This window comes from Camelus dromedarius, chromosome 7 (genome assembly GCF_036321535.1).
Source record: "Camelus dromedarius isolate mCamDro1 chromosome 7, mCamDro1.pat, whole genome shotgun sequence".
In the NCBI taxonomy this organism is placed as follows: domain Eukaryota; kingdom Metazoa; phylum Chordata; class Mammalia; order Artiodactyla; family Camelidae; genus Camelus; species Camelus dromedarius.
Genome location: NC_087442.1, coordinates 79,083,663 through 79,144,610, shown reverse-complemented (window position 1 = coordinate 79,144,610; position 60,948 = coordinate 79,083,663). Strand labels below are relative to the sequence as shown.

At 40.5% G+C, this 60,948-nt stretch overlaps 1 protein-coding gene across 1 annotated transcript; it reads right to left on the bottom strand.

Annotated features, from left to right (window-relative positions):
* Positions 1 to 632: 632 nt before the first annotated feature.
* Positions 633 to 41,938, bottom strand: STARD3NL (STARD3 N-terminal like). Its single transcript, XM_010989879.3, has 9 exons — positions 41,736 to 41,938; positions 19,903 to 20,185; positions 15,304 to 15,381; positions 12,579 to 12,656; positions 10,627 to 10,680; positions 10,411 to 10,528; positions 8,368 to 8,463; positions 2,743 to 2,818; positions 633 to 1,353 (listed from the first exon to the last, which is right to left on the bottom strand). Exons 2-8 carry the CDS (start codon positions 20,125 to 20,127, stop codon positions 2,760 to 2,762), a joined length of 708 nt encoding a protein of 235 aa, XP_010988181.1. The 5' UTR covers positions 20,128 to 20,185; positions 41,736 to 41,938; the 3' UTR covers positions 633 to 1,353; positions 2,743 to 2,759.
* Positions 41,939 to 60,948: the final 19,010 nt, after the last annotated feature.

Here is a 60,948-nt window from a genome sequence, read left to right as displayed (position 1 = left end):
CCTGTCCTAGAGGAACAAAGCTCTCTTGCTGAGATCAACAATTCAGGTTCTCACTGTCTGACTTCAGGGCACATTCAATCATGCACTTCATTCCTCTGCTCTGAGAGCCAACATCTGGGGGGGCCTGGGCTTCCCACGAGGACTGGCCGGTCCCACGGGTTCAGCCCAGCACGGCAGCTGGGAGCTCGTCCTCAGGTTAAAGTCACACACACTGACGTCGGGCTGAGGCGCCGTCTCTGGGCTTGGTGTAGATGCGAGCCCACTCCTGAGACAGGACGTTCCCACTGTGATGACACCACTGCATTCTTGTGCTTTTAGTCCCAAGGTCAGACCCTGGGGCTTTTCCTCCCCTCTTCCTCCCTGTCAGAAGCTCTTCCTGGTTAGAGCCCAGCCTCCAGGGAGCCTCCCAGCTGCACTTCTGTCATCTGGGCCAGTCTCAGAACAAGCACGGCTGGAGGTGATTTGATCGGCACAAGTGGCCAGTTTCCACCCAGACCAGCACCAGTACCAATACACACAACTGCATTTTCCTCGAATGACACATGAACAACGAAAGAACACTAATAAGCACGCTGCCTTCCCATGGCGCATTAAGGGGACTAACCACGTTTTTGAAAAAACAACTCACAATATAATTTAGTTCATTTTAATTCAAACTAGTTAAACACAAGGGAAAACGATGGCAATGATTTCATAGAGTAGGTTCAACATACGAGTATTCAGGCTATTTTAGAGCAAACTTCTAAGAGGAAGATACAATTTTTGGTGACTTTTCATATGTATTCACAATCCCTCTGCCCCCCTTTTGTAATTCTAACTCTTTAGGCCAAACACATAAAGTAAAACAGGAAAAATAAAACTCATCATTCTGACATGTTGGATTTTGTTACCTTTTAAAATTGTACAAAGAGCACATGTGCATGAGTTAAAACACACACGGGAAATGTAGGGTGTTGAAAAGGAAATACAAAAGAAGTCTGAGACATGACATAAAATTCCATTTGGCAAATCAAAATAAAAAGACATTTGCTTACTAAAAAAGTGTTATTCCAATATACTAAGAAGTCTTTTGATTAGGAACACAGCACGAGAGTTTCCTGCAACTGTTCATGAACACATCAGACTCAGTCTCACTGAACACAGGGTGGAGCATGACATTGCCTTTCCAGCCTCAGGCAGGCCGCTACATGTGTGTGGATATGGTACAATGTCTGTGAGGTATTACAATAAATAAATTCTCTATTAGCCGTCCGACAACGTCAGCAGTGGATGTCACCACTGCAACGTTCAAAAGGGAGAATCCATCTCCAGTCCTTTTTCCCCTCTGGTGACTTTCAAAGACGGTTTTTCACACTTAGAAAAAGAGAGAACACAGAAATATTTGAGATGCAGTGTAAAAGGCAAAATGCTGCACTTTGCCTTATGTGTTAACAACAAAGTCTAGGTACTAAAGGTGGGCTGTGTTACATCTGAAAGACCATGGTTAAGGCCACACAAGAATTTATTTCAAGGTAATTTAGAAAAGGATCTACTGTTCACATGCCCAGATTTTTGTCTTATGTCGAACACTGCCATGGGAGGATGGGGCTGATGCGTGCTGGGTACCATGGATGCAGCATGGGACCTCCAGCCCCTGGGCCCCGGATGCCTCTGCCGACCAGTCTGCCCCTGTGCCGGCCGCCCACCTACTCTGAATCAGTGCACTGCTTTCCCTGCTTTTACATTTTGTTTCATTATTATTTTCTATTGAGATGTAATTGGGGGGCAGGTGTAGCTCAAGTGGTAAAGCACATGCTTATTAGCATGCACGAGGTCCTGGGTTCAATTCCCGGCACCTCCTCTAAAAATAAATAAATAAAACCTAATTACCTACCTACCCCTGCTACCAAAAAAAAAAAAAAAAAAGAGAGAGAGAGATGACATTATTTTAGTTACAGTTATACAATATAATGATTTAATATTTGTATGTATTATGAAATGGCCAATAAGTCTAGTTAATATTCATCACTGTACATAGTTACAAATGATTTTTTTCTTATAATATGAACTTTTAAAGTCTACTCTCCTTTCCCTTCTGGGGTTAGTTAGGCAGAATTCCTGCTATAACAATTTCCTTGCTGTTTATTTGCTTGTGCTTCTGAGGGTGAAATGCTTTCTCTGGAGATTTGCAGGGATTTAACAATGGGTCCCCCCTGGAGGCACATCCAGCCGTCCTGCTGTGACTGGACCACATCCTTCATCTCAGAAGCTCCGAGACACTCCAGAGCCCTCCCAGTGCTGGGCCAGCACAGATCCTGGTAGCAGGTGGGGCTGGGCTGCATCCCGGCTCTGACCCCCGCCAGCCCCGCAGCCTTGGCCCAGCTACTCCCCCTCCAGTGTCACAGCCCTCGAGTGTGGGCCACACAGTAACAGTGGCAGCCTCCCAGGACTGCCGCCTCCCAGCACTCACGAGTCAGGGTCGTCACTACACAAAGTCTGACCCCGAGACAGTCTGGCAACAGAAATGAACTGGGTCATCCTTATTAGGAATTTGGGACTGTGCATTATTTTCATCCTTTGCAAACTTATAGCTAGAAAATGTTCAGAAATTTTACATTATAAAATGTGTCTGACAAATTTATGTAAATAGGAGAAATATAACTATATAATCCCACTCACATTTTTTGTATTTTACTTTCAATCTCAGAGAAAGGTTCCATATCTAGCTCCTGCATTGTTACTGTTTCATTTTCAAAGACTTACTTTAACATAAGTGTCACTCATAGTTCTAAGAGTGGTTTTTCACTGTCCTGCTTTTCTTCAGCTTCATTTTCAGATCCTAGATGGTGGGGAAGGGGAAGGGAGAAAAGTACTGCGTTCAATTACAGCAACACTTTCTTTAAAATTATACCTGCATAACATTTTAAATGAGAGATACATATGCTTAATCCAAGAGAGATTTAGGTTAAAACTGTAAAATAGTTTATTGTGCATCTTACAGGAGGAAAATCTTCAGAATTGGACCTATCAATTGCACTAATCTGTCAAGATGGATTTCTCTTATGTACTTCTAAAAATATTCATGTGGACCGAGAACTAATATCCACTGTTCTTCCTCCTCTACTCTTTGCTTGAAAAGCTTACCTATTTTTCAAATGCAAATATCTTTGAGTATAAATAATTTAATCTACATATTTTGAAAAATGGCTGTATTCAGTGAGAGAGAGCCATGAGGAATTCCTAGTGCTGGTTGGGGGACAAAACAGATGGTCAACTTCCTGTGCTGTTGCCAGTGGTCACTGTTACAGCCAATCTGCGTGAGTGTCACCTGAATGTCACCCAGTCATTCCACTCTGGGTTAATATCCTTAGGATATATCCCTGAGGAAATAATACTGTTTTCCATTATGAAGATTTTCCTTCTAAAAATGAGAAGAAAAATCTAACGTCTGAGAGTGGAAGAAAAATTAAGTCATTATTATAATTTCTATGAAATATCTTGCACCCATGTAAAAACTGTGTGTATATAGAATATAACATGGGAAATGCATATGCTGGAAAGTAAAAGCAAATATGTAATGAAAAATAGACTGTAAGATCATATTTGATAACAAAAAAAACCTTAATATACATATGCAAATCAGTAAGACTAGAAAAAAATAACCAGGTGACTTACATACATTTCTGGATACTCCAAACTTTCTACAATAAACTTAAAGTGACTTTTTAATTTTAAAACAAGATTTATATAATACAGGTAGTATGTTCACAATTACGCAAATGACAAACACAAAAGTAAAAGGAAACAAACTAAACGGCCAACACTGATGCTGCTGCATAGTTTGAAGGACTGTGATCTTTTCTTTTTGTTCTTTGCACGTTTGTGTAACAAGTGTGCATTCCTCTCATCACCAGGGAAGGGAACTAAAGAAAGGAGTGGTGAGGACAGCGAGGGAGCAGGTCAGGATATAACCTACTCACCTACAGAAGCTGGCAGCCCCACTGGTGCTTATCTGCTGTCAGATAACACACTGCAAAAAGCGCATTTTTTTTTCTCAAGAAAACGTCTGCCTGGATTATAGCCAAGAACAAATCTGTACAGGAGAATGGGCAGCTGAGAACCTTAAGGAAAGATTGTGTCTCATATCTCAACCCCGTAAATGTCACAGAGCTCAGGATAAGAGTGTAGTTAAAAAACAGATAAAGGTATAAGTGGTTGGAAGGCTTCACTTTCCAGGCTATTAAACTGCTGAAAATCATGGGACGCCGGGTGGTCTAACTGCCTTCTCACCATGAGTCTAAGTCTAAGGAAGACGGTCACACCGAGCCTTCCTGTCTCCACCCGTCAGGCTGACGGCAACGAGCAGCTGTCACGGCCTGGGGCTATTTGGGAGTCCCAAATAAAGTCAAACTTTAAATTAAAACATAATATGCATCTGCTTTCCATAGATTAAAAGTGTATGCCAGCAAGGGCTTCTGGCTATAGTCAAGAGAGGAGTTCACCAAATCCTCTCCCTGAAAAGCAACTATAAAACTGGACACGATGAACACCACAACCAAGCCAATGCTGGGGAACTGACTGAAAGCTTACAGCTATGCGAGCGGTGTTTGCGCTTGAAAAACTGCAGAGTCTGGGGAAGAACAGTGTGGCTCCTTCCTGCAGCTGCTCCGATCCCTCCCCCAGCTTCCAACACCCGGCTCCACGGCACGAAGGTTCTTCCTGGGTAAAGCGGGCCATGAGGATGGGCAGCAAATTCACACAGCTGAAGGAGCTGATTTAATTTGAGGTGAGGTGTGAGAAAATTGTGAACTGACGGACAAACTCAGTGTGTGAGAGCGAGCAGGGCCAGAGGCTCTGCTGGTTTGAGGTTATGGTCACGGCCGTAGCAAACACGTGCTTGGCTGAAGCTGTGTGCATGCTCGACGGAAACCCAAAAGAACCCAAGCTAGCCTGGGCGGCCATGGGACTGTGAGCATTTGCAGAAGAGATACAAAAACATTCAGCCAAAAGTCCAAGCGGATGAAGACTCAAAACCACCTGCAATTTGAATGTGTTATCCACTGTACACAAATATTCATCTGACCGAGGATGGAAGTCTTAATCAAGGTGCTTGACCACAAAGGCTGTCCCATCACTGGCTACCACCAAGCTATGTAGACACAGAGGGGAGCCCTAGGAAGCTAGGCTTAAAAATAAAAGAATTAAAAGAAAAACAACTGAGAAGAGACATCAACAGCCACACACCACAGGGGACATAATTTCACAGATTCAGCCCACACAATTTTCTAAGCAAACGGCAATACCAGCAACCTTTCGGAGCAAATTCAGAATCTACACTTGCTACGATATATTTGCAAAAAATTTTTTTTCAATAAAAACATGATACGAGGGGCAAAGAAGAAGCAAAGTTTGATTACCCTGAGGAGAAAAATAAAACAAATACCACAACTCAATACAAACTTTCGTGTGTGTCCAATTTTGTTCAACAAAGATTTCAAAGCAATGACTATAAATATGTTCAAAGAACTGGAAAAAAGTCACGTTTAAAGAATTAAAGGAAAGAATGACAAAAATATATCAATAAATTGAGATTCTCAAAGAGATAGAAATTTAAAATAAACAGATTTTTTAAAAAATCTGGAGTAAAAAGTAACTGAAGTTAAATATAAATACATGTGTTAAGAGAATATTCAAGTTGGCAGAAGCTAGAATCAGTAAACTTGAAGACAGGGGAACAGAAGTTATCCAATCTGAATAACAGAGAGAAAAAGTCTAAAGAAAAATTGAAAAAAGCTCAGAGACTTATGAGGTAACATCAAACACACCAACGTATGTAATGGGAATCCCAGAAAAAGAGAAGAGGAAATAAAAAGAATCAGTAAAAATGTTTGAAGACATAATGGCCAAAACTCCTAAAATTTGTTAAAAAAAAATCCCCACTAACCTGCATATCTAATCCTGACCAGGATATAAACCAAGAGACCAACATGTAGACACATCACAGGCAACCAAGCTGAAAACCAAGGAGCACACGAAAACACAACACCAACATTTACAAGATGTCACAAAAGCACTGCCAGGGGACATTTAATGGCTTTAAACGCCTGTATCAGAAAAGAAGAAAGATCTTAAATCAATGACGAAACAGAACAGCAAGCTAAACCCAACCCAAGCAGAATAAAGGAAATAATAAAAATTGGGATGAAAACAGGTCTACTACGTGCCAGGCAGTATACTAGGTGCTAGAGAAAGACAGACAAAAGCCAACAGGCAAGGCAGGCCCCAGATGTCCTCTTATGTACTAGGGGCCAATCAGTGCTGTGTCAGGGCGAAAACCTTCTAACTTCTGCTGCTGAAAGACTTTTAACATTTGTCCGCTGACCTAATGAGAAAGCTTTACTTTAAAGGAAAATCTTTTCTAGGCACACGAATTCCAAGAATAGTCTTTAATTGTGATTCTTTCCTACACTGAACATTCAGACAATGAACCTATAATACTATAATAAAGCAAATCACTTTGAATACTCTGCTCACTATTAATCTGCACCTTGTCTTACACAAGGCAGCCACCCAGCGGGACACTGCAAGTGTTTTTGTTTGGCTTCCTAATTCAATGAAGTGGTAATGCTTCCAAATGCCACTAGGTGGTGGTAAAAGTCAAAGGATGAGGCCAACTGATTACTTTTGAAAAATGCCTCCAGTGGAACTCATGTCATCCTGTGTTCGGAACTTCTAATTAAAAAGTACATTAGTGCTAAGAAATTTTATTAGTCTTAGGAAAATCTAAGCTATACAAAAGCTTTTTGCAAACTTAAAAAAAAAAAAAAAGAACTGGCCCTGTGATGTACAAAAATCTCGAAACCGTCCTTACAGTGAGGCAATGAAAAGTTTAATACTTATTCTAGCTTCTGCTGGCTGAGAAATAGCTTTTCTGCTAATCCATATCTTTGTTTCATCTGACTCTACATGCTTGTATTTTTTACTGCTTTTAGATTCAACCCCTATCGTCCAGCACGTCAGTTGCTTCGAGACTCCCTGATACGCTATGCCACACTGCTGGGCCCGGGACATCCACGTGGCTCTTTCTGCCTGGAGTCTGTTCTGTTATATTGTGTGTGTATGTGTGTGTGTGCATTTTAAAGTATTTACTAAGTGTGATGCTGGGAATAAAAACTATGTAGCCTCTAACTCAAGTTTCCGTTCCACTGGCAGAAACAGACCAAGTCACTGGCAAAGACAATCAGTTCAGGCCGGTCAGTATGGGAGAGCAGAGTCGTGGGAGAGGTCTGGTGAGCATGAGGCAAAAGACACACCTCCTATGCCTGCCGGGAGCCGGGGTGGGGCTGGGGGTCGGGAGAAGCCTCCTGAACGTGAGTGGAGACTAGGAGCGCAGAGGGTCACGTCAATGGTGCAACCAACAAGGGGCACAATGGATTGAGGGTTTTGGTGTATTTTCAGAGAGCTGAGAACGGAACACAAGGTGAGGGATGAGAAGCAAGCTTGGACAACTGGGTAAGGGTGGACACAGAGGTGCTTTGTGCCAGGCTAAGGATCCAATGATTTCCTTAATCCTTTGTGCCGCTGAAGGCTTTTAGGAGAGGGAGTAACATGGTCAACTCTGCATTTTCATGAGTACCAGAAGGCTGTGTATTTATCAGCTATGACTGTGGACTCTAGTACAGGAGCTGGGGTTCAAATCCTAGCTCCACCTTCTTACTCTTTGTGTGATGCTGGACGAACCACCTCCTCTCCGGGCCTCAGCCTGCTCATCTCTAAAACAGGGCTAATGGGGCTTTTACATCACAGGGTGGTCACGAGGAACTCCCAGAACAATGGGATTGTTCTATTTAACACGGCATTCCTGTGGCTGGGTGGGAGAAGGCGACTGAGGTGGACAGACAGGAGGCTGTTGCAGAAATGGAAATAAGAAATGCTGAACTGAGGCTAGAGATGATCATAAGAGATACAATTTAAATGAAATAATGGAGACAGAAATAAGGAGGATCAAAACGGCTGGTGAATGAAGAAGGTGATGTCCCCAGTAAGGCGCTGGATTCTGACTCGGGCACCTGGGGAGGCGGTGCTGGCGTTCTCAGACAAAGGGAGTCCTGGTGGACAGCCAGTTAGGGGAGGACGGAACACAGAGAGCATCAAGACCCTCCCCGTCCACATTCCGGTGTCTAAGACCCCATTATGTTTATTTCTACATCTCTGTGTCTCACCTCGGGCTGCACATCAAGATCATGTCTTGGTTATATTCACATCCTAAATGCCTGGTGTGTTATGTATTTGCTCAATGTATTGGGAAGTAGAAGGTGGGGAGGGGGGAAGGGCCAAGCTTCTGAATGATGGACAGAAACACAAATGATAAGTCACATTTTTTTTTACCTGCTTCAGACTCAGGAGGAGAATAAAACTGACCGTCAGAAAGCCCACCAGGTATAAGCGCCGCTCTCTCCGAGGCATCCTGAACGATCAGGAGTCCTAGAAGAGAAGAAACTCAGCTGCTGGGAATGACGTCGCGGTTCTGGGAGCCTCTTGGTAAAGTTAAATACAATAAAAGGGTGTTATTATCACATTTTAAAAAACACTTAGCAAGAAGAGGTACTTCGAAAATCAATCAGAAAGTAAGTTGTATTAATGAGCTACGAACTAGCGCTGTAAGGACAGATTCCAACTAGCTTAAAAAAATTGCTTCCTGTTACTTATGGGATTCTTTGGTTCAGGATTTATAGCCTCTTCCCCTTGGAAATACCTACTTCCCTATCGAAATCCACAAGATCAAAACCAAAGCACAAAGCAAAACCAAAAAACCTGGTCAGCTGGCACAAATGGCTTACAGTCTGCATTTGGTTAGAGCAATACCAGACATAAAGCATAAAAACACTAGCAGGTGACCATCGGCGATGAGTTCTTCCGGCTGGAGCAGGGTTAACACTGAGATCAAGCTGCAGGGAGCCCTGGGCCAGACAGCAGGTGCCAGGTATGCGTGCCATATACGCTACAGGGGAAATCAATGCTGCTTTAAATATTTTCCTTAAGTTTGTTCTGCTTTATTAGTTACTCTGAATGTGGTTTAATCACAGAAGCATTCAAGCTGCAGTCCCACGAATAGCTGCTATGCCTTCAGTAAAGTTCAGTTTGATGTTTATATACAATTTTTTCAAAAGTGACTTCCATCAGCTTTGTTTGTCCCTTTTCCACATTACATTTTCACAAAGGAGCGGAGGGCACATGACAGAAGATGAATCTTGGTCTGATTAATGTGTTTTAAAAGCTACTGTTGGGGGAACGTATAGCTCAAGTGGTAGAGCACATGCTTAGCACACAGAAGGTGCTGGGTTCCAACCCCGGTACCTCCTCTAAACATAAATAAATAAGTAAACCTAATTTCCTCCCCCGCAAAATTAAAATAAATAAATAACTTTTTAAAAGAAAGAATCTATGTTAAACTATAATTCTTTTCTTATGGGTTTCTTCTTTGTAAATGAGATTTTGAAAAAGAAAACCACTTGCAAGGTTATTTTTCCTTCTGCTGTTTCTCAAGGTTGTAATTATGCTTAACTTTCTATAAGACATACAAAAATTTGTCTTCCCTATTATGCAGGGCAAATTCAGCCAGGTGATTGACAGAGCATAAAAGCAGCATGTCTTGAAACTGCCTGGGTCTCTGGATCAAGCTTTGACCTTATCACCCCCAAGAGGGCAGGTGGGATGGGTGGGCTTCCACCAAGGCCATCATGCAGAGAATTCCAGCCCAGGAATTCATCCTAAAGCTCAATCAAATCCTTTGGACTCCCAGTTAATACCAGCCACAACCGGAGATGATAAGAGCTTTGACAGGACTCACGATCACACAATGCCAGCTACCACTCTGCTCCTCGGCGGAGGACGGGGAGAGCCTGAGATGGGTGGACACTCCTCTGGCTTGCTAACTTCCTCCTCTGAACTCCAACTCCACCATCAACCCATCAACAGTCCCCCCTCAGCTCTCAGCTGCTCAAATGATGGCCCATTCAAAGGCACCCCCTGCTGCATGGACAGCAACATGAGACCTTAGAGAAATGCTGACTTCTATTTAGAATTGCTACCTCGGCACAAAACGCTTAGTGCCCTCTGGCCACTATTAAACAGGGAGAAAAGGTGCACCTGTCGGAGGAGAAGGAGGTGTTGGCTATTGCTGTTGCCCTGGGAATGACTTTTCCACCAGCATCCCCACTTCCTTCCAGGGACGTCTAGCCTGACAGCTGAAGTGAGGAGTCACATCCTGCCCCTGCCCTCCCATCCACCCCTCCCGATGTCTCCTGCCCCTGCAGAATGGAGACATGCCATCTGCCCAACCCCACCTGGAGCTCCAGTTGGAGCCGGACACCTGCAGCCCCTCCTCTGCGCCCGGCCGCTCTCAGGAGGCCCCCTCGGAGCCAAACTTACTGTTCTCTTCCTCTGCCTCTTGAGGTAACACCTTGAAATCCAGGAACCACGTCTCAATCCAGGCGAGGATAAAGGAAATGATGGGCAGCACGTAGCCGAAAGCCCCTTGAGAGAAGAGCTGGAAGGACAGACGGGACAGCAGAGGGAAAGGCCGTTACCGGGAGCTCACCTGGCAGGAGGTGGCAGCCACCACGCAGAAAAAGTGGAGGGCCGTACCTTTGAGAGGATCACTTTTGCTAGTAAAAAGGCACTGGTCACCGCTGTCGTCAACTGAAAGACAAATAATCCAGTACCATTCAAATTAGATGCTTTACACTGTGAACACCTACCTCATGCAAGAGACCTGGCTGAGCCAGGAGGAGGCGATGCCTGGAAAGGCTCTGTCCGCCTGGGCTCCCTCCCACGTCTCCCAACCTCTATCCCCGAAAGCAGACTGAGGCAAAGTGGGCTTCCACGGGGCACACAAGCCCTGCCTGGCAGCTTGAGGTTTCCCTTAACCCATGTCTTAGCACACTGGTGTGGTGGAAAACTAAATTTTGTCCACTAGAGGGTGCCACATGCAAAGATGCTATCAGCACAGAAGGGACCATTGAAATACAGCGGTAGAGCTCCCCCAGGGATAGCTCCACAGGACCTGGGCCCTGTCATTCCATCCTCCAACTAAGATCCATGGCCATGTGAAACCTGACTGAAGTAAGTGCCAGCAAGGAGGTCAGGGAAACATCAGACATCACGTTCAGACAGTATTAACAAAGTTGCAGTCAGTTTTGTTAGCAAAGCACACGCATGTGTGTACACACACACACACACACACACACACACACACACACACACAGGAGAGGAGGCATCTTACATTCGGATGCTAATTAACTTTACAGGCTGACACTAAGTGTTCTTTAGGGACCAGCTGACTTCTCCTTCCAGCTGCCTGGCTCCTCTCTGCACATGTTTTGAAAAACAAGAATCAGAAACAATAAAATGCTACATCTGACCTGTGATAATTTGCAAGTAGATATTGAAGAAACTTTCTTAAAACTCTCAATGCGTGTCAACCACTTTGCTGAAACAAACATTGCGACAGACGGTTTGGCAAATACTAGTGCACATTCTGGAGACTCCGGAATAGAATGTCCAAAACAGGGACTGCTTTAGAAAATGGGCGAGGGACACTCACTACAGCTATGTGGGGTCAGCAAAAGCGTCTTCAGGAAAGGAAGTCAAGCCTGGCTGAAATTTGTCAGCCTCCATCCGTGAAATGTGAGCCTGGGCTCAAGAGATGGTCTGATGGCAGCCCTGGGGTTCTGGGGATGCTCAGAAGAGATGGCCCAGGCAGAGGTGGCCTCTGGCGGACTCTCTGTTGGGACAGCAGCACAATGCCATGCCCAGCTGGACAAGCCCGCACCGGGCCCCACTCAGACCGAGGCCTCACGCTCCAGAAGCAGGACTCCAGGTTATTCCTGACCGTGTCTCTCCCGTCTGAGATGTCAACATGCCCCCCAGATACCTGCCTCGTCAGAGCTCTCACAAGGGTGAGTGTTCAGACGTCTGCGGAAATGGCAAAAATAATTCAGGCAGAGTTGCTTATAGTTCTTGTTTCAGTCCATAAATATTTATTGAGGGTGAACAGCATGTGCTAAAGCTCTGGGCTAGATGCAAGGACACAGAGCTGAGTAAAAACGCCACTGCCTTCAAGAAACCCGGAGGCAACAATAAAAAGGGACACACGAGTTTTTGCCTGGAAGCCTGGAGGGAGGTGGATAAAACAGTGAGGAAGGCAGTGATCAAAAGAAGCAGAAAAATCACCAAGCAGTTTCAACCAAAGAGGAAACTGTTCAAGTGCCTCTGTGACAGAGGGACTGAATTCATCTCCTGTTTGCAAAATTAGGTAGAGGGTGGGTTGGTGCTTGGCCAACAGTCATTGTTGGGTCTCTGGATTCCTTGTCTGTCTCAAGTCTCCATAGAGACAAAGCTAATTACTCATGACCACTGGAAAGAAGCCCCGGAGAGTTAAACCTACTGAGGTGTGGAGGAAGGGGACCGGGGAGAAGCTAGTGGAATTCAACCCAGATGAAAACCTCGTCTGCCCTCAGCTCAGCCCTGCCGTGAGCCTCAGCCCTGCCGTGAGCCTCAGCCCTGGAGGGGATGAACCACTCACCGACCATACTCACCGCTATCGCCCACCAATGGCGCAGTCTGCACACAGCATATGCAAGTATTAACACTTTAAATCGAAAAACCGCCAAAAGCTATATATATAAAAAAAAAAAGATAAGTTTTAAGATACACACACATAAGTGAAGTAATTCGGTTTTATGAAGAACCCACCAAAGTGTCTTCATCATTCTGGTTTAGGACTGCCACAGACTGGTCCTGATTGACAGATCAGCATTTGGGATCTCTGTTCTAGAATTTATGGAATACCATTCGAACAGGGATTCAAATTAACTGCCCATTACCAACAAAAGAACATATAGTTCGATGTTGATTTTTCTTTTCTATTGGAGTCTACATATGTTCTCATACCCTTTGAAGGTGGGAGAAAATGTTTTCAAAGTTGACTTTTCCATGCCAGGTACAAACACTCACTTTTGGAAGATGCCAGATTCTCAGCGAAGTCCACTGTAAAGCTCTGGGTTCTGGGGTGTGGTGAGGGTTCTGCTGTCCCAGGGGCTATCCTCTGATTTTTCAGGGTGGTTCAGGGACTCCTCTGAAACCCTTTATGTGCATCATTACCCCGTGTAATCCCCACCCCAGCAACCCCATGAGTCAACTATCATTAATGCCAGTACACACATAAGATGGATAGAAAACTTGTCCGAGGCCACACAACTCCCAGTGAGGAAGCCAGGATCTGAATCCAGGCAGCTTGACTCCAAAGACCACGCTCTTAACCACTATGCCACAGCTGTTTCCGAAATTTTCATCTATTAAGGAACTGACACAGAATGCAATTTTACCAATTTTACTTGGAAAATACGCTTATTCTGAGCAGACGGAAGTCAAGTGGGTCTTGAGCAATGCCTCAGGGTAGGGGGTCTGCCAGAAGTTCCTCACTAATCAAAACTGCTGAAAGGCTGGAGCCCGACAACTTCTTTGCTACCACTGGCTAGATGACCTCACTTAAGGTCCTTTTACGTACATGAAGTTCGCAGTTACATTTGTTTTTAATCTGCTGCCTTCATTAAAAATGTGTTTTTCGATAATCTGCTAACCATTTATTCTCTACTTCTCGTAGCTCTATCTCTGCATCCTGGACTTGGCAAAAGTAGTTAAGTCTCTACCCTTCCATCTCAAAGTCTCCAAGATCCCAAGGTTTCCTGGAGGCGGTGCCCCTTTCCAAGGCCAGGCATGACAGTCTTCCCAATCTGAGCTAAAGGGCCCCACCTATTTGTCCAGCGCCATCAACTCCTTAAGCATGGAATACAGACAGCCCTTGGAGATCTGGCCAAGGGACTAAGCTGGCTTCCTGGCAATTCCTGGCTCAGGCTGTTTTAAGATAAATTCAGCAAGGGAAATGAAAGGAAAAAGAGAAATCAAATTTTGTTATTCTACGTCAATAGTCTTACAAGAAAGAATTATCAAGAGATTTGGGATCTAGCATGCTCTGTGGCCTGGGCAGGTCAAGGCACTGAACCAGCAGACTCAGTTTCTTCAATTGCAAAAGGGGATTAAGTTCTATCAGTGGTTTTCCAAATATTCTGTAGCAGTTGAACGCTTTTGCAACTCAGTCTTATTGGAACCCTAACATACTGTACAGAAGAAAATGGAATTACTCAGTTTAGAAGAGGGTGATGACAAGGAACCCTGATCTCCATTTCCTGAGAATTCCATCTCTCCTTATACTCGCTTCTGCAGCATGTGTGGGAAAGACCAAACAAAACAAGACTTTTTAGAGTAGTCTGAAACACACTAGAAACTATAATCACTAATACTCTCTACCAAAAGCAATGATGATGGTAACAGTGATTGCAGGTGAGTCTCTGAGCTTCCAGGATGTACCTAGCACTGGGCCAAGTGTCTTCCACGTACTATTTCATTTACTTTTCAGAACGACGATGATCTCATTTCACATATGAGGAAACTAAAGTTTAGACCTAGAGACAGTCAAAGACAGACAATCAGTGATAGTGTTGTGGGTCAAATCCAGGTTTTTCTGACTTTAAGGTCCTACTCTTAACCACTGTTCATACAGCTTCTAAACATAGTAAATAAAGTAGTTGAATTTGGGGCGAATTCTTTATGAACTTTGCCTATGCTGTGACTAACACAATGTTACAGTCTGACTTACAGACACTATCAACCGAAAAGACATACCACAGAGATGTATCAAACCCAATCCGAGTCACAGTGTGTCCTAGAAACATGCTGCAAGCATTCGTTTGAAGTGAACGCCTCACCTACAGATGACTGCACCCGTGTAATTCTACAGCTGACTGTTTCCCAAGATGATCAATAAATCACTTTTCTCAAAAATTCCTATTATTGAAAAGTGAAACAGAATTATTACTAAAGATATACTCAGAAATTTATCTCAAGACAGAAAAGGAATAGCATTTTCATTGTGTTATTATATGTAGAGGTGACTTCCTTTCAGTGATTAGGGTGTGTCCATGACGTCTATCTCAGCCATTTTCAAGAACAAAGGAAAATCAGAACAGCTTCTGCTGAGACCCCGTATCTCTCTGTAATCTTTCCTTTCCTTGAGATGGCCAGACAATTTCTTAGACAGAGACAGAGAGAACACTGAATGGGCCAGTAATAAGGGAAAAGAAAAGATAATGTTTAAAAGAGGACAAAAAGAATGGCATAGAATCTGAGGTCTGTTGATAGCAAATCTGCCTTTTGGTTAGTTTCATCACATCTGAACTGAAACAGAAAACAGAAAATACTTACAAATATGTCAAAATAAGAAGAGTAGTAGTCATACTGCACCACCTCCTTCTCTAATGTGTTCTCAATACCTCCGTTCACCTAGGGAGGAGAGTAAGGGGTAAAAATGAGGACAGATTTTATGTGTAAAAATAATACGAGAGCGCATGCAAGTAAGGTTTTGTATACACTTTTCTGTCTGTCGTCTCAGAATCCAGAAGTGTTAAAATATGAAAGAAAAGAACCCTCATCATTCCAATAGAAGGATGCTGAAGAGCACTTCTCACTTCGATTCTGAATTCATTTACTCAACAAATGTAAACGTAGAAGGAAGAACAGTGCCTTTTTTGCAGTTCACAGTTGGGCAAACCAAAATGTTCACTATGGAAACGTTTCTTCTCTTGTCAGAGAAAGTCTTCAGTCATACAAACGTGCTTTTTTAAAGACCATTCGCATTTATCTAGGGCTCCCCCTACTTTCTGATCACTCTCCACTATTTTGGGTCTTGGAAGACCAAGAGGCCAACAGGTCCCCTGATCTCTTAGCAACTATCAGTGACAGCAGTTACCATGTTGCTCCGAGCATTTTAAAATTCTGCACTTTTATCAATTTATACATCTATATTTAAACTAAATAAGGGACAGACCAGACCTACAATCATATGTGACAAAGTCATAGTAAATGATGGATGAGTGACAATGTTGGCTCGGTTGAGGGTGGCGACAGTAGGATTGAAGAGAAGACTGCGTTGCGTTGTGGGTGGATTAGACAGGACTTCCTTTCAGACTAGATGTGGGGCATGAGAAATACTAAACAAACAAGCCAATCCATTCAGGTTGAGTCCTCATTTTTGGCCTGAGCATTTGAACATTGTTTACTGATCAAGAAAGAGGCAAGGAAGTAGGGTGGGTGTGTGTATGCGTTGTCGGGGAGCAGGCTGAGTTAGGCATCCGAGTCGGCACAGCAGGCAGGTCATGGTGTAATATCGAAAGCGAGTCACTACCTTCTGGAAGATCTCACAACCATGTTTTCCGATCTGCTCTAGAACCTGTTTCAGCTCACGACTGCAGGAGATCCAACGCTTCCATGTAGCTCTTTAAGAATGTTAATCATTTAGAGCTGGCTTACCTATGCACTTCATTTCCTATAGATAAACCTGACCTTCTAACCAGCCTAGTATTTTCTCTGCATCAGCCCTGTTCCCTCCAAAACACACACACACTCTTGTCTCAGTGCTTCTGCTGACCTTCATCTCCAAACCCTTTTCCTATTGCTCCCACATCCCAATCCCAGATCATCCTTCTATTTCCAAATTCCACCCATCCTTCCACACCCAACTCAGTCCATCTCCTCCACTCACTCCTCAGATAACTCCAACCCACCGACCTCCTGCAACCTGAATGAACTTGTTACCACTGGTCATCACAGTTTGATGACAGAACACAGTGACAACGGGTAATAAAATCGGAATCAGAATCAGTGGGATAATAAATACTTGAAACATGTGTAACAACAGCAAGAGAATAATAACCAACTTTTTTTTCCCTCCTTCTGGGTAAAATTTACTTTGGTTAATAGTAAATGACATAATCTACAGTTGCATAGAGCTTCCTAACGGCCAAGGGCTGTTGTATATGTCTCTTTATTTGACCCTCACAAGAATTCACAAAGAAGGCAAGACAGGTATCAGCTCAGTTAACTGACTGAGAAACCAAAGCCCAGAGAACGTAAATGGACAGTTCCAGGGTAAATCAGAAACATTCTGACACTTTCTAGTACAGCAGTTAGAAAATAACATGAACAGTAAGCATTGATAAAGGCCTTTCTTGAACCAGAATCTCAACTGAAGGGTCAAAAGCTGAAAAAGCAACTTCTACGGCCATTTGGGTCTATCAGTCTAAGAGCCTGGGGGAAGAGTCTGGAGGGGAAGTGAGTCCTCAGGCAAATCAAGCCATTGAGGAATTCCAGGTCCAATGTGGGAAATCAGTCTACTCAAGGGTGCACTGGGAGGCCCGAGACAGAACCCCAGAACCACCCTTGCAACTGGCGCTGAAGAACTCAGCTGTCCCAAGGTCGGCCAGGAGGAAAAGGAAACCAAGGTGCCCTCAGGCTTCTCCAGCTGGCCGGGTCCCTGCACTCCAGGCAGGGTGGGTGCCGGCCAGCTCCCTGCGGCCAGGAGGAAAGGCGGCTGAGTTGGAAGCCATACACAAAGGCAAAAGAGTTTGGTGATTGCTATGACTGCACAGAACAGCTGGGTCCCCATGCTTTTGGAAGGTCTACGCTCCCTTTAATGCAACTTCTTTCCTCTCTTAAAGACCAACACCATGAGGCAAACTTTAAATCTTTTTGTAGAGCCTGCAACCCCGGAATCAGAAGCCTGTGTCCTGACATCAGTAAATGCAGAGACATATAAAAATCATGATGGATCTGAATGATTATAGAGATTTACAGAGAAAGACAAGAGAAAAGGGATGGTACAGAGTGTCATAAAAAAACCCAGGTCAGGACTGACAATTCAAAACAAACAGAACTAGAAAATTAAATGTTCAAAAACAAAAATAGCCTTGCTGAGAAAGACATGACAGATGATCTTATAGATACACATTCTTGTATGATTTTTTTTTTTTTTTACAGTTGTGGAAACTGGCAGTTGGTGGAAAAGTGAGGATCAAGACACATTTCTTAACTGCGAGGTCTGGTGATTTTTCATTTATAACAAGTTTCAAGCAGATGTAGACAGATCCCTTTTGATGAACAAAACAGGGTACTGCCCACTTACTTTGCTTCCATTTCAAGTTCCTCAAAGCAGTGAAAAAAGAGGGAAGTGAGAAGAGTAGCTCCGTGACCCCCCACAGCTCCACCCCTGGGCTTCCCTCACTTAAACGCACTCAGTGGTCGCATCAGCGGCAAACCAACGAACTCCTTGGTTTTCTGCTGTCACACAATAATTTTAAGTGTGCTTCATTCAAACGGCGGCTATGCTTCCCTGTCAAAAGATGCATTTCCTTTCCACCTCTCATTCTACAGCTGCTAGTTTTGAAAACACGTTACTCCTTTAAAATAGACATCAATTTCAGTATTTTCTTTAATGTGTACATATGCAACAAACAGTAAAAAGAAACACTTTAAATTACTGTTGTCATATCACTGACTTATTTGGTTTTAAATAAAAATAAGGCAAACCCACAGTGCTAGATTAACAGAAGGAAAATCTGTAAAAAGAAACTTAACAGTAGATTCGTGTTGCGTATTACCCTGATTGGAGGACAAATCTTATTTTCTACTATAAGTACATATCTGCTTTCATAAATAGCTTTATTCTTCTATTAGAATTCATGATGAAATTAAATTGAGTCCAACGACCCTAATTATTAAGAGTCTAGAATCTAGAACTAAAATTGCTGTTTTGGATCAGAATATTAATCAGTTTAGATTAAGACGCTGACTCTTTCTATTATAAAGCGAAATTAAAAATCATTTTCCAAAGGCATCTCAGTATCTTTTCATTTTTTTCTCTATTTTAATAAATTTCTTATAAAGCACCGGCACTGTGTTTAGCAAAGAGTAACTGCAACAATAAACAATAGCTGACAACTATTGCTACCCAAGCCTTTGCAGATATTTCTTGGAAAGAAAAGAACTGCTGAAAGTGAAGGAAATAGACAGTTTTTGCCTGGGAGGAAGTATTCTGGAAGAGTTCACCAATTGTTGGTAAGGAATGTACCCAGTCAAAGCTGAGGCTTTGGAGAAAACAGACACACTGGGTAAAAATAAAACATATTATTAAAATGAATTTCACCTGCTTATTTTTACTTTTATTAAATGTAGCAACTAGAGAACTTAAAATTACATGTGAGGCCTTATACTTCTACTGGGCAGTACTGGTCTAGACAATTATTTGGCAACAGAACTGCATAAACCTAACAAAATAGAGACAAACTTCCAAATGTCTCTAGGATTTTTCTGGATAAAATATGAATAAATAATACCTTTGCAAAAAAATAAAGAATAATGACATGCAAAATCTTAAATTTGGGATCCAGATGTCCCCTTAGCAAAACCAAAATAGAACAAAAAACTTAACTGTGGGAACTAGAAAGGAGACGCAACATTTAAAACATATTCCAGAAGCATGCTACATTTTTGGAAGCAAAGATCAGCAATTTTTTTCTGAAAAGGGCCAGGGAATAAAAAAAGTTTGCCTTTGTGGGCCAGATGGACTCTGTCAAAACTACTCAACTACTGGCACAAAAGCCAGTCACACAGTATGCGAACAGGTGGGCAGGACTGTGTTCTGATAAAACTTTATTTATACAAACAAGCCAGTTGAATTTGGCCCTCAGACTACAGTTTGCCAACTCCTGTTATAGAGCAAAATATCATGGATTCAACTTTTATATGTGTGAAATGAATTTTAAATTAACCAGGTGTGTTTTAAACAAATATAGTAAAAAACAAGAAAGGCCCAAGTCAGCCAGAGAAGACCAATGTTGCCTCATTTGCAAAAAGATGGAATTCACTACAATGAGACAGAAGTGAGGAGAAAAATAAGAAGACCGTTTTTTTCTGTTTCTGGAAACAATTCATGTAACATCATGGAAAAAGAAAAAAAAAACCACTTACATTTAACTCTATTATCCACAGTAATGTTACAAACAAGAGGTCAAAGGTGACAAACAAACAGAAAGTCCTCCTGACATCAGATATGCCTTTCTTCTCCCTTCCTTCGTAGGACTCGATCCTGGCCATGAGCTGCGTGGGGTTGATGGAATGGACGTCGCGCAAGGAGGCATGAGAGCTCTGACTCCCAGTGAGAGCGTTCTCCACGTCTTCTGGCAGGGGGTTCATCCTGCAGGAGGGTTAAAGGAGCCTCTTTCCAACTTCACCATCCCTAGAGGGAAGAGATCTTTGGGGAATAAAAGAGAGACACCACGTTAAATCAGAGCCCACCGCTACCACAGTGCTACCCCCACCACTGTGCACGGTTCCCTGATTTGAGCATCCAGGCGTCTTAACCGAGGATGTTATGTCTTGAGGAAGACATAAAGAGAAAGCGAAATGAGGAGCAATTATTCATGCTATCAATCAATACTACCAAAAAAAAAAAAAACTGTTACAGAAAAGACGGTTAATAAAGACAGCATGCAAATTTACAGTAGGTAGTAAGCAGTAGAGGCTGGCTGTGAACCACAACACAAAGGTGCCGGGTAACTTTGGGGCAAGCCTCTGGGTGAACGAGCCAAGCCAGCTCCCTTCCTGTGCCAGACAGAAAACCTCTACAGTTCTGTAAGTGTCCTTACCCATGGACTGGGAAAACATTTACTGAATAGCTGCTCAGAGGGCATGCAACCAGAACCTGCAAACTGGCTATAAAAAAAAAACCTGTTTCCTCAAGAGGAACTGCTTTCCACCACAGGTATCTAATAAACCGAATTTAGCATTTCCATTACCTCTAAATGAATTAGCATGTTTCTGGGCCTCTTCTTGGAAAAGAAGTATGCATGCACCAAAAGGTTACCATCATGCAAACAAACATACCCCACTGGTAGTGGCAACAGTCACAGTCCCATGTGGAGATGCAGGACCCCCTCCCCACAAGGTCGCATGTGCTTCTATAATAAAGGTAAAAGACTGGCCATCTCACCGATCTCATCTCCTCACGGATGAGGCAAAGTCATCAAATAGAGGGTATGGTGGATGGTACTTTTGTTTGCCAAATATTCCAGTTTCCCTTCCTATGCTACCTCTCCCTGGGGGAGGAGTATATCCCCTGGCTCTACTGAACTCACATGCCTTTCTGTGGCCAATGTGATGTGTGCCACTGGGTGTCCAGATCTCAAGAACCAGTGCATGGCTCACCACGGACTCTGCACAAGAACTGGATGTTTAATACTTTCAAATTCTATCTGGGAAAATATCCAAGCTCTTCCTCAGAAATGAACAGTGTGGTCTCCTCAATTCACCAGAGATTTTGGAGAGCCTGCTCTGTGCTAGTCTCTGTGCCACAATGACTGGCAATGTCCACAAAAAGAACATTTTCAAGGTGGGTAAAATACAATTTCAAAACACTGCTGGAATTTCCCAAAAGTAACAGGGTCCCATCGGGTCCTATTCACAGTCCAGAACTCCATGTCTTTACACCTGACCTTTGTTTCTCTCCCTCTCCAAAACTGGGAACAGAAGTCCTTTCCCCATTTTCATACAATGTGGTGATTTCATAACATAACATTTTGGAAAGCAATCTGGTGATATGAAGTAGCATACTGTAAAATATTCATATTCCTTGATCCAGTAACCCTACTTCTGGAAATCTAATGGAAATTAACTGTAGACCTTCAAGGCAAAAATTGATCTACGTCATTAGAAACTGGGTCAGTGATTGCCTTTGAGAAGGAGGAAGAAGTGACTAGAAGGCACAAGCTTGGTCAAGTCGTATTTCTTGGCCTGAGTAGCACTAACATGGCTGTACTCACTTTTTGATAATTTATTGACATATAAACAAGTTAAATCCACTAAACTGTACAGAAAATTCAACAAATTCACAATTCAAGCTGAGGACTGCTTTTAGGAAGAACATCAGTCTCACTCATTCCCCCTTTCCTGAGCCCACCCCTCATGAATGGAAAAGGACAACAAAGCCAAACACCGAGCCTAGACATCCGAGGCTGTTTCAAACTAAAAACTGGCATCATCCAATGCTACACCCCTGACTTGGGAAATGAGAATCATTACATTATTTTTCAGACATGTGCACTAATTCACAATCAGCTAGAATGTACAGATACTTGCAATAGTTTCAATAATAAAGTTACTCAGTACCCAGAGCAGCTTGAGGCTAACCAGACTGACCTCTGTCTGGGACAGAGGAAAATCTTAAAAGGAAGAGAGAGCTTCCTTTTAATGTGTAAAGACAAAGATACTTCTACAGCCTCTTTCTATTCTAGAATTACAGGACTTCGCCCTAACCATACCCTCAGAAAGATTCAGTTCAACTGTCAGTTCCTTCCAGAAGACTTCCCTGAAATGCTTCCCACGTGCCAATCCCCAGGCAGGGCCCAGTGCGTCTCCTCCAAGTTCTTCTCAGACTAAAGATACGCCATCGATGGTAATGCTTATCACACTGTGCCTTAATTATCCACTTAGTTGCATGCCTCTCCTGCTAGCTGGAGGCCTCCTTGAAGGCCCTGAACTTGATTTACACATCCCTGTGTCCCCAGGAACTAACTACCTCAAACACCGCAGGGTACCCAGCACGCACTGGGAACAAAACAGATACGGACAGAATAAATTCTGTCTAGCTTCAAGCACAGAGGCTAGCACAGAGCAGGCTCTCCAAAATCTCTGGTGAATTGAGGAGATCACACTGTTCATTTCTGTGGAAGAGCTTGGACATTTTCCCAGATAGAACTTGAAAGTATTAAACATCCAGTTCTTGTACAGAGTCCTCTCCGGGGCTGGCTTGAGGAAAACTACGTCTCTCTGAAGAGGTTGTTAAGCCCTGATTAGCCGTATAATCTATAATACAGGGCTTATAACTATGGAAGAAGCATGGGGGGGTGTGGGAGAGGTGGTGAGGAGTGGGGGGTGGGGGAGAATTAATAAAATAAAGGAAAACATCCCCTTTTTTTTTTTCTGGAACTTGTGTAAGGAGATGAGAACCCCTTTTGGTTGTTTTGGTTTTTGAAAAAGAGAGTCGTATCGTAATTGCTTTATCTAGATGGGTACCTGTCCTCTGTATTAGCCAGCAATGTCTACAACTTTGCTGTGATGACAAAACCCCCAAAACTCAATGGCTTTAAACAATCTACATTTATTCTCAAGCTCACAGGTCTGCAGGTGGCCTGAAGTAGTCTGGGCCCAACTGGCAACCCTGCTTCAGGCCCCTCCGGGGAGCAGAGCTCAGCCTCAAACCATGTGTTGGGTCCGGGTCTGTCTTTGTCCTGGGACCAGGGCTACCTGGGCCATGTTCTCTTCATGGCAAATGGAAAGAGCACACGGGACAAGCTAGACCCCATGAACGTATCTGAAATCTCTGCACACATCACGTCTGCTCGTGCTCTGTGGCCAAAGTTTATCTCAAGGCCAAGCCCAAAGGGCATGGAGCTGGGATGCACATTCCACCCAAAGAGGAGGAGGAGGTCAGTGAATACTTGCTGACAAATATTCCCATCTACCACAGCCAGCACCGTTCTGTGTTCTAAACCAGAGGGCAACAAACTGTACCTAGTAGGTGGAATATGGCCCACTGCCTGTTTCCGAATACGGATGGAGTTTTATTGGACTTCTGTTGGTATCCACTGCTATGGACACTTTCCCACCAAGAGAAGAGAGGTGAACAGTCACAACAGAAACCATATGGTTCCCAAAGCCTAAAATATTTCCTATCCGCATTTTTCTAGGAAGGGGGACTGCTGCTTCCATTAGCTTCTCAAAGAGAAGTTGGGTGAGATTGAGTTACTGTGTTGTAATTAGTGAAAAAGATTAGGCTAACTGATGAATAGTAATTTTGCCAATACATGCTCTGATTCTACAATTAGAGCAACTTCTAATTCATTCTTATCTTCCCACAGGTCGCTCTCCAGACACAGCACAGCTCAGGCACAGGTGGTCTTGTCCTGAGGCCACCGCAGCGGTCCTTCAGCCCAAACGCTTCTCTTTGCTATTCTCTTGCCTTAATGCCGCACCACTAGAACTGGAGAAAAATTCTACCTTGTCTCTCCTGGTAGCTTCCTAAATGATGATAATATCCTGTCCAGGTGGAAAAAAACAAAAACCACAGCCTGAGATCCTTTTGATTCCAGAGAGACTAGCTTACATCTCTGGGATGCTGCTACTGCACTGGTCCCCATGCTGGTTGCAAAGCTGAGCCAAAACTTCAGTTCCATCTGCTTTAGCATGGAATTGCTACCACCCAGATGGGAAACAGGACGCTTGGTACAGGAGCTCTGATGCTAGCATTTTGCCCAAGTCCCAAGGTCTCTCTTAGGACAAGTCTAGAGGGCTTCTGAGCACCTGCTGGTGGAGGCCAAACCAAGTCTCTCGATCCAAGCACCCAGCCTCCTTCTCCGTATTACTTCTGGAGAAGCCACAGCCAGGACACTGCATTTTCCCCTCCGAGACAGAGAGAGAGAATGAATAGCAGACGTTAAAAATATTTAATTCAGCAAGACCTTAGTCATCATCTTATCCAAAGGCCTGGGGAGCAAGATGTGGCTTACAGACATGTTTTGCTCGGTCTTGTACGGTGTTTCTAAAGATTCTGAACTAGTTGCTAACATTTTAAATAATGAACTTTCATATAAAATTCCAGATGTCCAGCTTCTCTGGAAAAGTTAACACATAGGATGGCCAGGCCTGCATTCCCTTACCAGGAGAATAAAGCCAGCAAGCTGCTGACCTCCTCAGATGGAGCACAGACTCTGCACTTGGCCTCACGCTTGACCCAGCCTGGAAGCATCTCAGTCTGCCACTTGGATCTAGTCCAATGCCCTTGTTTTACAGGCAAAGAGAGTACAAACCTGAAGCTTGTGTCTCATCACGTTGTTTTAAAGCCTTCTTCATCTTTGTTATCAAAATTATTCTTGCCTATAAATGTTTGCTTACAGATGAAAAAGCAAAAAAAGCAGCAGCTGAGGCTATGGGGATGATAAGGATGCCCCCATATTAAAGAGATTTCAAGATATAGCTTAAGGTTGAAAGTTGGGTTTTCCACTTCTTCCCTCTCCATCACCCTGCCTCACTCACCCCTGATTCCCGGAAGGAAACAGGAGGGACGCCAGAAGGTGTTCAGATGGCCCCTAGGATGCAGTCACTGAATCTGAGAGTCCCTGAGGACCTGGGCTGCCTCAGCTGTGCTCGCTCCATCCTGGGACAGGGTTTCTCTTGGGGCAGGAAGCACCTCGAGCTGGTTACTCTCTCGCAGGGCCACCACGTGTTATGAGACCTGGTCTATAATGGTTTTGAAAAGTCCTGTTCAGAGCCCACAGGTTCCAAAATGAAACAGCTAGAAGTGGAGAATATTTTGTCAGGATGAGAGACATAACAACTAAGAAACACAGGTGCTTTAAAAAGTAAACATGCACAGAGAAGAGAGAGCCTTAGGAAGGAAGCAAACCCAGAGTATCAGAAACACATAATAAGACAGCCTTCATAGTCTAAAGGTACCAGCGTGAGGTGAGGAAAGTTCTGTGTGCCTAAGAAGACCTGGAAATTCTACATGTCAGATTCAACTGATTATTCAGGTGTTCATAAAATAAAAACTTCTACTTAGTGTTTGCTTAAATGAGCTGCTTATTAAAACCTCCTAAAGTTGGTTTATAGTAAAGATGCTCTAAACAACAAAACAAAGTGTGAATCACTGTCTTGTACTTCTTGTTACTGATGCTACAGGTATGTTGATTTTACTCTGGAAAGAAAGACCTGGCAGAACTCCAATGAAAGCGGCTTTAGAAAGACTGGCAGCGGGCAGGGTTAGGGAGTTGATGCATTTGTGTAACATGCTAGCTTCCTGGGCTGGAGAACTAGCACGATGAAGCACTACAGGAAGTTTAATAAAATCAAGATCAAACAAACTGGTCTTTGGCAAGTGTCCATCACCATTATGTTCACATTTCAAAACAGGTCTTTATTTTGTGTTGTGCGTATCCTGTACAGCAAGGTTGGTCCTTCGTAACAGCGGATGAAATGATTCCCCTTTTTAAAAGTGCCCTCTCTCCCTCCCCACCCCGCGCCCCTGTCCTTGGCATGTTTTGTACCAGCGATCATTCTGAACTGTACATAATTTATGTTGCAAGAGGCAAAGGGCAAGTTTTGGATTTTGCTTCTTCAAAGTTTGTTTTTAAACGACAAATAAAAAAAGAACATTAAAAAAACTGTCTTGGCTGTCTTTATGCCTTATATACTCCAAGTTAAATACCATGTCTAGAAAAGCATTTCTAAAATCTGGACTACTGGATTAAATTTCAAAACTCCCACACATCACATCCAAATTAGTAGTTGTAGTAATAGGAAATTACTGAACAGAGAGGTGTAGAAAATAAAGTTATTTCAAAGTAATAAACGAAAAATTCTAAAAGCATCTAAATAAAATCACCAACCAATTGTTTGGTATTACTTTAAAGAAAAAGAATCTTTCCTGAATCAAGAAGTCAGATTTTGCCAGCAGACTGTTATTAATTTTCCAACTGAAAATGAGTAAAAATGTTTAGAAAAAGAAAAACAAAAAAAAGATCTATGTGCATGTCTGAAATTCTGCTAGGCTTTTTATAGATTTGCCTATATCATCAGGGCTTCATCAGGGGGAGAAAAGGAAAGAATTTTGAAATGATTAAAAGGATGCTGCCCTCTGAAAGTTAAACTACAAAATCAACACATGATGAATCAGAGTTGATGTGCCCTGTCCTTAAAGAAGCAAAAACAGTTTGTAGGTCAAGAAATAAGAACAAGTAGACAGGACGTATATTCAGGTCTAAAGAGGTGAAGATGGAATGTGCCCATCAGAAAGGGGGTGAGCTAGTCTGGAAAACACAGGAAAAGGAATGTCACAGGTAAATGGCGGCTGTGCCCAGCCTGGCCCTCTTCAAGTGGGGCTGCCTCGTCTGTTAGATTTTAAGTATCTCCAACCCACTGGCCAGATTATTCCTACGATTATTATTCCTATGATTAGTATGATGGCATTAGGGTGACTTTTGTCCCTGAACAATTTAGTAAGTCCCCACCCACCTCCCACAAACTTTCACAATTCTGTGCTTCTTGTTAAAATGTCATAGGGAAACAACAGACTGGCTAGGCTGAAATGAGCATTCAGTCCACATGGCAGTTACGCTGTTCACGGCAGATTCTTAGATGTGAGTTCACCCATGTGAGGAAGAGCCATTCTCCACTGGGCTCCGGACACTGAAACTGACCAACCAGGTTTGTTTCTCAGTCCGTAAGAAAGAGGGCTGGACTCAAACCTAATGAAGTCACCAGTGTGATGCCACTGAGAAGCTTTTTGGAAGGCTGATGTCCAGACATCACCCGATGACACTTTAACAGTATTATCCTACAAAACTGCCCTTTAGGAACTTCTAAAGGTATCACCCAGAGGCCATGTTAGTATGGTTAGCCATAATAAAATATTAGCATATCCTCTATTAAAGTATGCAAGTGCTAACATTTCAAAAGAGACTTATATAAAAGTGGTATTCTTCCAATATCTCTTTATAAACTGGCAAGTTATTATCAATAATTTTCCTTAAGTAGAATGACTAAGTGCATCACAGTTTTCAAGCTCAGAACAAAGCTATGATAATTGAACTTGACTATGCAATGGTGATACAACATCTGCTTAAGTCTTTGGGTATGATTTTGAATTCACACTCAATAAAAAGCAGGGGAGGGTACGTAGTTCAGCAAAGGTTTTTAATACGTACACAAAAACTTCAGAAACTCATTAAATAAATCTAGCATACTTCTAACATTATCTGACCAAGGACACACAACACAAGAACAAAAGAACAAAAAGTATAAACATACCCCATGTACTAACATGCTATTATAATATGGATGGTGTGTGCCTTATACTAACATAACAACAAAATCAACAGCTTCCTCACACTGAGACTGAGTCTGACACAATGCTGGGTACTTAACACACACTATGTCAGTTAAGCCTCACAACAGCTCCCACAAGTAGGACCCACATATTAGAATGTATTCCTGGAACATCACAAACATAAGTCAAAACCCACATTTAAAAAAAACCTAATAGGAAGGCAAATATTTCTGTTTACCCATTAAAATATTTCACTAAATTTCAAATGCAAGCATGAACACAACTTAAAATTCATTTGGACCAAAGTGTTTTGAAATTATGTATGTTTTGACTGGTTTCGAGTTTGAGGGCCTGGCATAACTTCAAACTTTATGGGACTCTTCATTTCCACCTAGACCTTCACTGTTTTCCACTTTTCTTCAAATGTAGCTCTCTCAAGTCTCTTATTGTCCAGACTTGAAAGAAACATAGGGATATATATAAGTGATAATAAGAAAAAAACAGAATAAGCTGAAGGAAAATGGGCAATTGATGATCAGAGTTGGAGATGAGGAACGATTGGCAAACAAACAGGAGAGGAGTGTGTGCCCAATCTTTGGGGGACAAACATGTAGACAGGGGCCACAATGTTGATTTATCAGTAGAAGCCAGAAATCTGAACTGTCATAGGAAATTTCCCAAATACTAAGCATTAGTTCAATATTTAAAAATAAGAAAGGCACTGATGGTCAAGGAAAACTCATTACCAATAAGCCACCACGTGGCCTGTACTTTCCTAAGCTTTCCTGTAAGAAAAAACCCATATAAACCAAAAAATATCTACAGATGATGGAGATACCATCAAAATTCAGTTGCAAAAGAATAAAACTATTAACCAGTCATTCAAGTATACGGAGAAAGAAATTTATGCATCAAAACATACTGAAGATTTTATTAAAAAACTAATAAAAGATCATTTGCACGGTTGATAAAGTAGAAGAAATTATAGGTGCATAACACATGATTTGAGGATGAGGAAGTTCTTTCTAAGAAAATTTAGAATGGGAAACAAAACTAAATATATAAAAATCAAGTTTCTCAAACTTAAGAACATTAGAAGCAAAACTTTAAAAAGTGTTGAAGGATAGGTAATGAAAACCTTAAAACTCAATTAGATAATGGGCAAAGAAAGTGAAGGCACATAAGGAAAAGAAATGTATTAATAAACTAATTTAATTCTCATCCAACACCTGCAAACTTTTTAGAGGAGCAAATGAGGTTTATGAGACCATTTATTAAATAGTTTTGGGGACCTTCAGGTAGAGCTCAGACCCCTTAATCTTACCTAACCTAACACCTGGCCTACTTCTGCCTACTTCTCCAGAACCACTTCAGCGCCACAAAAATCCCAAGGAGTTCCCTAAAGGAATCACATTCTCAGCTACCTGTCTGCCCGTATTTTCCTCCTGATGTGAAGCGCTACTCTCCTTTAACCCTGTTGCTCTTCCTCATCCCAGTGAGCCTCAGCTCAAGGGTCGCTTTCTCAGGGCAGCTTTAGCCTCCTCCCCCTCTTCCACACCTCTCTGCCCCATCAGAGAACAGTGGACAAAGACGTCTCTACTGACATCTATCATGCTGCCTCAAGATCAGTTTTGCTCTACTTAAAAAAAAAAAAAAAAAAAAAAAGCTCATTTAGGAGTTGTGATTCACCCATTTACCAGCCCTTCATTTTGTGCAGTTGGGAGTAGAAAGTAACCAAGAGACGGTAGGAATGCATCTAAAATCGCATCAAAAACATGAAACACTAAGCAAATAAAATATATGCAAGGTCCCACCACCGAAAACGGTAAGACATTGCTGAGAGAAATCAAAGAAGATAAAAATAAATAGAGAGATTACAATGTTTATGGACTGGAAAAAATCCACATTGTTAAGAGTTCAAGTCTCCCCAAACTGATCTATAGATTCAACTCAATCCCAATCATAACCTCATCAAGCTTGTATATGGAAATGCCAAAGGAATAAGGATATCTCAAGTAATCTTGAAAATGAACATAAACTGGAAGACCCACTACTTAAAGACAGTGTGCACCAGCATAAGGATCAACAAACAGAGATCAATGGAACATAAGGAGAGCCTAGAAACAGATCTGCCCTTATATGATCATTTGACTTTGGACAAAGATGTCCAAACAATCCAAACGGAAAATAAAGAATGACGCTGGGACAACTAGATATCACAAGAGAAAAGAAAAACAAAAATCAACCTCAAACCCTAATTCACACCATGCAAACAATTATTCAAAATGGATCACAGACCTAAACATAAGAACTAAAAGTATAAAGCTGTTATAAGAATGTGCAGCAGAATATTTTAAAAACCTTTTTGTAGGCAAAGAGTTCTTAAAAGAAGGCACAAAAAGCCATAATCATTAAAAAAAAATTGTGTAGGCTGTCATGAGGGGTTCTCATCGGTCAGTTTGGAACAACTTGAACATAAAAATAAATAATGACTGTAATATTGGAATTTATGTTGGAAAAATTATTAAGTTCCATGAGCCCATGGTAATACTGTAAAAAAAAGGGAGATAAGGTAGGAGTTTTCCTTTATAGAAAAAAAAAGTTAGATAAAAAATGTAGAAGGAATAATGAAGTTAGAAAAATCAACAGTTTGTAACCCCCAGTTGGAGTAATTGATTCTGGCAAATTGATGGATGCTAAAAATTATTAAAGGGGATGTTCACAGTCTCAACGTGTTACCCTTCAGATTATTTAATAATTTCACTGGCAGTAACAGAGAGATCTGGCAGTCACCACCCATACCAAGTAATCAAATAGTATTACCAATAGGAGAACAAGTTGATACTATGATACAGTCAGGAGTACGTGTTACGACATACCAGTGCCAAAAATGTTTAACCTGAATTCAGTCTTAAGGAAACAGTCAAACGCAGTTGTGGAACATTCTACAAGACAGCTATCCTGGAATCTTGAGAGAAGTCAATGTGGTGAAAAACAAAACAAGAACAAAAGGTAGGAAAGTGATGTGAAGACTTAAAAAAGCATAAAGAGCCACAGGCATCACATGCAATGCACAAGCTTAGACTGAGTCCTGAATTCAAACAAAAACAAAAACAAAACCCCAAAGATACAGCCACAAAAGACAACTGGAAAATTGATTACAGTTTAGTATTCTGGTCATGTTGGAGAATGTCTTTATTCTTAGGAGATGCATGATGAGGTACTGAACGGTCAGTCAGGAGGTACACAACTTAAACCCCGATTAGTTCAGAAAAAAAAAAAAGAACATAAGGATGTTTGGGGATAGAGTTGCTCTGTTTACCTATCAACCATCCGCCCATCCAGTACATGTAAACATATATACACAATACAGAGAAATATATTTAAACAAAATATGTATATAGTATACATAAGCATACATAGTGTGTGTATGCATGTATATAGGTATATAATATAAATATGTATCAAAGAGAATAAAGGACAGTTTTCATCGCAAAAAATCATTAAATTAACTTTACTGTAAGTATGAGCTGCCTTTAAGAGCAGTATAAGGAACTGGAATTATCCTAGAAAACCTCTCAGATCATAATATAAAATAGAATGTAGATGGATTTTGCACACATACTTTTATATAATAATTCTCATTGAGACACAATGATAGAGCAAGTGAAAACCTTTATAAGATTTCTGGCCATCCAATTCATTCTGCTCCTAATAAAACTATCAAATTACCTAAATGCAAGTGGAGATTGAAGACTTCTAAAGTGCTCGTGACTGCAGATAGGAGTCATTCTGTCTGAATTTTGAGCCAGTATCAAATACCTAATAATTATTTTGATGTTGTTGACATCACAAGGCTTGAATGAAGTGACAGAGGGCAGTCCAGCAAGAATTACAACCAACAATTTTGCCAAGGATATACCACATCTACCACATTTACTTCACAAGTAGGTTCTCCTCTGAGCACTGGGGCTGTGGCAATGAATAAAACCAAACAAAATTTCCTCCCCTCATGGAGCTTACCTTCTACAGTCCGGGGATAGAGGACAAACGAAGCAGCACTATAATTTTAAACTGCTTGGTCAGGATGACCTCATTGAGGCCAAGTAAAGGTGGAGTAAAGAAGAAAGGTGGAGATAAGGAAGAAATGCCATGTCAGCATCAGAAGGAAGAACCCTGCAGGCAGAGGTAAGAGTAAGGGCGAGGCTCTGAGGAGGGTGGGGTTGTCCAGGTAGGAGGTCAGCCCGGTCATCAGCTTTCAGCTTTGCATCAGCCAAGGGACAGAGGGCAGAGAGGCAGGAGATGCTAACGGAGAAGTCAACAACTTGTCAGGGTCTGGTGGGACCTTCCGGGCCGCTGGAAAGACTGAATGAGATGGGAAGACATCGGAAGCTTTTTGTTGTTGTTGTTTTAATATTTTGTTTTGTTTTGTTTTGTTTTGTTTTTTGGCGGGGGGAGGTAATTAGGTTTTTAAAAAATTTTTTTATCTATTTATTTTTTAATTTAGAGGAGGTACCAGGGATTACACCCAGGGACCTCGTGCTTGCTAAGCAGGCGCTCTACTGCTTGAGCTATACCCTCCTTGCCGGAAGCTTTTCAGTTGGTGACAAGCATGATGCAGCTTAAGCTTTATGGGGTCCTCTGGCTGAGAGAAGCTGGAGTGAGAAGACCACGTGGGGGACTACGGCAATCAGTCAAGACAGAGAGGATATACTGACCTAGCAGACTAGGGTGGTAGCGGAGATGGTGAGAACTGGTTGATTCTAAATACAGAGCCAAAAGCATCAGGAGATGGGTTGGGCAGGGACACAGGACACAGGGAGGGCTAGCTGCCTGAGGAAATGGAAGGATGGAGCTGCTGCTTACTGACACGGGGAAGCAAGAGGAGGGACGACGCTGAGGGGGAACACCGGTTCAGTATGACACATCAAGTAGGAGAGGCTTTTCAACATCCAAGTAGAGATAAAGTAAGTGGCTGGATAGGAGTCAGGAGTTCAGGGGAGAGGTCTGAGCTAGAAAAAGAAATGTGGGAGTTAACAGCATATAGATGGAAGTTACAGCCATGCGATGGAAGAGAAGTTAGAATGATCTCCCTTCTCTCCATAAAAGATGAAAAAAAAAGTGCATTTATTCGTAGAACAGAAAATAATTATGAGGTGGGCCTTATTAACATTCACTAAGAGTTCCATTTTATTAATTAATATGCATTGAACACCTACAAAATGTAAAACTCCAAGCATTTAAAAGGATTCAAAAGGTAATGCAGGAATTCCCCTGCTCTCAGCAGAACTTCCAACCAGTCAAGGAGGCAGATGTACTAATAAGACAAGGGGGTGACTGAAGAGAAGGGAAGGAAATCAAGTGTGTACTCCTGACAATAACCATGCCACTGGGATGACGCTTGGTCCAGGGGAGGCTGGGCTAGCTGCATGGAGGAAGGACATCTGACAATGTATATTTGTTCTCCCACAGATCACAGGTTGGCAAAATGACAGCATGCCTCGAGTGGCCAAAGTCACGCTGGGCAGTACACATTGTTAGGTCACCACCCTGCAAGGGTCAACAACTTGGTAGCCAGTTATGTCATCAGCATTGGCTGAGTCAGATGGCTGGTATGCTGTAGCTACATCACATCACTTCTTCAAAGTCCGTCTCAACATGGCCTCTGACAAACAAGAATATTCTTTTATTTGTCTTTCATCTTTTTTGGAAGCTGCTATCAGGTGGCCCAGAATAACTGGAACAACAGAGTCGTTACAGCTACCTTCCTCCAGCTTCTACTGTCCCTCTCCAACCTGACTCTCCTCCTAGTAGCTTTCTCCCGGTGCTCAAATGGACTTTGCAGCTTCTTCCCCTTTCTGAGCTTCAGTTCTAACTCCTACACCCAAAGACTTCCTCCACACCCTACCTAGAAACTCCTTTGTCTTAATCATCCTAATCGTAGACGCTACACGTAACTCCATTTTCCTTCATGAGTCAAAGTCATTTCCACAAGTTTAAAAGACTACTGATTTTTTTGGTTGCTGACTGCCCATCATTTTCCAGAAGATTTTCTTGTTCCCATAGAACTAAATCTGCTTTGAACTTTCCTAAAAAAAATCACAAGAGATCAGTTACAAAATACCTAATGGTTATTATGGAGTTACCACTATTTCTCCCAATTTTGACCTCATTATTACTGTCAACTAGTCAACCATCAGCAGACAGTAATTTAGAGGAACCATGGTGCTCTTTGGTGCATACATTCTCATGAATATTTAAAGCTTCCTCTTAGAGATGTGTTGCCAGCTTTAGCAATGATGGAATCAACAGTCATATTACTATCTAAACAGATAAAATTCCCTCAAATAAGAAACTTGAAATACATTCCACTGCATATGAGGACATCTCTGCACTACGTAATGCTGCTTCTTCAGTACGTACTGCAAGCAATTTTCAAACAAATGCTTTCAATTCTCAGGATGGAACTGATGATCTTATTGATCTAGGTCTGGAAATCAATAACATCTCAAGGCAGTGAGCTCACTGCTCTCCTAGGAATCATAGGAAGGTGGCTACAAGTGTACACTTGTTTCAGTAACTATCCTTCTCCATTGCAAAGACTAGAATTAAGAATGTGTTCATCACACAACCTTCACAGGCCTCCCCAGACCTATCTTTCTCCATGCAGAGAAAACAGAAGTTAAATTTCCAAGTCGCTAGCTGATGAGGAGACAGCAAAGCCCAGGTGGATATTTGGAGGCAAAATAAGTTTCTTTTCATTCAACGCAAGAGTCTTTCTCTGAAAGGATAAGGGTTCCTGCAAGTGTCACCCTAGGTGACAGAGCCATCCTTTACTCACTGCCCCTGGAGTGGCTCTACAGCTGGAAGAGGTGGCACACTAATAGCAGCACTGGGGAAGACATAACATGAATGGTCCCTGGAGTTACCCAAGGCCAGCTTCCTATTTCACAAACTAGAGCAAGTGAATAAAAGGGAATGTCATTTACAAGTTTGCCCAGGAGTACCTTCCAACAGGCACAAGTTACAAGTAATCTCCCATACACTGACACACAAGGACGGACAGAGCCCAAGGGCCATGAAAAGTCAGCATGAGAGTAGGAGGTCGCTTTCAACACCCAGAGCAGCGGCACAATGGCTCACAAGCTCAATTAAAGAAGCAAGGGTCCTGAGCATAAGGAAAACACCGCAAAGGCCGGCAGAAGTCCACCTGCTGCTAAAACACAGGCAGAGAGTCTGGTCTTTACCTACAGAGTTAAACTGGACTCAGCTGCTGGCTGTCAAAAGTGAGGTATGAATGTCAAATGCTAGACAGGGTGTGGAGAAAAGGGAACCCTCCTACACTGTTGCTGGGAATGTAGTTTGGTGCAGCCATTATAAAAACAGTATGGAGATTCCCTAAACACTGAAAACAGAGCTATCATATGACCCAGCAATCCCACTCCTGGGCATATATCCAGAGGGAACCTTAATTCAAAAAGATACGTGCACTCTAATGTTCATAGCAGCACTATATGCAATAGCCAAAGTAAGGAAGCAACCTAAATGCCCATCGACAAATGACTGGATAAAGAAGATGTGGTATATATACATAATGGAATATTACTCAGCCATAAAAAATAATAAAATAACGCCATTTGCAGCAACATGGATGGACCTAGAGATGATCATAGTAAGTGAAGTAAGTCAGACAGAGAAAGACAAATGTTATATCATTTACAGGTGGAATCTTAAAAATACACAAATGAACTTATTTACAAAACAGACACAGACTCACAGACAAAGAAAACAAACTTATGGTTTCCAAAGGGGAAAGGAGGTAGGATAAATTAGGAGTTCAGGATTAGCGGATACAAATTCCTATATACAAAACAGACAAACAATGAGGTCCTAAGTATACAGCACAGGGAACTATATTTAATAGCTTGTAATAACCTATAATGAAAAAGAATCTGATAAAGAATCTATATATATGACTAAATAACTATGCTGTACACCAGAAACTAACACATTGTAAATCAACTATACTTTAATTAAAATAAAAAAGGGGAGGTATGGCTGTGGTTTGCTTCTCCAAGATACAATCATTGAATTCTACAATTTATGTTTTCTCAATGTCATATAAGATATGGATTTTAACACCTCATCAAGCAGAGGTCATGAAAGAAACAGTTATGAACAATGCTGCTGAAGGTAATTTCCAACTGAGTCTGCACCGAGCAGCAGAGCATTGCCATTTCAAAGTGTGATGGGTGGCCAGCTCTAATTCTTGCACTTTTTGGCTTAAAACAAAGCAAGACCACAACTTTTGTTTAGAAGCCCACCCATCCTCATTTCCAGAGCCTTCCAAGAAGGGAAACATTTGCCCTCCTCATTTCCCCTCATCAAATGAATATACAGTTCTCTATAATGTCACGATGCTGCCAAGTTTACACAAAAAAGACTGAAAACTGAGAGCCTGGGGCCAAACCCTGTCCATCTGTAGGTGACACTGTTTGGCTGAAGGATGTTCTGTAAACACTGAATTGAATGCCAATACTGAAATATAAGAATTTTTCACACAAGTAAAATCCAGATTTCTAGCTTCTCTTGAAAAACAGGCAATTCTGGCAATATTCACTCAGCCACCTCACTTATGGCCCTGCCTGGTCCCGCTGGCACCTGTTCTGTCTCTGGTTTACAGGGGTCTTTGGCTCCCTAACAGTTGGTGCCGGGTCTGAGCTGGCTGCACCGGGCCAGTGTTCACAAAGAGCACTGCCTGGTTTCACATCCAGTATGACTGCTTGCTGGTCATGTAACCTCAGACAAGTTACTTAACCTCTCCATGCCGCAGCTTCTCATTCTGTAAAATGAAGGCAATAATATGACCCACGTGTCGTGAGGAATAAATTCGTTTATATAAAGCAGTGGCTCTCAAGGTGTCCAGCCTGTGGAGGGGAAGGATCCCACCCACGACTCCCCTCAGGACATCTGTCAATGTCTGGAGACATTTTTGGTTCTCACAACGAGGGGAGGCGTCCCTGGCGTCTTTTAAACACCCAACAACGCACAGGACAGCCCCCACCAACCCTAAGTGTCAACAGTGCTGAGGATGAGAGATCCTGATGTAAACATTTAAAACAGCAGCTGACAGGGAAGAAGCCCCTCTAAGTGTCACTTATTATCAATAATAACAAAAGCAAGTCCTGGCTGGTGCTCCCACCTCAGCTGGAAAAACTGTGAATTTCTCCAGAGCTCCACGTGTTACCTTAGAAGAACTGGACATACCTTACAAATACGAAAGTGGACTTGAAACTTCCCTGGCTCTACATCATTAATTCAGCAAATGATTAATTAATTAAAGAAAGAATTATGAGAATCTATTTTCCTGAAGCAAAAAGCAAACAAGAACATGCTCTAGTGAGCAACAACACACAGTATCTGAAAAGTATCCCATCCCAGAAAAGGTGGGTCATGGAAACCTGTGCTCACTACAACTTAGAAGGCACTCAACCAAATTCCTCCAAACTCCAAGCTTAATACAGAGGATGCCCACCAGGCTCATGGTATTTTTTGGAAAACTGTGATGAGAGGGTAAGTAGAAGAGAGAAGTTTTAAACTAAAGAGCGTACCAAACCCGACACCAGCCAGTGCTTACCCAGGAAGAACCCATAGGTTTAAACAGCTCAGTCAGGGATCCTTGGTAAGAGGTCCTACTTTGACCTTGAGTCATAACAAGAGGTATCTTCCAGATCCAGGTCAATTCACTAGCAAAGCAAGTGAAACAATCCAGAAAGGCCTCAGCTGTGCTGATACTCTTTAAGAGGCCACCAGGAGATCTGATGTAGGACAGTGGGGGCACAAGCCCCCACTGCCGTGAACCAGGAGTGCTGACTGGGCTCCTTAGCCCAGCACTGCAGGGTCCCTGGCTAGTCCTCTGGGCCTCAGTTTTCTCACCTTCACTATTAAAAAGTGCAACTGCTAGTATTTTTTTCCCTGAAACCATAAATGCAGAGAACACTGATTTTTATTTGCGGCAGTGCACCTTCAATATTTACTACCCAAAGACTTGGGCGCCTCTCAAGAGACCCCTTGGTAATTGTAGAAGGCAGACCCTTAACTGAAACAGGAAAGAGGTTCTGTTGAATCCAAGCCAAGAAAAGCGTAACAATGCTTCTTGCAAAGATGAGGTAATAAACACTCCATAAATCCAAAGAGCTAAACTAAAGGGTTCGACAATCTACAGAAGACTTTGTATGTATAACACAAACTGTTAAAGTCTCTTTTACGCCCAAGTCAACATATATTTGAACACTCAGGTACAAAACAGTGCTTTACCAATGATATCAAGATTGATAAACTGCATCACAGAGAAAGACTACCGAGAGAGAAGCCTTCCATTAAAGAGACACAAAAAATAGCTCATTAAGAAAGCAGCACAGATGGATACAGAGGGACAGGTAGAATTTTGGCTGGATTTGTCCATCTAGAAGGCATTCCAGGTTGCAGGCAGAGCACAAGCAGTAACAGTTAAGGTGGAAAGGCCAGAAGTCCAGTTTCAGGCACTGGGTTCACAGCGGAAGGACAGAGCAACTATTTGAGACCAAATCATAACAGCCTGGGTCTTCAGAAAGTGGGTGTCAGTTGCATAAATAATCTTAAAGGATAGAGATACCCAGTCAAAATACCCAGTAGATGGTGTGAAGAGCAAAAGCAATCTTTTGCTTAGATTTAAATATCTTCCAACATTTAAGAAAGACGGTGCTACTAATTCCCTGAACATTATTCTAATTTGACTAATAGAAAAGACCACCTCCATTAAGTCATAGGAGAGTCCAAAAGCCACCAGAAAGTAAATTTAACTATTTGTTAATTTGCCATTATTCATCAACCATATCCCAATCATAATAACATAAGCAAACCTTAGAAATTAAGAATGGGTATTCTTAAATTGCATGAACGCAGTAAACCATTTTCAACCATATAATTTACCAACTGATTTTTACTCATTAAAATCAATACATTCCTAAGAGAAGTTGTATTCCTGAGATGACCCAATGGCTTCCTCAATTATAGGAAGAAACTCCATGTGCCAACAGAAACTATGTGCCAGCATCGTGTAAAGCTGGGTTTAGCTGGGAAAAAAATAAATTTTAAACTCCCTTACAAAGATTTATGAAACTAAAACTTAAACTTTAAACTCATTTTGAAACCACTTTTTACTAAGAAAATCAAGATACATTCAGAAAGTTTATACCTGCTCACCGCTGAAAGAGAAGTAAAATAAAGCAAGGGTTATTTTCGCCCAAGAAGTAGCACTGTTTTACCTTTTTAAAATTACCTTCTATGAGTTTCAAAACATCATGAATTTAGGGACTATAAATTACCTTGTATGAGTTTATGGTCAGTAACTTCAAGATGTTGAGATACTGTATTTTTATATACACAGAAGCCCCTTATGATGGAATTGTCATGTGGCAAGTATAGCAGTAAAAACACTAGGCTGATATTTAGTGGGGTGAGAATTTGGTGCCAGTTATGTCTTGAAAAGCAATGAATATCTACAGGCCTCCAGTCTCACCGTTAAACTAAGAGAATCGAATCTAAAATGCTATTTCATAAAATATTAATTTCACACAATAGAGATTTGTAGTTGTTGTCGTGTACCCAGGCAGTGAGGTGTTTAGGCTTTGGGGGCAGGCTAACTGGAGTGTTCAAAGCTGGGCTCCCTCAGGACCAGCTGGGTGGCCTTAAGTGGAAGTTTCCTCTTCCATCAGGAAGGGTTAACATCTACCTTTGCAACGGGTTAGAAGGAACAGAGTGTATACAACACACATGGTGCAGGCAGGCACTAAATAAAGGCAGACACGAAGTCTCTGGTCAGTAATAAAACTTCTAATGGAAAACAGGAATCCACTTGACATGCAGCTTCCAAAGACTCTGCTTGGAGAAGAGCAGGGGCTGATGGCCTGCACATAAATACTGGACAGGACTCAAGGTTGAGAGTAGGAAGGAAAAAAGCAGGGAGAGGAAGATGAGCTTAGATAAGCTCAAGAGTCCTGCACATAGTGAACAGGAAACAAACTGCATGGAACACAGTGCTGGAGGGAAGAAGATATGTTTCCATTGAGAAGGAGGATCACTGGTTAAAAAAAAAGATTTACTACAATGATTTCATAACTAATATAAAGCAGAGAGCTGATTAGCATCTATGAATGTCAAGAAAAAAAAAAGGAAGAGAGTTTTGACAATATATAAATCCTATTTCCTTTGCCTGTCTGTAATTCCTACATGGGTTCAGATGGTCCCACCTCCTGCCTGCTTCTCCAGGGTAATCTCCTCCCACTGTCCCCCCAACCTCACTCTCCCCTATGTTTACTCAGCTTCTGTTTTATCCACAGAACATGCCAAGCTCATTTCTCCTTTAGTTCCTTTGCGTCGTTACTTCTGCTTGGAAACTTCCAGCAGATCTTCCCACGGCTGACTCATTCTAAATATTCAGGTCTCATCCAAACTTCCTCAAGGAAATCTTCCTTGATCACCTATATCTATTTCCCCCAAATCCTAGTCACACTCCAGCCCTTTGCCCTCTAATATTTTTTCTAGCATTTATCATTATCTAAAACTGTCATTTTTATTTTACATATTTATAGTATCTCCACCAAAATGGAAGGTCTTTGAGGGAGGGAACCTTATCTGAATTTTCCAGTATTTGATCCCCAACACCCAAAACAAAGCATGGCACAGATGAGGCATTCATCAGATAAATCTGTCCAAAGAATAAATTCAAATGATAATAACCATCCTCTGTGAACATAAGCAAGGAAAAGTCCCCTGAACTGGCTTTAATTTCATTTCTTTAGTGCCATTTTATGCAATAATGAGGTCTTAAAAGGTCAATGCTTGAGACAGCAAGATTCAAAGAGAATGAATTCTTCATGACAATATAAAATATTATATAAGGATTCGTATCTTGTACAGCACATATTTTCACTTTATGAGCATGAAATTATGCCCCAACTTATTAAGCACGTAAATAAAGCAATGGTACCATAAGTTGTTTTGTTTTGTGAGGATGTATAGGTAGACAGTATGTAGATGGAAATTCTCTTTCACAACCCTTCTCAACAAAGAATTCTGAGAAACAAACTAAAGTAATTCCGGTGTATTTGAGAGATTCGACCTGTTACTTTATTACCTTGCTAAACTTATCCAAACTATTATTACTGAGTCAAGTGATGAATTCAGTGATTCCATCTGTGAAACAGAAGACAAATGACATGGTGAACAATTGGCATATTAAGAGAATGATAAGAAAAGTTCCACAATGTTAACTCATGTTTGACCTAACGGAGGAGGGAGATCTCTTTCTAATCCTAAATCAAAACTAACCAGGCTATTGAGATTTCAAATTATGGCCACATACCCATGAGCAGGCAAAAGCAGTGAACTGAAACCACAGCCAGAACGTTCGTGACTTGTGCTTTAATTTTTAAATTTTGTTTTGAACAGTTTTTCTCGATGAATAAAGAGGCCAGTAACCCACCTTGTCTGTATAATTCACGCATCACCCCGTCAGCATTCTTGGTCACTCTGGAGGGCCCACGGGGCCAGCACCGGGCTGGACCCCACCGAGGACACTTCGGGGTCCGCAGGGAGAAGGGATGGAGACCTCGCTACCTACATCCATCCCCTAACCCCCAGCTCAAGCCCTGGATGAAAGGGGCTCCGCAATCTGCAACTTCACTTTTGTATCCTTTATAAACACAGCCTACCTAGCCCCTCCTCCTCCCCTGAGGACTGCGAGGGCTTAACAAACAGAACCGGACGCTAGGCTCAGGCCTCCGTTCGCGGGTCCACAGTGAGCCCCGGGCAAGTCATCTGATCCCGGGTGACTCAGTTTTTCAATCTGTCAAATAGGGTGACGAGAAACCCAGCCTACCTCATCGGAGGGTTCCGGGCCGGCCGCCCCAGGCTGCCCCGGCGACAGCGGATCTGTGGCTGCGCCCACGGGAGTCCTAGCGGGCGAAGGGGCGGGGCTTGGCGGGACGGGACCGAAGATCCAGCCCTGCAGGCCACGCACAGCCCACCGCCCGGACAGACGCCCCCGGACCTCCTCGAGTACCCTGCCCGCGACGTCAGCACGCTGACGTCGACGCACAGGGGCCGCATCTCGCCGGAGAGACCGAAGACCGGGCCAGGGCACGCCCCCTTGGCCTAGCCAGCGATTGGTAGATGAGCCTGTCAATCATCTACTGCCCAGTAAGCATCGCGGGTAGGAGGGAGAGGGCGGGCCAGCCTGCGCTGAAGGGAGAGTGGGAATCTAGAACTTCGGCTTCGAGCGCGCAGAGCTGGTTGGATTTGCGTGAATCCGGTACCACACAGTTTTATTAGGCGTCGCTCCCCCTCCTCGTTGATTCTGCTTCCGCCTTCAGTCTCTTGGAGATTTAGGCTCCAGCTCTGGAAAATAATCATGGGACTGGATTTCAGGGTCCCTGGGCTCCTCGCACTGAGCTCTCCGGGAATGAAAAAGTAGGACAATTTCTCTGTTCAAGCGTCACCTCAGCTTCGAATTCTCCTCAAGCCCCTCAGACTTAGGATACCTGTTCTCTGTGCTCCTATCGCATAACTAGCACCTCTGTCTTAATAGTAGCCACGTTGCATATATATTTGTATATATTTTACCTCAAAATTGGGCATCTTTTAATTACCGTTTTAATTCAAATTATCTTTATATTTTCAATTAAACTTTTTTCCTAAAAGGTGCTACAGTTACATCGTTCACGTATTTGAAGGAATAGAGGGTTACACAGTAAGAATTCTTTCGCTTCCAGACCCTCGGTCACTCAGTTACCCTATTGGAGTCAGTGCCTGAGGCAAGCGTTACTGACTTTTTGGATATTCTTTCAAAGACATTATACAGGCTGTTTGTTATTTATTTTGAATTATACCTAACCATAAATTGAAACATCACAAATGAGGCTAGTCCATTTTAGTCAGTAATTACAAACTAGTGCCTGCAGGATGACTCCTGGTTCCTATGCATTTACACATGCGTAGGTGTCATTTTTTTTTTTTTTTGTCCAATCAGTATTGTATCCTTGAGATCTTTCCATATCTACATATAAATTTACCAAACTCTTCTGAAGTACTGCATGATAGTCCTCAGAACCAATAGTTTTAATTTATGATTCCCTTACCCTCAGACATATAGTTTCTGTTTTGTTATTAGCAGTATTGCTACCTTCAATATGTGTTTGTGCCTTTTCGCACCTATATCCAAGTGTCCTCTAGTGCAGATACTAACGTGACTGTGCAGGATAGGGAGTGCACATTTTAAACCTCAGTAGTAGAGTCTCCCCATTTGCTCTACTTAAGTAGCTGTTGCAGTCACATTCCTACCCTAATATATGAGCACCCCTTTCCTTGCACCCTCATCAAAATTGACGAAATACAATTTTTAAAGTTTTCTAAATGGATGTATGTGAAAAAATTTAAAGAGGTAATGTGTACAAAAGAAGTGCAATAATCATGAATGTTTATCTTGGTCTTGGTAAACAACTTGTGTTGCCACTTCCTAGATCAAGATTTTAAATATTTACCAGCAGTATAGAAGCTCTCCTCATGCTCGGTCTTAGTCATTGCAGCACACAAAAAAATTGCCACTATTCTGAACTTTGTCACCAAATTTAGTTTTACCTGTTTTTAAAAGCTTATATATGGCCACACATTGTATGTACTCTTGTGTGACTCTTAATTGATCCATAGTAAAGAATATAGTAGTAGTTTATTCCTTCTCATGTCTGTAAATAATCCCAAAATTTCTTTATCTATTCTTTTATATATATTTTTAATTGAAGTATTTATATATATATAAATTTTTTTTTATTGAAGTCAGTTTACAATGTTGTGTCAGTTTCTGGTGTACAGCACAATGCTTCAGTCACACTGAATACATATATTCGTTTTCATATTTTTTTCACCATAAGTTACTACAAGATATTGAATATAGTTCCCTGTGCTATACAGTGTGGACTTGTTGTTTATCTATTTTATATATATTAATATCTGCAAATCTTGAACTCCCAATTTATCCCTTCCCACCTCTGTCTCCCCCTGGTAACCATAAGTTTTTTTTTAGGTCTGTAACTCTGTTTCTGTTTTGTAAATAAATTCATTTGTCTTTTTTTTTGGATTCCACATAAAAGTCATATCATATGGTATTTTTACTTCTCTCTCTGGCTTACTTCACTTAGAATGACAACCTATTCTAATATTGCTTAACACTGAGTTGTTAAAAGTTTAGGGTGACTACAAATGATGCTGCTATGAATATTCTTATAGCTGTCTGTTGATGCACATAGTTACACATTTGATTTTGATATGTACCTACAAGCAGTTCTTCTGTGCCACAGGATATACATATATTCAGTATTAGTAGACACTACCAAACAGGTTTTTTTGGTTTTATCAATTTACAACCCGCTAGCAGTGAATGAAAATTCCAGTTGCTCCAAATCTTTGCCAGCACTTGATATTCCCAGATATTCTCAGTTCTGTGTTCCTCTTCTTGTTTGTTTTTTGTTTTTAACCTTATTTAGATAAGCTGAATATATAGAAATTTGCAAATATTTAATGTATTCATTCTAATGAGTTTGAACATATGCATAGATCTGTGATACCATCATCACAAACAAGGTAATAAACATATCCATCACCACCAAAAGATTTCTTGTATCCTCTTGCTTTTGTGTGTGTGTGTGTGTGGTAAGAACACATAGCAAGAATCAACCTTCTTAAGTTTTTAAGTGAGTAACAACCTATATTAGCTATGGGCCCTATGTTGTACAGCAAATCTCTAGAGCTTATTAATCTTGTATATAACTGTAACCTTATAACCATTGAAAAATTCCCTGTTTTCTCCTCCCCCATCCTCTGGCAACCACCATTCTATTCTCTGCATCTATAAGTTTGACTATACTAAATACTGCATTTAAGTGGAATCGTGCAATCTTTGTTATTCTGTGACTGACTTATTTCCAGGCAAGATGCTTTCCATGGAAGTGCTGCATCTCCACCTCCTCCCTCTGAACCTTGGGTGCACCACAAGCTACGCTGGACTTCGGTGTCTCCCCTTCGGATGGTTGATGCCATAAGAGGGCCACAAGCAGGTAATAGATGCTGCTACAACTGCAGGTCACCCTCTCCCCATCCCCAGGTACAGCCTGACTCAGTCCTCACCTCATGCTCCCCCAGGTCAGGCGCCCAAACTCAAAAACTTCTCTGCCCCGACCCTGATTTGGGCTCTGGAGCCGCCACAACTGCTGAGGCAGCCCATGAGAGGTGTTAGCCCTGAAACTGTATTCCAGAAACCTAGGAATTATCTATGAAAGACAGGTACTGTGAAGAAAAAATAATGATTGAACCAGGTGAAGCAAAGGAGATGTCTCTGGTTGAGCAATTGATCTATACTACATGCCTTTTAAACAATTAAAACTAGATATTGCAATCATTTCTCACCCAATTGAATTTGAAAAGCAAGAAATACAAGAAGTAGCACTTTAGCTTTTGCTTTAGTTGAACCACTTGTTACTTATATAAAAGGACATTTAAAATGAAAAATCAATTTTGATAAAAATTTAGAAGCATAGATAATAATTACTTCTAGGTCCATCCATGGTGTCCCAAATGAAAGGATTTCCTTCATTTTTTAAGGCCAAATGCCATTCTATTGTATGCATATACCACATTTTCTCTATCCTTTCATCTGTTGATGGAAATTTAGGTTGTTTCCAAATCTTGACTGTTGTGAGTCATATTGCAGTAAACGTGGCAGTGTGGATATCTCTTTGAGATCCTGATCTCAGTTCTTTTGGATATATACCCAGGGGTGGAATTTCTGGATCAGATGGTAGAAGAAATAGATAATATGAACAAACTAGTAACAAGTAAGGAAATTGAATTAGCAGTCAAAAAACCTCCCAACAAAGAAAACCTCAGGACCAGGCGGTTTCACTGGTGAATTCCACCAAACATTTAAAGAAGAATTACCACCAGTCCTTCTCAAACTTTTTCAAAACACTGAAGAGGAAGCAACATTTCCAAATTCATTTTACAAACAGAATTCAACAGTACATTAAGAGGATTATACACCATGATCACTTCAGTTCTAAAAATAGCAATCCAATGACCCATCCACCCTCGAAAGAAAAATACTCAAATGAGGTTTCTTCTCCTCCCCAAAACTCTATGGATTTGAGGTAATGGGAAGACCTATAGCTACTGTAAATATGAGAGAATTATCTTAATTCCATGAAACATATCTGCATAGATATGTAAATGTAAAAATAGAAATTTTACCACTAAGTGCCTAACTCATATGCCTCTCCTCCTCCTCCTTTCCATTTGGACTAGTTGCACCTTTTTCTGCCCCAGATCAGTTGCTTGGAAATACTTGTGGAATGAAATTGCAATATGTATATTTATTAAATATATATATATATATATATGCACACATTATACATATATGTTGTATTTGCATAAACATTTTATATATATACACATTTATGTATATATATACATATATATAAAATGTTTATGCAAATACAATGATCCCATCTAATCCATCCTCTGTACTGCCACTAGTTGGTCTGTATGAGTTATGATGAAAGCCTGAAGTCTTGCAATAGATTTTTGTGGAAATCATTAATGTACATTAGCCTGGGTTGGAAAGGAAGTGATGAATATATAGGCTATTAAGGAGGTACAACTGACAAGACTTGACAATTAACTTTATTTGGGAAAATAAAGGAGTAGGGAAAGGGTGATTAGTTGGAGAATTTTGTCATTAACTTAAACCAGGAACTCAGGAGGAAAACTGGATTGGACAAGGCTTCATTATAAACTCACTTTTAAACATTTTCTGTTTAAAATAAGTATGGTTCATTTGGAAATGCGTGTCCAGTAGGCATCTAAATTTTAAACCTGGGGAGTTTGGGAGGGAGTCATGCCCAGAGACTGAGAGGGAATGCACAGATGCAGAAGGGAAGAGAATCTAGGGAAGAATCCTGGAGAATATCATCATTTAAGTAGGTGGAAGCAGAAGAAACCAAAGGGAAACCTAGACACAGTGAACTCAGAGATCAAAGAAAACACAAGGAGAAGATTCATGAGTGGCTAGAGAAAATAGTGTTTTGAAAATGATGAAGTGATAAAGATTTAAGTCAGAGTGAGCAAGAATTAAGAGAACACAGAATAAAAATCCTCGTGGATTTATGAGGCAAATATGAGAATATTTACTTAAAGAGATAAGTTGTAATTTGGGTCTTTAAGGATAAAGCAGTAAGAAAATAAGTGGAGGATGGAAGATGAGCATTATAGGAAAAAAAAAAATGGTGGCAGTAATGTGTGAGTAACCTTGAGGGTAGCCATAATTGAATGGTACATAAAACTCTAGGTCCCTGAATTATCTAAATTGATAAATCACTTTAGATTCTGAGAGGGGCTATAGTTGGTCATATGATAAAAGGAGGGATTAACACATTTTATTCTAATGTTTTTCTTATATTCCCTTTATTACTACTTTATTTTTTGCTACTAAAATAGTCTTAGGAGTTTATCTAAAAGGGGCAATCCTTTTAGTAATTTAATAATTAGGCATATTGTTACCAAACCGAACTTGGGTCTGTTTGTCCAATGCATAGCAAAGCCAATTTACTGACACTGGGTTGTGGTGAAGAAAAGTACAGCACTTACTGCAGGTGCCAAGCACGGAGAATGGGAAGCTTGTGCTAAAATAACCTGAACTCCCCAGTGGCTTTCAGGGAAGGGTTTTTAAAGACAGTGTGAGTTACAGGGTCACAGGGTGTGTGATCAGCTCATGCACAATTCTCTGATTGATTGATCATGAGGTAACAGGGTCAAGTTTTGGGAATCTAAATCATCAACCTCTGGTTCCAACTGGTCTAGAGTCTACATGTTGGTGGTCAGCATGCAGTTAACTTCTCCCACTTGATGGGGGTTTTTGTATACATAAAACAATTCAAAGATATAACTCAGGATATTATCGTTAGCCCTTGAGGAGGAACTAAAGGTCCTTGACTTTGTTTAATGGGTAAACTATTATTATTTTGTCTTGCTTGACTGGTTTTGTTTGTTTTGCATTTTCTCACTTCTCTGATTAAATTTGCTCTTTGAAACTTGGATACTAAAGCTTTTCTACAGACACTGGGGACATGTAGGAGTCTGTCCCTGGGAAGTCCCAGCAGGGTCCTGCTTGGTTTCAGAATCACTAATGCACATTGTAATTTAGTTCCCGTTAAATAATACTAATGTATAAATTAAAAAGTGAAAACCTTTGGATAGGTGGTTTCAAATTAAAAAAAACAAACACACTAAACCTGGAGAAGAATGAAATAGTGGATACCTGTTGAGAAGGGGAGTATCCATACTGTCCAAAGAGACATGGGTTCCAAAGCAAGTTGGGACATTTGGGTCTGATCCAAGATAGACTTTAAATACTAATTTATTCTTGAACAGAATGTAAATTCCTATAGAATTTATTGAAAAGACAACTTCAACAGCAGCAATTTAACTATTAGAAGTTGAAAAGACAAAGTAAAACTTGACTTATGAAACCAGAGCTAATGTTAGAACTTGTAACTCAAACTTTGCCAACCCAAAACATCAGTGAATTTGGTCATTCTCATCCTGTTCTCTCCTAATTTGAGGGATTTGGTTGCATTTTGGTGAAACTGTTTAGCTCACTGTGGTTGCTCACGTAACACAGGACCACAACCCCAATGAGCATCCTCTTCGGCTCCCGAGTGAGTCAAGACAGCCAGGAAGGAGTCTTTCTTCTGCCACTGTGACTCATGGCGCATGAGACTGAGTTGGTGCCCCGGAGTAGGGAACCACTGCACCCTCCCTTACATGTGGACCTGATGTTAGCCAAGGCTGGTCAAACCACCAAGTCCACATGTCAAATTAGGCCTCCGTCTTGCAAAGCTGCTAAGAAGTCATATAGAGGTCAATGTCTATTCTTCCCAGCTGTTTATGAAGTTTTCACACAATGCTTATGTTGGCAAGAAGCAGCTGCTGTAAGATTCTAGTGGTAACGTCAGAGAAAGGGCCAAAATAATGGCAGAATATCCAGGAAAACAATGTTTGCCATTATCATTAATTATTTTCAAAGAAAGTTTTCCTCCTTGCTGTTTTGACTTTTTGGGGTTTTCTTAGTCTTTTTGGAAGCCTCTGTAACCTAATGTTCTTTCTATGTTAAAAAAAAAAAAAGGAATTCAAGTCAAATTATTGTTAGTAATTCTTAACTTTTGGAAGCACCATGTTGATGTAAAATTTCTCTGTAAAATTATGCTATCCATAAAAGTTCTTAAAAGAAAATACTACCAGCAGAAAGTCCTATAATGATCAGTATTTGTTTTTGGTGAACTCGTTCACTATTACTAGGAACTGATAGAGTGAGTAAGGTTTTTTTTTTTTTCTGTTTAAAAAATTAGTCTGTTTAAAAATTTACAGTAGTGATTTTGACCCTGCTGGAATTGGAGCTAAAGGGATGGGGAAGAAAGAGAGTTGGGATGGGAGGCAAGTAGGAAAGGTGTTTAATGTAATTTTGTAAGATGACTCCGTGATCTGTGGGCCTGGGTATTTTGAATTATTTTAATTGTGCTTAAAAAACCATGTAAGATAAAATTTACCATCTTAACCATTCTTAAGTGTACCATTCAGTGATGTTAATTATATTTACTATATTGAAATTGTTGTGCAACTTACCTCTAGTGCTATTTTATATCACAAAACTGAAGCTCTGTACCTATTGAACAACAGCTCCCCATCACCCCATCCCCTCAAACCCTGGCCATCATTACTCTACTTTGTTTGTATGTGTTTGGTTACTTTAGGTACCTCATGTAAGTGGAATCATATACTATTTGTCTTCTTGTAATTGACATTTCTTATTTCACTTAGCATAATATTCTATTCCATTATGTGTATATACCACATTGTCTTTCTCCATTCATTTTTCTGTGAACATTTAGTTTGCTTCCGCCTCTTGGCTGTTGTGCCTAATGCTACAATAAATATTGCTATGCAAGATGTCTTCCATCCTGCTTTTAATTCCTTTGGATAAATACCCAGAAGTGGGATTGCTGGGTCATATGGTAATTCTATTTTTAATTTTTTGAGAAACTTCTATTCTGTTTTCCATAGTGCTACACCATTTTACATTCCCACCAACAGTGCGCCGTTCCAGTTTCTCCATATCCTCACCAGCACTTGCTATTTTCTGAGTGTGTATCTGTGTGTGTGTAAGTGTATGTGATGTCTCATTGCATTTCCCTAATGATTAGTGATGGTGAACCATCTTTTCATATGCTTGTTGGCCTTTGTATATCTTCGTTGGAGAAATGTCCATTCAGGTCCTTTGCACATTATAAAATTGGGTTTTTTATTATTGTTGTTGAGTTGTAGGAGTTCTTTGGACATTAATTCTTTATCATATATATGATTTGCAAATATTTTCTCCCAGTCTGTAGGCTGCCCTTTCACTTTGTTGATTATTTCCTTTAATGCACAGAAATTTGTAAGTTTAGTGTAGTCTCATTTGTCTATTTTTCCTTTTGTTGCCTGTGTATTTGGTGTAATATCCAAGAAATTAATGCCAAATCTATTGTCATGAAGATATTCCTCTATGTTTTCTTTTACAGTTTTACAGATTTAGCTCTTAGGTGTAGGCCTTAACTCACTTTGAGTTAATTTTTGTATATGGTATAAGCTAACAATCCAACTTCATTCTTTTGCATGTGGATACCCAGTTTTGCCAGCACCATTTGTTGAAGATACTGTGCTTTCCCCATTGTGTAGTTTTGGTGCTCTTTTCCAAGATAATATAATCATACGAGTGAGCATTTATTTCTGACCTCTCTATTCTCTTCCATTGGTCTGTGTATCTGTCTTTATGCAGTATTACACTTTTATGATTACTGTATCTTTGTAATGTTTTGAAATCAAGCAGTATGAGGCCTCCAACTTTGTTCTTTTTCAAGATTTATTTGGAGTCCCTTGAGATTCTAGATTAATTTTAGGATGGTTTTTCAATTTCTGCAAAAATGTCATGGGGATTTTCATGGAGTGTATGAATCTTTAGATTGCTTTGGGTAGTATGGACATTTCAACAATCTGAAGTCTTCCAATTCATGAACATGGAATGTCTTTCCATTTGTTTGTATCTTCTTTAATTACTTTTAGCAATGTTTTGTTGTTTTCGGTGTACAAGTCGTTTTCTTCCTTGAGTGAATTTATTCCTAAGTATTTTGTTCTTTTTAATATTACTATAAATGGAATTGTCTCCTTAATTTCCTTTTCAGGTTGTTTACTGTTAGTGTATAGAAACACAACTGATTTCTACCTGTTGTTTTTGTGTCCTGCAACTTGCTGAATTTGTTTATTAATTCTAGCAGTTTGTGTGTGTGTGTGTGTGTGTGTGTGTGTGTGTAATCTTTAGTTGTCTACATGTAAGAATATGTCATCTGTGAACAGAAATAATCTTACTTTTTTTCCAAATTGTATATCTTTTTTTTCCTTAACTAATTGCTCTGGCTAGGGCTTCCAGTACTGTGTAGAATAGAAGTGATGAGAGTGAGCATCCTTGCTTTGTTCCTGATCTATGAGGAAAATATATCAGTTTTTCCATATTGAGTATGTTAGCTGCAGGCTTTTTATATATGGCCTTAATTATGTTGAACTGGTTTTCTTCGATTCCTGGTTTTGGGGTGTTTTTATCATGAAAAGGTATTGAATTTTGTTAATGCTTTTTCTACATCAGTTGAGATGATCATGTGGTTTTTATTCTTCATTCTGCTAATGTGGTATATCAGATTGGTTACTTTTCATGTGTTGTCTCTATCTCTGTCTCTAACTCCCTCTGTCTCTCCCTCATTCTCTCAGTCTCAGGTTCAAGCTTGGCTCCACTGGAACCATATAGTCTCCCAATCTAGAATCAGGTCTTATATAAGAAAGGGTTACTGTTCAAGTTCTCCTGTGATATAGACATAATGTAGATCAAGGTCTGAGCCAGGAGGCAATTGGTTTCCATTCTTGTTTATGAGGCTGTTTCTGGGTCCTCCCATTTCCTTATGCCCATAGCTTCCTAAAAGCTGAGGCCACATGCTGTTTTGGTCAGCCACAATTGGTTGGTTTTCCCCTCAGTGCCCTTTCATGACCAGGGCAGCTGCACCCCAATCCCTGGCATTAAGTCATGAGTCTGGTTCACTGATTCCTTGTCTCTTGATTCCTTGATCTCTTTCTGGTGTCTTTACTTCACATAGTTGAATCTCCCAGACTCTAATTCCACACCCATAGCTCAACAGTTCTGTGGGTTCAGCCCTGCTGACCACTTACATTTTTTTTTCCAGTTTCAGAGAGGTATTTATCTTGTTTACAAATCTCAGTTATGTCTTTAAATATTTTAACATCCTTTGCCTTGGATTTATAAGATTGCTCTAATGTTTTATCCCTTTTATTATTTTGGAAGCTACAGATTGTATTTCTTTTCTTTTAGTGGCTATCATTAAGTTTTTTAAATACAGATAAATATAGCATTTTTATAATGCAGTTTATATGAGTAAATATTCATTCTGTTTATAAAACAACTATAAAATGCCTATATCTTTACCAACAAAAACTCTATGAAAGAGTATATCACCATGCCCCAGAATCCATTTATGGGGCTCTCATGGGTTATTCTCCTTCCCTCATCTTTAATCGGTGTCTAAGTTTTATATTGAGCCTTTATTTCCCTACCTTTACTGGTTGTTTTTTCTATCTATGTTTGTATCTGTTAGTAAAATTTTGTTTTGTCTTCTTTCGAATGCAAAATAAATGAACTGCTTTTTCTTTTACTCAATATGTTGTTTAAGATTCATTCTTATTGATGCATGTAGCTATGTTTCACCAGTTTTTCATGGTGTGTAGTATTCTGTTGTATGAATATACTACAACTTATTTATCTATTCTGATGTTGGACGTTTAAGGTTTGCTGTTATGAACATGGCTATAGTAGACATTTATGCACACATCTCCTGGTGCACATATGCAGAAGTTCCTGAAAGGTATATAATGCTGGATTATATGCAGTATTTCAGGCAATGCCAAATTGATTTTCAAAGTGGTTGTTGCAGTATAACCAGTTGTGGACAAGAGTTCAAGTTGCTTCTCATTCTAATGTACATTTGACATTGAACAACTTTTAAATTTTTGCCAGTCTGGTGGATGAGAAAGAGTATCTTATTGTCTTAATTAGGACTCACTGCTGACTAATAAGCACCAATATTACTTCCTTTTTTTGTGAAATTTCTCTTCACTTTTCTTGACCATTTTTCTATTGGGCAAGTTTTTCTCCCAATAGTTTGTTGTTGTTGTTGTTGCTTATTTGTAGGAATTTTGTATCTATCTTGGACACTAATCCTTCATTGATCATGTTTTATAATCTTCTTACAAGTTGTTTCTTGTCTTTTGTTCTCTTTATGATGGCTTTTTTTTAAACTGTCACTCATTTTGATGTGGTCAAGCTTATTCTTTTCTCGTGATTTACACTTTTTGTTCCTTGTTTAGGAAAAGCCCTACTTTAAGTTCCCCTGACTTTTCTTTTCTTCATGAGCAACATGATTCTTGCCCCTTTGCACTTACATATACATTCTAGAATCAGCAGCATTATTAGGCTATTTAACTGCCCACTCTATTATAGTAATAGTATTTATTCTGTATTATCCGATATTGTATGGTATGTAACATCTGTTATTAAACTTACTATTTTTTACCTTGTATTAAGTTGAATTTAGTTTTTATTAAAGTATTTATTATTTACTTATTTTTCCAAAACTGTGCAAGATTTAATTTACTACCAAGCCTTAACTAATTTAAGTTGGCTGGGGTTGTTTTTCTATTTTATAAACAGCAAAAACCAGTTTCCACATTTGTAGGAAGATAATTAGTGATATTGCCAGTAGTTGTGGGAAAGCTAGAAAGCATATACTATCAGAAAAAAATGAATTAAATGTCCTGTGCTCTCAAAGAAAAAATATACAGTCAAGAGAGAGAATTGCAATAAAAACTATTTTTCCTTTCAGCATTTCAGTTGAAAGAAATTATTTGTTTATATTCTCATTTGAACCATTTTCCCCGCTTTATTTTGAAAGAAATCAAACTTACAGAAAAGTTAAAAGAAAGGTTCTACACTTATATTTACCTTTCATCCAGATTTCCCCAATTAACATTTTGCCATATTCTTTCTCTCCTGTACTCTCACTCTCTTTGTGTGTATGTATGTGTATTTCCCCTTATGAATTATTTGAGAGTAAATTACAGACAGCATGACATTCATACCTGAATATTTCAGCATCCAACTATAAGGGAATTTGCCACATAGCCACAATACATTTGTACACCTAAAAGAATTATGAATAATTCCATAATATCATCTAATATACAATCATTGTTTAAATCACCACTTTTGTTATTTTCTCATGGTGATAACTAAATTGATAATTCGCCTACTGTATTTTCTGTAAATTGATGGTTATATCTAGAGGCTTGATAAGCTTCAGAAGAAACATTTTTGGCAAGGACACTCAATAGGTGATGTTGATTTCATCATACTGCTGTCAAATCTGAGGACCAGTTATGTCAAATGTTCCATTATTAATGATGCTAAATTTGACTACCTTTTTAAGGTATTGACTTGCAGATCGTTCCATTTTAAATACGTTTTTCTTGTTTTAATTAGATAGTAAACTATGGAATAATATTTGGCCTAATAATTTGTCTCCTAATGGTTTTTTAATTTGTTGATGGTGCTTTATGAGCCATTGATTGCACTTGGGGTTGCAAAATGGCAATTTTCAAATTTTATCATTTCTTTTACATTTCTTAGGTGATATTTTTGTAAAGAAGAGATTTCCCCAGCTTTTCCCTTCTCACTCACTTTCTTTTCTTTTTGTTAATTCTTTCAGATTATTACTATGGACTCGGATTTTTTTTTAAGTTTATTTAATATGTAATAATCATTTACCATTATTCTTCTTTTTGATGTTTAAATTGTCCCAAATGTGACCATTGGGAACCATATCAATCTAATCACTGTCTTTTTGGACCTGACTCCATTAACTGTTGAGTCCTTTCTTGCTTTTTATCACAGTTTGTCCCAGGCGCACTTTGTTCTTTCCTATCCACAGCTCTAGAAATAGCCATTTCTTCAAGAAATACCAGGTCCTTAAAAGTGGGCCCTTGTCTTTGGAAACTAAGATCTGAACATTAGATATGCTAATTGCTATTGGAGTATTATTCTTTTTAGACCCTTTTATGGATTAAACTTAATAATTATGTATTTTTTAAAATCGGAATCTCATATTGATAGTCCCATTTCAAACTTAATAGTGAAATTTTTTCTCAACTTCTTTTATATTTGCTTGTCTTTTCTATGATACTGGAAATGTTGATCCTAATAATATTAAAACATTTATTTACTTTATTCTACAATATGCTTAAAATTGTTTCAAAATTATTGTCTGACTAAAGTTTAAGATCTCTTTGCAGAGTTTTTGGTCCTTAGAATAAATTGCATTATTTATGATGAGAGTAATATTACAAAATTACTTGAAATAATCATATTTTTTGTGTGGTTGTGTTTTTAAATTAATGAACAGTTTGGTTCATTTGCTTTGTGTTGGGGAGAATTAGGTTTATTGAGGTAAGATATACACGGAATAAATTCACAACTTTTAAGTGAAAATTTGATGACTGATAAATATATTCATCATCATAATACAGAACATTTCTATCACTCCAGAAAGTTCCTTTATGCCCGTGCAAGCAATCCCTCTCCCCATATCCTGGCCTCTGGCAACTCACTTGTTTTCTATTACTATAATTTTTTCTCTTCTACAATTTCATATAAATGGAATGATACTGTATGTAGCACAGTGCTTTTTAACATGAATCCATGTTGTTTCATGTATCCATAATTTGTTCCTTTTTATTGTTAAGTGGCATTCCATTGTGTAGATATAAAAAGTTTTGTGAACCAGCTTCTCTACATCCTTACCTACATTTATTGTCACTATTTTTTATTGTACTCTGCCAGGTGTTTAGTGATATCTCATTGTTGTTTCAACTTGCATTTCCTTAATGGCTAGTGATATTGAGCATCCTTCCATGTGCTTGTTTGTCATTTGTCATTCCTCTTTAGTGAAATTTCTCTTCAATGTCTTTTACCTTTTTTCTTCTAATGGATTAAAGTTTTTTTTACTGTTGAGTTGTGTGAATTCTTTATATGTTCTAAATAATAGTAAATTGTCACATATGTGGTTTCAAATATTTTCTCCCAGTCTATAGCTTTTTTTCATCTTCTTAACAGAGATTTTCTGAGCAAAAGATTTTAATCTTGATGAAGTCCAATTTGTCAATTTTCCTTTTTATGGAACATGCTTATTTGGTTGTGAACTCTTTGTTAGCCCTAGATCCTGATGATATTTCTCTATGATTTTTTTCTAAGATCTTTGTGGTTTTCTATTTTACATTTAAGTCCATGATCTATTTTGAGTTAACTTTTACATAAGGCATGAAACTTAGGTTAAGGTTTTCTCTCTCTCTCTCTCTCTTTCTCTCTCTCTCTCTCTCAATCTTTGTGTGTGTGTGGCTATGGATGTCAAATTAAACCAGCACCATTTGTGAAAAGTCTATCTTTCCTCCACTGAGTTGCTTTAGCACCTTTGTCAAAATCAGTTAAACATATTTGCATTGGTCAATTTCTGTTCCCACACTAGAGCAACTTACCCTATTGTGTGGAGCACGTCGGCCTCCAGATGGCGATTCCTTGCTCCAATTGCCAAGCGCTAGAGCAGCCAGTGTCACTTTGGGGAATTTTGAAGGGAAGATCCTCAGGACAAGTGGTCCTAGCAGCTGCTAGGGCCTTACCTGAAAATTCCCCAGACAGGCTGGCTGGCCACGAGCAGCAAGGCTCCAGGCTGGCTTTGCCAAAATTTGTTACTGACTCCAAACTCATTCTGGTCACCGCACGACAGGCCAATAAATCAGGAGATGGGGTGTTGGGGCAAGGAATAGCGACTTTATTCAGAAAGCTGGCAGATTGAGAAGATGGCAGACTAATGCATTGGAGAACTATCTTACTCAAGTCAGAATTCAGGCTCCTTTTATACTAAAAAGGGGAGGGAATGTGGTTGGTTGTTGCATGGTTGGTTGTTGCAAACTTGTTGGTGTAGGAATTCTTTGTTCTTGTAGCTGTCCAGGTGGGTCAGGCCATGGTGCCCCTGTAAAACCTCTAACAAAACAAATGTTATTTTCTATTCTACAACTTATCTTTATATAAGTACAAAAGTGTATATATCCTTAAAGATCAGAGCCTTGAGAATAGGCCCTCCTGTATATTTGAGGCTAAAGGCAACGTTCCTTTACAAAAGGTACAGAACTAGCAAGACTAAGCCTAGAAAACAAGGCACAGGGTTAAAGCCAAAGAAACAGATCTAATACGGAGTCAGATTTGTTCTTTTCTGTTACATGTATATGAGGTAGGCATTGTGATTGCTGATACTCAGAAATTATCTATAATACCTGGAAAGAAGTTGGCAACAAGACTGCATTAATTTCTTAGGGCTCCTCTACCCAAATACCACAAACTAAGTGGTTTAAAACAACAGAAATGTATTGTCTCACAGTTCTGGAGGTTAGGAGTCTGAAATCAAAGTGTCAGTGGGATCATGCTCCCTCTGAAAGCTTTAGAGAGTATCCTTCTTTGCCTTTACATAGCTTTTGGTGGGGCCACAATCCGTGGCATTCCTTGGCTGGCAGCTGCATCACTCCATTCTTGGCCGCTGAATCACTCCATTCTTGGCCGCTGACATCACATGGTGTTTTCCTTATGTGTCTGTGTTCAGTTGTCCTCCTTTCTTTACACAGGCACTGATCAAACTAGAGTAAGGGCCCATCCTACTCCAGTATGAGTTCATCTTAACTAATAACATCTGCAACCACCTTTTTTTCAAATCAGGTCACACTTTGAGGTGACACATTTGAAATTTTGGGGGTTATGACTTCAGCATATCTCTATGGGGAACACAATTCAACCCATAACAATGACTAAACCCAGTTCTACAGGTACTGTAGTAGTAGTGGTCAGATTGCATAGAAATGTTGTAGGAAACAAAGAATGAGATGGAAGTCAAGGTTTGAGAATTAGAATAAAAGGTCAGAATGAAACTCATTATCAGGGATAAATTACTGCTAAAGCAGACTATTAGCAAAAGAAATAAGGAATTGTGACTAAAGCTAGGATTTCTTCTAGAACTGCAGTATTGGGGTTAGACAGAGAAAGGGGATTACAGAAATAGGAAGCCAGATAGGCACAGATAATTGTTAACTTCTGTATCACAGTTAGTGCTGTGAATCACTTTGTATAGCCCTTTAAAGCTTGCAAAAACATTTTACCATCTTTTATGCATCAGGTCCTCTGCCAAGGAGCTGGACAGGTACAGTGATGGTAGATGCAGTGTCCTTTAGGGATACCTAGCATTTTACCAACACATACATGGTATTTACAGTTGATCCTTGAACAACTTGGCAGTTAGTGGCGCCAACCCCATGCAGTTGAAAATCTGTGTATAATCTTACAGTCAGCTCTCCATATCCAAGTTTCTGTACCTGTAGATTCAAGTACAATGGTATGTATTTATTGAAAAAATCCATGTATAAGTGGACCCGCACAATTCGAACTCATGTTTCTGAAGGATCAACTGTATACACAGATGTTACTGATACAGGGCAATCACACTGATAATTGATGCATAAAATGTGCTGTTGAATGGAGGGGAGGGACAAATTGATCTTGATGGGAAGAATGTATGTTCTGTATCCCTCAGCCCACTGCTCCTTTCCCCTATCCCCTTTTGGTTTCTGTCTTCCTCTCTTCCTTCTATATTGATCTGATCTTTGCAAGCATGTCTTACAACCTTACTGTCTAACACTGAAGTTAAAGGCTTCTGTTATAGACTGAATATTTGTGTCCTCCCCCGAATTCATGCTGAAACCTAAGTGCCCAATGTGATGGAATTAGGAGGTGGGGCTTTTGGGGGGTGCTTTCATCATGAAGGTGGCACCCTCATGAATGGAATTTGTACCATTATAAAAGAGACCCCACAGCTCCCTAGTCCCTTCTACCATGTGAGTTTATAGTGGGAAGATGGCTGTTTCTGAGGAAGTGGGCTCTTACCAGACGTCAAATCTTGATCTTGGACTTCCGTTCTCCATAATTGGGAGAGATAAATTTCTGTTGTTTATAAGCTACACAGTCTGGTATTTTGTTATAGCAGCCCAAACAGACTAAGACAACTTCTTTCAGTCTTTATTTATGCTTTGGTGTTTGCTAGATGGAGGAAAGGAGGGTGGGAAGGAGGGAAGGAGGAAAAGAAGTCCTCAGTGTAGCAGTGAGAAAGCGGGGAGTGGGGGGCAATTATTTGGAAAACACACAGATTAACGCTGAAATATAACCCCCCTGCCACAAAAAGGCTGTGTGGCAAAATCACCTTCTCAACCTTCACTGTAATTAACTTTTCAGCCCTGTAGGCTACTAACCACCTGCTAACTCTGAGGGAAAAATTACTGAATTTGAGCATGTTATGACAGGAAAAATGTAATTTTAGTGGTTGACTTGCATGTATGACTTTCCCTCAGTCAGCAGAACGGGTAGATCACTGATGCACGTTTCTCTATGCTCACCTTATCGTAAGAACTACTTGGGTTAAATGCACAGATTTCTGCCCCAGCCCAATGCATCAGCCTCTCCAGGGGAGGGGCTCTGAACATATGTTTTTAAGTTAGGAAGACCCTCATGATCAGGCAGTTTGGGAAACATTAAGCAAGTATGGGAAAGTATTTCTGAGGAGGAAAATAGTAAAGCACTCAGCTTATAAATATCATAATGTGTATCTGGAAATAACTCTCCCATTGACTAAACACATTTTTTTAAGTAAGGAGTATCCAGGTGACAGCTTAAATCTTTTCTGAGTTTGAGGATGGTGATTTTTCAGATTCACAACCCTGAAATTTCCCTTCTGCCTCATCTAGTGTAATGATATCATCGTCATAATGAATTGCCCAATCATCATCTTTTAACTGAATGAGAGTTCTAAATAATTGTTTATGAAACACTATGTTATTATTTGTTTTTTTTTTTTAAAAAAAAAAGATTCTATACAAATAAAAGGAAAATTAACCTGTCTCTTATATGAAGGAAGGAAATGGTATTTTTTTGAGCACTTACCAAGAATTTTACACCACTATGCCATATAACTAACTGTTTTCAGATCAGAGCTGGTTTCCATTTTACTTATGGAGAAGCAGACTTGGAAAAGCAAAGAGGCTTTCCCATGGCCATAGAGTCTGTGGTGGGCCAGGATCCCATCCTGTATAATTTATCAGGATAGCTAAACCAGTAACTCAGCACACGTGAAAAGTTGCAGAATTCATGTTGTATTTTTAAAATAAATCTGCCATAACCTATATAAGAAAAAAGAAGGTTACAAATGCTTATTTTAACTCCTAGAGAATCCACACTGCTTTTGTATTGGCAGTTGTGTTGTTCATAGCAACATCAGTGAAGTCACAGACAGTGGGTTGAATTCTACAAGGGTGATGAGTAAGTTTAACTATAGCAAACAAATAATGAATCAACACAGTTTCCCACAAGACAATACAAAAGCAAACTGTAGGAAAATTTCTTGAAAAGAAAACTCAATTTTTTTTATGGCAAAACATAGTAAAATGGGACTCAAATATTCTCTGGTGGTTCATCTGCTCCAGGCTTACTCAGTACTTGCCAGCACGATTCTGTTCCTCACTGGCTGTTGTACTGAAGGCCTCAATTCCCCCTCGTGCTTTGCCAGAGGTCACCCCCAGTTCCTTGCCATGTGGATCTCTGAGACATGTCTTTAGGTCCACAAAAGAGTCTATAAACAAGACAGAATTCACAATTTTGTAACCTAATCAGTGGAGGTATTCTATTCATTAGGTCCAGCCCACACACAAGGGGAGAGTATTACACAGCGTGTGGATACCAGGAAGTAGGGGTT

What these genes read in the sequence shown, in the direction of transcription:
- STARD3NL (XM_010989879.3), bottom strand. Translation starts at nt 20,127, where the DNA reads ATGAACCCCCTGCCAGAAGACGTGGAGAACGCTCTCACTGGGAGTCAG. An exon ending in TGTGGATAATAGAGTTAAAT is followed by an intron (nt 15,382 to 19,902) that starts GTAAGTGGTTTT and finishes TCTCCTCCCTAG; the next exon opens with GTGAACGGAGGTATTGAGAA. An exon ending in CAAAAGTGATCCTCTCAAAG is followed by an intron (nt 10,529 to 10,626) that starts GTACGGCCCTCC and finishes CTGTCCTTCCAG; the next exon opens with CTCTTCTCTCAAGGGGCTTT.